Source organism: Zalophus californianus, chromosome 2 (genome assembly GCF_009762305.2).
Source record: "Zalophus californianus isolate mZalCal1 chromosome 2, mZalCal1.pri.v2, whole genome shotgun sequence".
In the NCBI taxonomy this organism is placed as follows: Eukaryota; Metazoa; Chordata; class Mammalia; order Carnivora; family Otariidae; genus Zalophus; species Zalophus californianus.
Window position 1 is genome coordinate 60117129 of NC_045596.1, and position 72089 is coordinate 60189217.

At 38.9% G+C, this 72089-nt stretch overlaps 2 protein-coding genes and 1 pseudogene across 4 annotated transcripts; 2 read left to right on the plus strand and 1 right to left on the minus strand.

The window, feature by feature from the left end:
• Positions 1-9605: 9605 nt before the first annotated feature.
• Positions 9606-34078, minus strand: RCHY1 (ring finger and CHY zinc finger domain containing 1). Of its 2 annotated transcripts, XM_027598454.2 has the most exons (9): positions 33850-34078; positions 28143-28262; positions 27792-27907; positions 16489-16567; positions 14490-14534; positions 13575-13633; positions 13455-13481; positions 11986-12106; positions 9606-10289 (listed from the first exon to the last, which is right to left on the minus strand). In XM_027598454.2, exons 1-9 carry the CDS (start codon positions 33937-33939, stop codon positions 10161-10163), a joined length of 786 nt encoding a protein of 261 aa, XP_027454255.1. In that variant the 5' UTR covers positions 33940-34078; the 3' UTR covers positions 9606-10160. The 2 variants fall into 2 exon arrangements, with proteins under 2 accessions (XP_027454255.1, XP_027454256.1); XM_027598455.1 differs by lacking the exons at positions 28143-28262; positions 33850-34078 and having other exon boundaries at positions 27796-27907.
• Positions 23341-25032, plus strand: LOC113924557 (annotated as a pseudogene).
• THAP6 (THAP domain containing 6) lies at positions 34049-55002 on the plus strand. 2 transcript variants are annotated; one of them, XM_027598456.2, is made up of 5 exons: positions 34049-34169; positions 35069-35171; positions 36674-36881; positions 43801-43926; positions 52256-55002. In XM_027598456.2, exons 2-5 carry the CDS (start codon positions 35092-35094, stop codon positions 52508-52510), a joined length of 669 nt encoding a protein of 222 aa, XP_027454257.1. In that variant the 5' UTR covers positions 34049-34169; positions 35069-35091; the 3' UTR covers positions 52511-55002. The 2 variants fall into 2 exon arrangements, with proteins under 2 accessions (XP_027454257.1, XP_027454258.1); XM_027598457.1 differs by lacking the exon at positions 35069-35171 and having other exon boundaries at positions 34097-34169.
• The last annotated feature ends 17087 nt before the right edge of the window (positions 55003-72089 follow it).

A 72089-nucleotide genomic window follows, 5' to 3' on the forward strand; every position in this document is an offset into this window, starting at 1 on the left:
GTAATACCACCTCACACTGGTCAGATTGGCTATTATCAAAAAGACCAAAAATCCCATATGATTTCATTTATATGTGGAATCTGAAAAACAAAACGAACAAACAAAACAGACTCAGATACAGGAAACCAACTGTTAGTTACCGGAGAGGGGAGGGCTTAGGGGAATGAGCAAAATAGGTGAAAGGTCATTATGAAGTACAGACTTCCAGTTATAAAATAAATAAGGCATGAGGATATAATTTAGAGCATATGGAATATTGTAATTACTGTATGGTGACACACAGTCACTATGGGGCTCATCATATATCATAATAATATAAAAATATCAAATCATTATGTACACCTGAAACTAATAGCATAGTGTATGTCAAGTACACTTCAACAAAAAAAAAATTGAAGTGTGTAAAATATATGCCAGATTTCAAATACTTAATATGAAAAGAATGTATAATATCTGATTAAAATATTTTATACTGATAAATATGAAATAATAATGATAATATTTTTGATAGATTAAATAAAATATTAAATTTAATTTCTTTTACTTTTTAAATTATCATTAGAAATTCGTATATAGATTGCATTATATTTCTATGGTGGTCTGTCATTATTGATATTATTCAGATTCTGATTTAAACATAAAAGTTGTTACATAAATATATAATAGTTCATTTGGTCATTGCTTTAGGTGTGATAATTTTGTGGTTATGGGTTTTTTTTTTTAATAGTCCTTATCTGTTAGAGCTGTTTCTGAAATATGTAGGGACAGTATGATATTATGACTGGGATTTGCTTCAAAGTAATGTGAAGGGGGAAAGTGGGTAAGGGTATAGATATATAAGGCTGGCCATGAGTTGATCATGTTGAAACTGGGCAGTGAATTTGGAGTTCAGTGCATTAGACTCACCACTTCTGCATATGTTTGACATTTTCCATGATACAGACAGTTAGAAGGGGCCAACATCGGGGTGGAGCTACAACTGTGTGCTTACTTTTAAGAAGAGCAAGATAAGTTGGTGGGGGCATGGGGTAACTGGCTGGTGGACATTAAGGAGGGCATGTGCTGTGATAAGCACTGGGTGTTACATACAACTGATGATGAATCATTGAACACTACATCTAAAAGTAATGATGTACTATATGTTGGCTAATTGAATTTTAAATAGATAAAAAGAAGAGCAAGATAGTAAATAGTGTGCCATGTCACAGAACCCCAACCAGTCATGCTTCGGTAGAGACTCCCTTCATGGCTACCCCATGCTTGATCTTGAGTCCTCCTTCTGTACTCAAACTCCTGCTATTTAGCTCTTACTTTGGAAATGCATCCTTGACCTAACTCTCTTATCCCAGATCCTCTTGCTGATGGGCCTTAATTTTGTATTTCAGTTGCTATTCCTGGGTACAAATCACCCCAAAACTTGGTGGATTAAAACAACAACAATCATTTTCTCATTATCTCTCATGGATTGAGCAGGTTGAGACGGGAAGTTCTCAGTCTATTGCGTGGTTACAGTTAGGAGGTGATGGAGGCTAAAGCCATCTGAAGGCTTCCTCACTCTTGAGTCTGGCAATCAGTGTTGGCTCTTGATTGGGATGTCAGCTGAGGCTGTCAGCCAGCACACCCACATGCGGGCTCTCCATGTGACCTCGGTTTCCTAATAGCATAGTGGCACCAGCCTCCCAGTAGTATCCCAGGTAGGAAGTCTATACGTTTTATGACCAAGTTTAGGAAACAACTTCAACCATAGTCACCAGACACCCACATTCAAGGGGAGAAAAAGTAGGCCCCACGTCTTGCTGGTAGAAGTGTCAATGTCACATGTAAAATGGACATCTTGTTGCAGCCATCTTAGAAAATTCAGTCAGCCATATTTCGGATTCCCCTTGGTATATACATTTTTCCCCCCTCTGGCGTGACCAGTTTCCAATTATCAGCAAGCCAAAGAGCACTTCTCCGCTTAGAACTATCATCCATCTGGTCCTGCTCAGCTTGCAGAGTCCCCATGGCAAATCATTCCAGCACCGGTGCTGCCTGCTCCCAGACTTCTGGCTCTACCCTTTACCCCTCACCATGCCTCCTTTGTCTTTAGCCCATTTCAAAATGTATAAGGACATGACATTGGCATATAATACTGCTCACATGGAACACAGCTCACATACTCTGGAAAATATGCCACCTTTACAAACCTGATCGAAGAAATACAAACAGGCAGATATGAAATATGGTGGTGATAGGCACGCTTAATTAAGTTTTAAAACTATTCCATGACATGTTTTTGTCATTATTATATAATGGACAGTAAGAGTCCTCAATGTCAGTAATCCCACAAAAGCTCTTACTTTTAAGTACCAGGTTAAAAAAAAAAAATCATTTCGCACAGAAGATTCCTATTACCGGAAACATTGTGGCGCCCTCTGCTGTCAGGAAACAAAGTTTAAAGGTACCAGCATCCTTTAACCATAAGCTGTCAATCATCTTACCCAGATGTAAAAGCAGAAATCAGAGGCGTTTGGGAATTATGGGGCTTAATTCAGGCAACAAAGTAAAGAATGAAAATCCAATCAGTGTAAGTAGCTTAACGGTAATAAGTAGGAAAGGAGCTAGGTAGAGAATCTCAAGAGGTAGCAGATATCAGAGACATCACAATATAGCTCTCTTTGTCTAAACCTTTTACATAAGTTAATCTTGACAAATTACCTATGAAACACAGAAAGGTTAAATAAGTTGCCCAAGGTCACACAGCAAGTGAATGGCAGAGCCAAGATACAAACCCCAGCAAGCTGTCTCCAGAGGCTGTGACCTTAATCACTCTTCTCTACTGCCTAATAAACAATGATGATTATTAATGGGGAGGGACTTCTTTAAATGTATCAAGAATTATTATTAGGTCTTATTGCTCTTACCTAAAAGAAAACTGACTACCAGGAAAATTACTTGCTCCATACTAAGCAGAGAAATTAGGCAGTAATCCAAGTCTCCCATTCACAATTAAGCCATTCTGAAGTTTGGAAGGTTCTTTTCCCTTCTAAATTTAGGAACAAATTTGTTCTTTTGTGAAATCAAAATGTATTACCATGACCCCCAAGGTAATGTCCCTCATCCCAAACTCACGAAAGTCTGTCAGCTGCTTTTACAAAGAGAATGGATTCCTCCTACAACAAGCTCAAGGTTTACACAACTGGACCGATTCATCCACCATCCAACCAGTCAGCTGAGCAGATAGTCACTCAGATCCAAAGACTGGTTCCTTGCCAAGTGAAACATGTATGGAGGAAGGAGAGAAAAAGCCTTTCTTCATAAAGGACAGAACAATGGGTTCCTATTCTCCTTCAGGAAAAAGTGAGTCAAACAGATCTGGGCCAGGATGAAAAGTATGTCCACAGGGTTGGAGAGCTCTGGGCTGCTTAAATAGAACGGGACCAAATTCCTGGTTTGGTGCTGGAAGAACCTCACAATCCAAGGTCCTCTAGGCAGAGCAAGGAGCAAGGCCTAATCTGCTTGAGGCCATGTGTCCCTGGGTGGACTCCCAAGCCCCCTTCAGTCAGCACTAAGGTGATAATGGTAGAACCTAGACCCTGTTCCAGTCTTGGAGACTTGGGGACACTGGTACCATTCACTGGGAGCACATGCTGCAGATCACCTAAATGCTGCAAACAGGAAGATTATGAGCCTAATGTCCACTGAGCGCTGTGTTTATTTTATTTAAACCTCACAACACAAACCCTATGCGATTACCACTATCCTTATTTTACAGAGTAAAATGTCTGGGTAATGAAGAACTGACCCAAGGTCACATGCCAGTATGTGTTAGACTGAAAGAATCTGAACTTCCATCTCTGCTTCCAAAGTCCCAAGCTATTTCTATTATAGCAAGTTCATGCGACAAACAATTCATAACATTGAGTAGCTCTGAGTGGCCCTTCCCTGACATTTTAGACTAGACTAGAAGCCCAAATGTTTGGATCTACAAATACACCTAGATTGCAATGCCCAGCTATGACACTGGGAAGTACTGTTTGGAGGAGATGCCTCTATAATTCCATTATTTTAAACAAATCCATTAATCTTCACAATGAAATGGCCCTAAAGAAATACATCAACTTACAAAGAAATAGGTCAAAAGAAAGGGATAGATTAATTCTAACAAATATTGCACTTTGCCTAGGACAACATGATTTGATTAAAAAAAAAAAAATCTACACAGACTTACACCAGCCAGCACTGCTTCCCTCTTAAAATGACAGATGGGAAGGGGGTCTTGCTGGTGCCACAGCTCACACCATCCCTGAAGGTCAGGCCAATTTTACAGTCTGTACCAGAAAGAGGTTATTCATCTCATCCTCTGCAAATTACATTCAGCCCACAGGGGTTCACCGGTTCCAGATTATCTTCCATCCGAAGAATGCCAGGAACTAGGTCTGCCGCAGGGTCTCTGGAGGAGGATTTCTCTATATTCTTGCCTCAAGGAAACAATTCTGCCCCCTTTGGAAATATCAGGAAGGAAGCCTCCATCCCCCCTCCACGGCTTCCCCATTCACCCCACCCCACCAGAGGAGAGTCACCTGATAATGTTAAGATCTGAGAAAAAGCCATTGCACCCGTGTGGTCTAAGCCCTTTCTAGGGCTCTAGCCTAGCCCCAGGCAGCTGCAATATTTAGAACTCACTGCTCCTCTCCCTAGGACAGGGCCTCCCCTGGAGAGGGACGCCTGTAGCCTGTGACCTTATGGGTAAACATAACCGAGAACAAGGAAGAGCAAGCTCAGTTCAGCCTGGTTCCAAGCCGCAATCCCCTTTCCAGCTTTAGCAGCAATATCTGACTCCCATATTTACTTCTCAATTGATTTAAAACTTGATTCAGAACTCTGGAGGACTATAACCCTTTAAAACTTTAAGAGAAAGCACAGATCATATGAAGTTCAATGTCAGACACTGTACGAGACGCTCTAAAGGAAACTGGAATTCAACAAGGGACATTAACATGTAAATAATCTAAGCAAAGCAGACTAGAACAAATGCCATCCAGAGATTTCAAGCAAATGTTGTTGTGATGCCAAGTGGGAGGTGCGGAGAAGGGGGTGGGGACAGCAGCCCAGGGCATTCAGGGCTGGGTTTCTGAAAGTCCTTTGATGGATGTTGTAACCAGGCCCTGGAAGAAGACCCGGAACCATCCCTGCCTTTCAGGGTTCTTCACGTGCCAGCAGGCAGGCTTCGTTCCTCAGGGTCCCCACGCACTTGAGGATGAGGAGCCAATGGCCAAGCCCCACCTAAATCCACTCTACCAGCAAGGGCTGCAGTTCCAGGAGCCTCTAGACAGGCTAAAGAGCGGTTCACCATACTTAGCTCATTCTGAATTCTGACTCCAGAAAAACAGAACACGTGCACGTGAGATGAGGAAAAGGACAAAGGGTGAAAATGGGACAGAAGTTGGAAGCAGTTTGGTGATTAAGAAAAGTTTTGACTCCAATTTGAATATATGTTGTTTGTGTCTAGGGGAAAAAAGTGCAACCAGCCTGAAGCTTTGATCTTAATCAGAGGTTTACAAGAGTAGATGCTTGGCGTGCCTAAGCAACACCTTCTGGGCAGGGACAATCCTTAATGAACTGAGGAATGGCAGGTGTCCCACCAGGGACCCATCATATCACGTATCACAGACTGAGCCTCTGTTAGTTGACATCCATAGGAATTGAAGTTTAAATGCCTATTCTTAAAATAGAAGGCATACAAGTCACAGGCTTATGCGCACCTCCCAAAGATCCTATTTTTGTGGTCCCTGTGTGGCAGAACCGAGCCAGAAAGTTGTCCTGAAAAGGTTGGTTCTCAGGACTCCCTCATTAAGCCACTGAACACTCAGGTTAGAATTCAGCCAAGGCACTCCTGCAGCGCGTTCTCTCGGTCACACATTGGCCTCCCCCAGGCCAGGAACAATTCAAGGTCATTTACTGTCTTGCTCCTTCTTTTTATAATCCAGCTCTTCATACTGTGTCTGGCACATAACCAGAGCAAAATAATTTTTGTTAAATGAGATAAATGAACAGAGGGACCTAACAACCAGATTCCAACATGACTTGATTTCTGTCTTCTAGTTTAAGAAAGGTATACCATCACACTTCAATCAATATGTTCGAGTGTTAAATACTTGGGGGGTGGGGAAGTCTCAACCAATTTTTGTATATATGTGTACACACACTTCTTTCAGATTATGTATGATGAAAACTTAGGAATAAGATTTTAACCTCACTAGAAATTCAGCAAATTCTTGTGAGCAAGGTACGAGATGAAAGCCCCATCACTGTCCACAGAATGTAATACTCTCTCACCCTGACCCCGATCATTCATTGCTTCCTGTTTTGTCCTGCACACATCAACTGCTAGAAAACTTCCAGTAGCTCTAGTTGTACCCCCACCCAACTTTATAAACTGTTTCATAAACAATGTTGAAATGAGGGGAAAAGAAAAAATTGAACTATAATAAAAGAAATGCTAAGTACTCTAAAACTGGTAAAAAGTGCTTATAGTTTAGAAGAGAGAGAGATTACAAAAGAATTGTGTGTATTAATTAGCATTCATGGAAAAGGTAAACTTTGAGCTGGACTATGAAGAAGCAGCAGGCCTTTGACAACTATATTTTTTGAAGAATGATTGTTCCATGAGGGAACCGTATGCACAAAGGAGCAAAAATTCAGAGGCTGTGTATTTTTAAAATATAGGTAAATGAATAATGAAAAATAAAACTGAAAAGATAAAGGTGGAAAAATATTGTAAAGATTTCAAAGTAAAGAATCTGGGCTTAATCAAATGAACATTAGGAAACTTGTACATTATTTTGGCCTAAACTGCAACGAGTCTAAGTTTAGGAAAAGTAATCTGGCAGGATGGATAAATAAGGGGAGACAAAGTGAAATTCGGATGTAAGATAACCAGGTAGGTGTAAGACTATTAAGGGAATGAAAAGGGGTGTGTTAAAACAAATAAAAAAAGCAGACGTGCCCAAAGGTGGCATATACTCTAAAGAATTAATTGGACAAACACAAGGAAAAAAATCCACATGAAAATGACAGTAAGAAACAAGTCCACTTAGTAAGACATAGATTCAGTGAATATAAGGCAAACAGCAAAAAGTTTTAAGAGAATTTAAGCAGAGATGATTAAAGAAATGGAGTAAAGAATGAACATTTCAAATTAATTGATTTCAAATTAATTTATTCACTACTGACCACCTATTAAGTGCCTGCCAGGCACTTGTAAAATAGGATCTTGGCTCCACAGTACTCATATTCATTTTGATTCATGACCGAAACTTGAAAAAAATTAAAAGAAAATTAAACATGTATACATTATAAAAATGTTTTAGTGGAAAAGAGCTTGGTTTTAAAATCTGATGCCATAAACATACTTCAAACATGAGCACAAGTTAGTATCATACAGAGCTCCCTGTACTAGTTAAGACTCTAAAAGCTCCAAGTGATAAAAACAACTTCGTACACATTCTTGAATAAAAGGAACCAAATGAGTTTCTGTGCACCAAGAAATTCATAAACATATTGAATTATGGGCTTTTAAAATAAGTACACACACTAGATACAAATTCTGTAGCAGGGCAACCTTATTTCAGGGATGAGTCTGCTATACCTTATTTCATGGACAATTCTACCATACATAAAATCAGACTAAAGGTTTAACATTTCTCTAAGCTTTTCTAAAGTTTCTAAATAGAAAAAGAAAAAACGATGAAGTTATCTGTTAAAATGTTAACAGTATTTACCTCTGGAAGATGAGATTTTGAGTTTTTCACCTTTTCTTACTATTTCCTACAACAGGTATTTTTGAAATCAGAAAAAGCCAAAAAAAATTAAGATTACCCATTTTAAGTATTACATACTGAATGCTAAGGATCTTCTAATTGTGAATGAAAATTGTAGGATTTTAAACATGAATTAACATGCCATGGACGAATCTTTGAAGAAATCCTGAGTACTACAGCCTAGAGACTTCATGGGCATCTGAAAACTGCTTCAAGCACATGACTGGATGTAAACAAGCGATTACATATAAATCCTGCATTATTTTGGACAAATTTGGATCCTGAGTTGAAGATTCACGTAACCAGATTTTGAATTAAAGTATCTAAAAATGGACAGTCTTATCAAATCATGAGCTCCTCCATGTAGAGGACTTAGCTATTATGCAGGTAGTTGAACAAAATGGAAGTTTGAGTGAAAGGCACGGTGCTACAGGGTGTTTGGGGTCACAGACCTAATCTGATTCCCAGCCCCCAACATTTAGTAACTATAATTTACTCAAGCAGGTCATTTAACCTCTAAACCTCAGCTTTCTCATCTATAAATTGAAGACAACACCTACCCTACAGAATTATCATGATGATCAATACTAATGCATAAACCTGGCACACAGTAGATGCTCAAAACATGAAGCTTGGTTACTTTTATACACTCACTCCTACTCAACATCCAGTGACTCTGTGATTAAAAGCAACAGGATTTAAATTAGTTTAACATGGTGAGATAACAGAACTAAAAAGTAGTACATCTGGAAAATTAGTCCTTATCTGTATACTGACCGGTAACACCTGGCACGAGAACACATTCCTTCCCCAAAACAAGATCAGCACTGCTGCTCTGCCTGGGCCAAGGAAACCGACAGAGAGAACACAAGAAGAGTAGAAGACAGAAGATAGGAAGGGAGAAGAGAATAAAGATCTGGGCCCAAAACTGGAAATCAATACTATTGCCTTTATCCAGGTAAACAGACTTCAACAGAAGAAATAAATGTACCAGAAATGTTAGGATTTCTAGTTTTAAGACAAACTTCATTTGCAGGGGACTCAACTAGCTCAAAATTACAAAATTGGTATTCAATAAATAGCCATCAACTGATATTTACATATTTTACTTCCTAACCTAAAGCTCTTTATAAAACAGGCTAAGTTGGAGACTGGAATACTACTGTAAAAGCTGTACGATCATCAAAGCATTTTTGTGTATTTTGTTCCTGAATTAAGAGGTATATTTAATTCCATTACATGAGCTCAAAACAGTATTATAAAATCAGAGATCTTACCAGGAATATTCCATGCCCCTTTCACTCATCCATATCTACTCTCAAGCACTTCGGAAAGAAAGAATCCACCCATTTACACCAAAGACTACCACTTCGTGCATAAAAAAGGCAAGGAAAAGGCTAGTCACGAGGCATATCAAGAATGAGGTAACCCCATGAGGGCAGGGACTTTTGTCTATATTGTTCACTGTTGTCTCCACAACCATCTAGAACCTCACCCAGCACGTAGTAGTTGCTCACTAAATACTTGCTGACCGAATGAATTATTCCTTGAAGAAATAACTTTGGGAAACCAAAACAAAATTATTTTCAGTGTTGTTTTTCTTAAGGCTTGGAAGAGTTCTATTATTTTTCCCCCAACTACCCTAATGGAAGAATACTTCAAAAGAAAAAAAAAAAAAGAGGTTTTCTATAGAAATATATATATACACATAGACATGCATGCTTATTTGTATTTATAGAGAAATACATATGACTATATTGCCCAAGTTGAGCCAAAAATAGATAACCCTGGAAAAAACCTCCCATAAAACACCGTTTCAATATAATTTTATTAACAGTTATTACATCAAAATTCACATTTACAGGATCCAAAGGACTGTCTTAGAAAATTCTAAAGTATGTGTAGTAAGATTTCAACAGTAAGACAGAACATATTCTCATTATAGCACAGCCCTTAAAAAGTCAAGAATAATACTGAGAAATAAGTGCAGTTCTATCAAGAACTAGAAATGAACTCTTCGTGCATAGTGTCACTTAAAGCAAAGTCCCATGGAAGTATAATATACCTCTATGGATGTGAATTTCAGTGGCAAACATCATTGGCTTCCAAATAACTGACACTAAAGGAATTTCCAATCAAAACACAAGCACAGTGGCTTTCATCCAATATAAAGCTATGATAATTCTATAAAGAGACCCTGAATCCTTAAGTACATGTAATATGATTTTATGCTGTGACACTAGTACAAAACACATCAACTCTAATGCATAGTTTCGGACACATTATGACAACAGAATACTAAAGACAGCCTTTTTCTAGATCAGAAAATGCTGAGTTTTCCAGTGTAGTATATGCTGGTCATTGCTGATCTAGTGAAATTCTACATCCTCCAGCTTGAGCAGTATTGTAGGAATCACAAATATTACATTTCATGCCTAATATATGGAACTGGACTGTAGATCTCCCATTGCAATCATTGCAGAGAATCTGAAAAGTGAAGAGATGAATTCAAATTAAGTATATTAAACCTTATAGATGGAAAATGGCATTGTCTGCTCAAAACAATTCCTCAAAAATCATACCAAAGAACTGAAACACATATAGCTAAGTCTAAACATTTCCCTCAATAGAGGGAATGCCTTTTATTCGTTTTCTGAAAACTCTCAGAGGCTATTAAGGTAGCTTTGAATTTAGAAGATGAAAGTGTAGATTTGAGTCAAGAAGTCTTATTTTAAAACTGTTCCCAAATAGTATAAATAGTACTGAGCATAAAACCTAACATAGGCATAATCTGATTGACACCTATACTTAGAATTCAAAATAACATACATGATTTATTTTTTTTTTAAAGATTTTATTTATTTATTCATGAGAGCCAGAGAGAGAGAGGGAGAGAGAGAGAGAGAGGCAGAGGGAGAAGCAGGCTCCCAAGGAGCAGGGAGCCCGATGCAGGACTCGATCCCAGGACCCTGGGATCATGGCCTGAGCCGAAGGCAGACGCTTAACCATCTGAGCCACCCAGGCGCCCCCCATACATGATTTATTTTTTCCTTGACACCTACAAATTATCTTAGTTAACAAAACAAATCTTTACATAATTTTAATATTTTTGCTTATACTTTAAGTTTAATATACTAAGTTCTTAATGCCTCAGGAATGAATCAAAGCCCAAAAAAGTAGTTCCTAATTTAATAAAAAGAAGCTTTTGGCATATCCCTAAAATGACAATAAGATGTCACTTGGGAATTAATCTCTTCTAGTACTGAGATCCCAAAAAATAAAAAAGGTGTTAACCTGAAAATAGATCAATCATTACTATGTGAGAAAAGCTTTAGCTTTAGAAGTCATACCCATAATAAACAAAAAACTTCCAGATTTGCTCAAAATTGTAACCTGGAAAATTAAGAATACAATCTGAATGTAGAAAGATTAGTGATTGCCTAGAGCTAGGGGGTTGGGGAATGGCTGCTAATGGATATGGGATTTCTTTTGGGGCCAATAAAAATATCCTAAAATTGATGATGGTGATGTCTGCACAACTCCAAGAATATACTAAATAGCACTAACCTGTACACTTTAAATGGACAAGTTACATGGCATATAAATTTTATCTCAATAAAGCTGTTATTTGAAAAAATTATCTACATGGAACATAGCACACTGAAGCCTGTAGTAAAACATCACATAATTATCATTTAGTATTCTAAAAGTGATCCTTCATTGACCTTACTAGCAATTCAATTATCCACATGAATAAAAAGGGTAATGAACATTAAAAAGACAAAAGTAATCTTCTTCAAAAATCAACAAATACATATGCCTGAAATAAAATTTAAAATAATTACAAATAAAACATAATTAAAATAAAACATCAGACTAGTAATTCACCTCCACTCAGTCACATTACTGACTGGCTCTGACGAGAAAGGTGTAAATAATTCAGAATAAAGTTTTTGCCTGCCATCTAGTGTTGGGAAGAATTACATAAAGGTATTCTTAGTATTTTTTTGGTCTGGTCCTGAATTCAAAGTAACTAAAATCAATTATTTGGTCCTTTCCATTAATCATCACATTGGTGTCTATGCCAAAGCAATATTTTTTACACAGATTTGAGCAAAAAGGCAAAAATAAACAAGAACATCAACCAGGAACCTAAAAAGTTCTAAGCACGAATTATACTCACATCCACAGTCATGTTCTGATACTCTGATGGCATAGGAGTCTGTGCTACCTCATCATCCAGCTGTCTCCAGTACCGAGTCATATCTAAAGCAGAGTGCATACATAATGGACATCTGTAGCCTCTAGAAGAGACAGAAAGGTTATCTTCCAAACATTAAACAAGGTGTATATCAACTCAGGTATACAAGAAGATGCATGCTAACTGGTACATAAACCATCCAAAACAGAGCATTATTCTGTATTTCAAGATGACCTGTTACAAACCTGGGAACTTTTACACTATAGTTTCTAATTAAATCCTGTAACCTATGGTATTTTTTACACCTTCTTCTTTTTCCTCAGTTCTCTAAAGTGGGAAGGAATTAGTCCATATTCTTTGTAGAATGTATTTAATATATTTTTATATGAAGTTTTTTTTTAAAGATTTTATTTATTTATTTGACAGAGAGAGACACAGCAAGAGAGGGAACACAAGCAGGGGGGAGTGGGAGAGGGAGAAACAGGCTTCCCATGGAGCAGCGAGCCTGATGCGGGGCTTGATCCCAGAACCCTGGGATCATGACCTGAGCTGAAGGCAGACGCTTAACAATTGAGCCACCCAGGCACCCCTTATATGAAGTTTTTTATTTTAAGTAATCTCACACCCAACATGGGGCTCGAACTCACAACCCAAGACCAAGAGTCACATGTTCTTCCAACTGAGTGAGCCAGGCATCCCTATATTTAATGTATTTTAAAAACCTGTTCATCATGGAACACTACATCAAAAACTAATGACGTAATGTATGGTGACTAACATAATAAAATAAAATTAATTAAAAAAAAAAAACCTGTTCAGCTGCTTTTTTTAGCTAAATAACCTCAATTTCTTAATATATTCAGGCAATTCAGACTGTATCATTTTCTTTCTAAAAATTCTGAAAAATTTCCTTCTAACTGGCTCTTAAATTAAAAGTTCTGCTTACGAATTTGCAGGACCAAAATACATTTACACAGTCTCTTCTCTCCTATTTTCATTTCATTTCAACATCCTTCCCCCACAATAAAGTCTCTGCTTTAGATAATCTTGCTACCAGCTTTCTTTGCAGATGATTATCCTGGACCAATATAAGGATTTAACAGAATTTTGAGCGACATGCCTCAGCATTTTTACAGTGCTATGGATTGCCTTTGGCAGAGCCTGTGCCCCTGGTAAGCACAGCCAGAAAAGAAGAGGTAGCTCTTGTGAGTTGTGGAAATGAAATAAGGCATAATATAAGCCTGGGGACAAAGACGCAGTCCTATATCCACAAGATGCTTTGCCCAATTTAACACTATTCATTTACCCTACCCATCTCAAGATAAATATCTGCCATGCCAATAAGATATAAGTATCAGCAATGTTTGCCCACTTCCACATCCCCGCGCCAAAAAAAAAAAAAAAAAATCAGACATCTTACAATTATAACTTCTAAAAATCCCATCACTCACTCTTTCAACATTTCTTCATAACACGTTCTGAAAAAAATATATGACACTATTTTAGTAAAGCAAAAAGCATCTCCACTATTTTCAAACACTTCTGAGGAAAAAAAAAAAGAATTACTTTACCTATGTAAAAGATGTCCACATGGCAAGACATGAGCAACAACACGGGATGTGTGAATGTCCTATAAAGGAAATAAATGTTAGTGTTTGCATGAAGACAATATAAACATCCAAGTACTTTAAATTCAAGAGGGAATATTTCAAAAAAAATGAAATCTTGCCATTTGCAACGATGTGAATGGAACTAGAGGGTTTTACGCTAAGCGAAGTAAGTCAATCAGAGAAAGACAATTATCATATGATCTCACTGATATGTAGAATTTGAGAAACAAGGCAGAGGATCATAGGGGAAGAGAAGAAAAAATGAAACAAGACGAAACCAGAGAGGGAGACAAACCATAAGAGACTCTTCAATCACAGGAAAGGAAGTGGAGGGGAGAAGGGTGGAGGGATGGGGTAACTGGGTGATGGACATTGGGGAGGGTATGTGATGTAATGAGCACCGGGTATTATATAAGATGAATCACAGACCTGTACCCCTGAAACAAATAATACATTATATGTTAATTAATTGAATTTAAATTTTTAAAAAATTTAATCTTAAAAGATGGAGTATGTTTTAAAGTTCGTAACGCCTCACAAATTTGCTACTCCCGAATTTATTTTAATTATTAAGTTATATTAAATAAATAGTAAATAAATAACTATATCTAAATATTAACAATATTATTTTAATTTTTTAAGTAGGCTCCACGCCCAACTTGGGGCTTAAACTCACGACCCTGATATCAAGACTTGCATCTCCACAGACTGAGCCAGCCAGGTACCCCTTTATTGCAATTTCAACATGACTTTTGCTAAGAAAATATTATTTCTCTCTCTTTAGATGTCCTCAGGATTTCTGGAGAATAAATGGAATGTAATAAAAAAAAAAGAGAGAGAGAGGGAATATTTCCAAAGCAAATATTTTAAGCTTACCTCCAAACATATTGGACAATTCTGCCGGGAAACATTTTCAATACACTGTTTAAAAGAGAAACTCAAGTTACTAAAAGCTTAACTAGATGGAAATGACAATTCATATTAACAGAAACTTATGATAACGAAAACAATGATACTAACTTAGTAAAGATAATAATTAACATTAACACATGTCTCTTAAATGTCAGATAGGAACTGAACAGTTAACTCACACAACTATTTCAGGCTTTGCACATTACCTGAAACAATGAAATTACTCAAGAAATTATCTTCATTTTACAAGTAAGGAAAATCAGTTAATCAAGATTTACCAAAGATGCAGAGGTAATAACGTTTGGAATCTTTTTAGTTTATATGTGTTTTGTTCCAAAGCTACTTAAGGATATCAACAATGATAATGGTTCATGTTACTGAAGTTTACTACATGCCATATATTAAGTACATTACCTGCATTAGCTCAATCAAGTCCCACAACTATAAATGCAGGTACAATTATTACCCCATTTTACAGATGAGGTATTTGAGGCCTAGAGAAGCTCAATAACTTCAAATGCAGTGGAACTGCATTTGAGCTCCAATAGGCTGCCTCCAGTGCCAGAGCTCTTAACTTGATAAGACAGGGTGATTAAATGCGGGAAGGTAAGGGGAAGCACCAAGCCATGAATGATGCCCAGGTTTTTTAAGTGAGCACCTGAGTATATGACAGGACCATTTACTAAAATACAGACAATAAAAAAATAACTGACAAAGATACCATAAGAGAAAATGTGCATATAGTTTTTGAAAGACCGCACAGCTATCACTCCCAAACTCAAGTCTATAAAACCAAACTCAATCTTTTAATTCCAGCAAATTCACCATCCATTAATCAAGTACTTAAAGCAAGGGCTAAAAATCTTAAGAGTCATCTTTACTCAGCCCCATTCTTTTTCCTTTCTACCTTGTCACCATATCCCAAATGCTCATTATTCAACTTCTCTTAACACTTGACTATTTTAGGCCAGCATCTATTTAAAAATCCTCATTAATGTTACCTATATCAAATTAAAATAAAAAATTTAACTGAAAAAAATCCTCGTTAGTCTCTCTAATCTCTGATGTTTTTTAGATTTTTTCTAAATAATGAAAAATAATTTTAAAGAGCCTGGTATCATGTTATAATTAACAGATCCAAAATTAAAAATATTTCTAACTATGAAAGGAAATATAAAAATATTTTCTGAATTTTCTTGACATGCTGTTACATTGTTATTGCTTCTTTATTATGCTATTTTAGTTATTCTTTTTTTTTATGATTTCTTATTTATTTATTTGACAGAGAGTGAGAGAGCACAAGCAGGGGGAGTGGCAGAAGGAGAGGGAGAAGCAGGCTCCCCAACGAGCAAGGAGCCCCATGCAGGGCTCGATCCCAGGATCCTGGGATCATGACCTGAGCCAAAGGCAGATGCTTAACTGAGCCACCCAGGCACCCCTCATTTTTAGTTATTCTTAAAACCAGTACCAATGAGATGAATCCATAAACTTACTTGGAAGTTGTCAACATTATGCTAATAACTGATGTAAGTATTCTTACACCCTATGGGGCATCTGGGTGGCTCAGTCGGTTAAGCGGCCAACTCCTGATTTTGGCTCAGGTCATGATCTCAGGGTCCTGGCATCAAGCCCTGCATCGAGCCCCATGTCAAGCCCTGTGCTCAGCATAGAGTCTACTTGAGATTCTTCCCCCTCCTTCTACCCCTCACCCTGCTTGTGTGCTCTTTAAATCTTTAAAAAAAAAAGTGTTCATATACACTATACAGAAGAAAAAGAATTGTAGATCAGATATTCTGAGGCACAGGTCTTAGAACACCTATTTTAATAATGCTCAAAAATAAAAAGCAACATAGTTGTAACTTGGTAATATCTGAAAATTAGCATGCTTCAAACATATTAGGATTTAAGCTGGTTTTCAAACACAATATAATACTTCTTAAATTATGCAAACTTAATTATATACCTTGTGCTTTCCTTGGAGATTCATAGCTAGGCATAAGTTACATTTCAAACAATGGAAAAAGTCTTCCTTTGGACCAATCCTAAAAATACATGTGAAAGCCAAAAAATTAGGTTCATTTTTACTACAATGGTAATTTATTCATTTTTATGTTAAGGTTAGTTTCACTGTAAAGTTAGTTCAAATCACAATGAAGAACATGGGGTAAACTCCCACCTCCCCAATGTCACTCCCCAAATGTAAGCACTATGAACAAAATGGTATCTATCCAGGTTTTTTCTATAAAAGTATATACACAACACATACACACACACACACACACACACACACACACACACACACACACACACACACACACACACACACACACACACACACACACACACATCCCCTTTGGGTTTTATTTTTTACATAAATGGATTCTTTCTATATATCCTGCTCTGTGACTTTTTTTCACTGAACAACATATCCTGAAGATCATTCTGTCTATATAGAACCACTTCATTCTTCTTCATAATTACATAATATTACATGGTATGGACAGATCATAATTTTTAAAAGTATTCCCATATATAATTTACTACCTTGAATTAATACAATGATATAAAATAAATATGCTTATACAGGGACGCCTGGGTGGCTCAGTCAGTTAAGCGTCTGCCTTCAGCTCAGGTCATGATCCCAGGGTCCTGGGATTGAGTCCCGCGTCAGGCTCCCTGCTCAGCAGGGAGCCTGCTTCTCCTTCTCCCTCTGCCCCTGCTTGTGCACACTCTCTCTCTCTCTCTCTCTCTGACAAATAAAAATAAAACCAATCAATCAGTATGCTTATACAGACAACACTTAGCCCATCTGTTGATAATTTTTATAAGATTCCTAAAACTGAAACTATGGGATCAGAGGGAATTACATATCACTGGCTTTGATACTGACAAACTGACCTCCAAAAAGACAATACTAAATTATGCTCCCACTAACAATGTGTGACAACACCTGTGTTCCCCACACCGTAGTGAACACTGGTTACCTAGATGACAGACAAATAAAAGACGTCATTTTAATTTGCATTTCTCAGGTTATGAGACAGGAAATATATTTTAATGTTTATGAACCATATGGATTTCTACTGTGGATTGTTCATGTATGCTCTGTTCACTCTAGGGTATCTGTCTTTTACCATTTTAAACCAACTGTTTATATATCCTGAATATTAATCTTTTTCATTTGTATATTTACCATATCTTGGTATGTCACATCTTTCCTGATTTATATATTTTGTCATACAGCCATTTTAATTCCTATGTACTAAAAGCCATTGATATTTTCCTTTATGGCTTATGCTTCTGCCTCTTGTTTAGGAAAGACTTTTGAAACCTATAGGTTATAAATATATGTATACCTCTAATGCTTAATGATTTTTAATTTTTATATTTTTCTTTCATCCATTTGAAATGTATTATGCATGATAAACATAAAATAGCTAGTTGTTCCCAAATTTTTATTATCCCTTTCTTTCACCACAACAAAACACTTAGCTAGGCACAAGGGTGTCCTGAATAAAGACTATTTGCAACTTCTCTGGAAGTTGTGAACAAAAGAGATGGTGAAAATTTTGTGTTGTGCCCTTAAAAAGGAAAGCTCAACAAACCCTAAACACAAGCAATATGAAAAAAAACCCTATCATGGAACGTCATAATCAAACTGCTCAAAACCAAAAATAAAGAGAAAATCTTAAAAGCAGCCAGAAAAAAAAAAAAAAGGCCTGTACAGAGGAACAAAGATAAGGATGACACCAGACTCCTTACTGCAAACAATACATAATATATTGTACAGAATACAGTAGAGGGACATCTTTAAAGTATTGAAAAAGACTGTAAGCTTAGAATTCTGTATCCAACAAAATATCTTTCAAAACTGAAAGCAAAATAAAGATGCTTCTAACATACAAAAGCTAGAACGATTCATTACCAGGAGATTCTGTTTAAACAAAAAGTCAGTTTGGCATCAGTACCTGGAAGTCACAGTTAGAGGTGATCTGGCAGGCTCTGCAGCTCTCAAACTTCACCCCAACACACAGTAAATCCTTTTACGTCCTAACCCAGTTCCCCCTTCCCCTCACACATATATACACACACTCAAAATGCTAACAAAAGTTCCACATAACAATACTTATCCTTACCATGTATTTTACTCTTTAGTATTTTTTTAATGGTGGCAGGACTCACTAGATTCGCTTCAGTTTAAAATTCAGTACTCTATATAATATATCCTCTTTACTTCCATCCTCAATTCCAGTCTCTACCTCCACCTCCACTGTTCCTCACTCCGTTCTTTTACTGCCTTCTCTCAGGCTTGGTTATTTATTTATACCCAGGCCCATTCTGATTTATTCAGCCTTGGCCTGTCTCTGTTAAAACTTTACTCAAACTTTCCTAAAATTAAGACCACTCTAATCGGTATAATATGACAAACTCTATAGTAGTGACTGCTTATTAAGCCTATTCTTGCACAAACAGAATATAAATTTAAGAACCAGAATCATCCCTTCTACCCACTCGTGCTCAACACATGACAAAGATTTGTCTGATGCTTATTTAATAACTTGCAGAAATGTGAAAACACATCCTTTCCTTAAAGTATCATTTTATCACAGATGTTTTATTTCCCCACCGTAGTTACAAATTTATGTAACTTTTTCAATTTTAAAAGTAATACTCATTCTTTATTTAAAATGTGTAAAACCAGAGCACCAGGGTGACTCAGTTAAGTGTCTGCCTTCAGCTCAGGCCATGATCCCAGGATCCTGGGATCAAGCCCCACATGGGGCTCCCTGCTCAGAGGAGAGTCTGCTTCTCCCTCCCCAACACTCGTGCAGCGTGCGCGCTCTCTCTCAAATAAGACCTTTAAAAAAAAAATGTGTAAAACCCAGAAGAACATGAACCAACAACTATCAAATTTAATCATTGATCCCACCATTAATGGGTAACTACTGCTACTCTTTTGGTATGTATGATATCCTGACAGACATTTTGTACCAATCATTCTCCCAATCCCTAAATATTATATTCAAGAACTTACTTTTAATATGGGTTTGTAAATTTAACAATCTTACAAGATACAGGCTGGTTCTCATTTTTCATTATATTTTTTGTTATATCAGTACAAGACATAAGATATATTCTACACATAATTCTTGGTACATATCTCTACTTCCTTGGGATAATCTAAAAATGGAATTATACAAAAGGCTGAAACATTTTTTAAGATCAGAAATCAGAACACCAAAACCACATCTGCCATATCATACTCTCATAAGTATCCTAGTGCTTATTTTGTAACAATAAGAAATTACATTTCCCCATTTAAAAAAGAAAAAAAGCTCATTCCAGTACATTTCAGTAAGGATATATGCACCCACTGCCAAAAAGTTCAGTGTCTGCCTGAACACTGTCTGCCTCTAATTAAAGAAAAACTGAAACCCTATCTTTAGGGCACATCACACTTGGAAAAAATTACTGTCATAGTCAAAAGATTATCTAACTATCATGGAACTATTTTAAAATATAAAATCAGGAATAACATATTACTAAACTCTGTAAGAAGCACTGATTTCCTTATAGTGATTACTGCCTAAAGACAACAATTTTCAAGCCCAGAGACCAGAGTCAAGCTTAGAGATGTTTTAAGTACCAAGCACCAGTAGGAGAAATCTGATCACCTTTACCTTGCAGATATGTTTAATGGACTAAAAGCAATAACTAAGTTTCATAATATGCTTAAGACAAAAAAACCTGTCTTTAACATCCAAAAAAGGACTCACTGTAAAAGATATCAAAGGTTAACTACAAAATAAGAAGACTGATATTTTAGCAAAAATATAGTAATTCATGCATTCAAATGACATGATTTTTTAAAATGTCATCATGACAGGGTAAGAGTTTCCAACAACACTGCCATTGCAAAAACATTTTTTAACTTTAACTCTTTTGATATTTTTATTATTTAAAAAAATTGTCATTATCTGATGGCCATGTCATTTCTTTTTTTTTTTAAGATTTTATTTATTTATTTGACAGAGAGAGAGAGAGAACACAAGTAGGCAGAGTGGCAGACAGAGGAAAAGGGAGAAGCAGACTCTCCGCTGAGCAGGAAACCGGACGTGGGGCTCAATCCCAAGACCCCAGGATCATGACCTGAGCCGAAGGCAGCCGCTTAACTGACTGAGCCACCCAGGCGCCCCTGGCCATGTCATTTCTGACTAAACACAGTATTTGCCAATCTTATTTAATAGATTTTGCTCCCAATATCTTTTTCTTTTTTGGAGTGGGAGGGGGAACTGGAGAGTGGCAGAGGGAGAGAGAGAATCTTAAGATGGCTCCACACCCAGCATGGAGACTGACTCAAGGCTTGATCTCACAGCCCTGAGCTGAAATCAAGAGGTGGATGCTTGGGGTGCCTAAGTGGCTCAGATGGTTGAGCATCTGCCTTCGGCTCAGGTCATGATCCCAGGGTCCTGAGGATCGAGCCCCGCATCGGGCTCCCTGCTTGGCAGGGAGCCTGCTTCTCCCTCTCCCTCTCCTGTTCCCCCTGCTTGTGCTCCCTCGCTCTCTGTCAAATAAATAAATAAAATCTTAAAAAAAAAAAAAAAAAAAAGAGGTGGATGCTTAACCGACTGAGCCATCCAGGCACCCCTACTCCCAATATCTTTTAGCAAGTTTTAAAAAAATAAAAATGAATACCTCTGAAAATCCCCAAGGGGAGTGAATTTTCAGTGTGCCACAGGCACTCTGAAGAACTGTAAAAAGATATTCCAAAGATTTTTGAACAATGACAATAGACATAACAGCACCTAAAATACCTACCTGAAGTGCTCATAAACATCTGTCTATAACACATACCCTAGATGAACGGCCTCACAAGAAAATGAATGAACAATGTATTTTTTTTAAGATTTACTTATTTTTATTTGAGAGAGAGTGAGAGAGCAAGCGAGTGTGGGGGGAGGTGCACAGAGAGAGGGAGAAAGAGAATCTCCAGCAGACTCCCGCTGAGCATGGAGCCTGACGCAGGACTCAATCTACTGACCCTGAGATCATGACCCGAGCCAAAATCAAGAGCTGGATGTTCAACCAACTGAGCCATCCAAGTGCCCCTGAACAATGTATTTCTAAGGAAAAAAAAATGGACTCCTCACCTAGTTATTCAATAGGAGGGACTTCAATTCACAGTATCTTGTTAATGAAACCAGACCAACCCATTTTGCTAAAAGGCTCTAACAGCATTCTTCCATCTTTTATGATGTTTATACACCAAAATTTACTTGGTATGGCTCCTAAATGGAGAAATGTTGAAAGGGAAGTACGTGTATGAAGTATGTGGAAGAGGGGCATGTGGGTGGCTCAGTCCATTAAGCACCTGCCTTCAGCTCAGATCATGGTACCAGGGTCCTGGGATCAAACCCCTCATCGGGCTCCCAGCTCAGCGAGGAATCTGCTTCTCCCTCTCCCTTTGCCCCTCCTCCCACTTGTGCTCTCTCCCTTGCTCACTCTCCCTCTCAAATAAATAAAAATCTTAAAAAAAAAAAGTATCTTGAAGAAAACAGATGATGTAAAAATTGAAAAAATTTACAGGATTGATCATCCTAAATAAGGTGTTTATAAATCTAAAAATAAAAAATATTTTGTTATATTGAAACTAAAAAGATAGTCACCTTTAAATACAATTATGGGCTCTCAAAGGTTTCAAAAACACTGAATTTGACAATGCATAGACAGAAGTAATGATAAGCCAGAATCTATTAGTGATGTATTTGAGATCTGGAATCAATATTATATTTTGATGGTATAAGTGCAGGAACTAAATAAATTTACAGGACTGTAAATTAAAGTAATTACAAGCTAGAACCTACTAGAATTGTATCTAAAACCTGGAATCAGTTATTAACAAGATGGTCATGTGCCAGACATTCAAAGGATATTGTCAAATGTCGTACATATCCCTTTAAAACTAGAAAAATACGGAATCAAAATTTAGATTTGCAACCTTTAAATTCTTATTAAAATTTCTAATGAAGTTGTTTTTCACTGCCTTTATTCTTCTGTCATTCATAATATATAAATTATACAATAAAAAATATTGTTATTTGTAAAAGGATTTAAAAATAGATGTTAAATGTTGATGACAAATTTTCTTCATAGGCAGACAGAAATCATAACACCAAAAACATTTTGCTAAAGATACACAACCTACACATTACTAAGTACCTACCGAATACATGGCACTCCCAGGTATACAAACTTAAAGTTTGAAAATACCTTGATCTCACGAAGCTTAATATTTACCAGATACAGGAATTTAAAATTTGAAAACATCTTAATTTCATGAAGCTTAATATATACAGGGTAAGATGAAATGTCTATCTATTCTGCAGTCTCAACAACTTGAAAGTCAATAAATTAACCATAAAATGTATTGATTCCTTTGTTATAATAGTGGTAATTAAAAACTGTGTGCAGATCTGACATACAAAATAACTCAATACCACAGTGAAAATTAATTGGAGCTCATGAATCAAATAGGATGAACCCTAGAAACGAAGTTCTGTTAAAAAAAAAATAGAGGGGTGCCTGGGTGGCTCAGTTGTTAAGCATCTGCCTTCGGCTCAGGTCATGATCCCTGGGTCCTGGGATCGAGCCCCGCATCGGGCTCCCTGCTCGGCGGGAAGCCTGCTTCTCCCTCTTCCACTCCCCCTGCTTGTGTTCCCTCTCTCGCTGTGTCTCTCTCTGTCAAATAAATAAATAAAATCTTTAAAAAAAAAAATAGAAAAATATAGAGTATGAGTTTAAAAATAAGCAAACCTAAACATGTATTGTAAACTTCCACTCCACAAAGAAAAAGTAGCTTGTATAGGACCAAAGCTCCCACTGACAACTACAGAAGCTAGATTCAAAAAAAACAAACAAGCTATTTAATAGCAGTAAAGAACAACTAAGGGCTAAAAGGGTCAATATCCCAGAGAGAAGGGAAATACCCTGAGAAAAAGCCAACATTCCCTGCTTCTTTCTCCTTAGGAAACTTGCAGTCCCTACACTATTCTACTAGAAGCTAAGAAGCTAAGCAGTAAGCAGTAGGTAAGAGGATATGGAAACCAAGTAAACCCCCTGGCAATTTCTCTGCTAGGGAGGCAAAAAACTGAAGGCCACGTCCTGCCACAAGAGATGCCCTGGTAAAATCCCTGGCTTTACGTCAAGCCCCCTGAGGAACCATGTGCTAGGAGCCTGAGTGTTAGGGAAAACAAAATAGAACAGGACTTAATAAATGAAACTTGGCCTCTAATCACCTCAATCTTTAATTGGATCAATGGGATCTGTCTCTAATTAACTGCTTGCCAAAGGAAAATCTCTTTGGAAAAAATTAGCATCCAGAGCTTATACAATTTTGTCCAACAACCAACTAAAAAAAAAAAATAAGAAGCATGCCAAAAGGCAAGACTAAAGAACCAAACACCAAAGGAAAAAAAATACAGAAATCAGAACTGACCCACAGATAATCAAGATAGTGGATTTCTCAGACACTGCCTTTAAATTACCAGTGATTCAGTGTTTTCAGACGCCCAGGGATCGCTGCAGCTTGGTGGGGTCTTCTTCAGCTTACACACAGTTACCGGCCACAGCAGCAAAGGATGAACGGAGCTCTGGGAAAGATGCTGTGTCTGAGGAACGATACCATTTTTAAGCAAGCCTTTTCTCTCTTAAGGGTCAGCACTTCAAGAGAAAATCCCATCTGTTCTGCAGGTGGCATTCTGATGGGTACCAGTCGGCACTACAAGACAAAGCCTACCCATGGCATTGGGAGATACAAGCACCTAGTCAAAGCACAGGAGCCCAAGAAGAAGAGGGGAAAAGTGGAAGTGAGACCCATTAATTTGGGGACAGATTATGAATATGGGATTTTAAACATTCACTTGACTGCATACGACATGGCCGTGGCAGAGAGTTATGCCCAATATTTTCACAACCTCTGCAACCATCTATCCATTAAAGTTGAGGAAAGTTACGCTATGCACACCAAAACCATGGAGGTGTTGCGGCCGCAGGACCAAGGCAGCAAAATGCTCCTGGACTCAGTTCTTACCACCCATGAGTGAGTGGTTCAGATCAGCGGTTTGAGTGCTACATTTGCAGAGATTTTTTTGGAAATAATCTAAAGCAATTCTTCCCGAAGGAGTCAGATTGTCAGTGAAGGAGCACTCTGAAGAAGACTTCAAGGGAAGGTTCAAAGCTCGGCCAGAACTAGAAGAACTGTTGGCCAAGTTGAACTAGCTCATTGCAGACCCTTTCATGTCAGGACTGGTGATATTGAGTGCCAAAGAGAAGATCTTCCTGGGTGGTCAAGGTTAAGCAGAAGACCCTCACCTTTAGATATCATAACTACCCATCCCCATTAGCCAGGAATGCCTCCTCTCTTGTATGGAGAAGTGCTTGCCAATTGTCACCACTTTCCTTTGAGCCAACCTAAGACATCCTCCATCTAATAAAAATCTGCAGCTGATGGGCATGTGAGGAAAAAAAATATAAAATAAAATAAAAATAAATTACCAGTGATTAATATGATGAAGGAAAAAAAAAAGGTGAAGAATTTCACCTAAAAAATGGAAGGTACAGAGGGTGGGGGAGGATTAAATGTAAATTCTATAATTTGAAGAAAAAAAAAAAAACCTAAAATGAAAAACTCAATAGATTCAATAGAAGATTCAACACAGTACGACAGAGACCTGGAAGATAAATCAGTAGAAACTATGCAATTTAAACATGACGGGGGGGAAAGAAAAAAGATAGAGAAAAAAAAACTTAAGAGACATATGGGACACAGTGAAAAGCTCTATACCTAAAGTCTCAGATGAGGCAAGAGCAAGGGGCAGAAACATTATCTGAAGAGATACTGACCAAGAATATTTCAAAACTGACAGAAAACATCATGCCACAGATTCAAGAAATTCTACAAACTGCAAGCCGGATAAATATTTCACAAACCTGTACACATCACGGAAAAACTGCTAAAAACCAACGACTCGAAAACATCGAGAGAGGGATAAAAGACAGATTATCTTCAAAGAAGCAATAATAATCCTGTTAGGTGACTCTAAAATGGAAACCATGGCACCAGAGTATCTTTTAAAATGCTGAAAGTAATTCTATACCTAAAAAAGATAAAAATCTTAAAAATAAAAGCAAATAAAGACATTTTCAAAAGAGACAAAAACTGACAGAATTTGTCACCAGCAGAACCTCACTAAAAGTAATGATGAAAATAATTTTTTTCTAATTATGTTACGTTAATCACCATACATTACATCATTAGTTTTTGATGTAGTGTTCCATGATTGTTTGTGTATAACACCCAGTGCTCCATGCAGAACGTGCCCTCTTTAATACCCATCACCACGCTAACCCAACCCCCCCACCCCCCTCCTCTCTAGAACCCTCAGTTTGTTTTTCAGAGTCCATAGTCTCTCATGGTTTGTCTCCCCCTCCAATTCCCCCCCCTTCATTCTTCCCCTCCTGCCATCTCCTTAATGAAAAGAATTCTTGAAACCAAAGGAAAATAATCCTGAAGACAAAGGAGATGCAGAAAGGCAAGAGCAACAGAAACGGTAAATATGTAGGTAAATCTAAGAGAATACTGGCTGTTCAAAACAATGTCTATAGAGTTTAAAATATACAGATTAAAAAGCATGACAACAATTGCATGTAAATCCTCTTAGTTAAGGTTCTTGCACTGCCCAGAAATAATAAATACATTACTCTAGTAAACCAAGGATGTATGTTATAATTTCTAAGATAACTGCTAAGAGAATAATAGAAGAATGTATCTCTAACAAGTTTATAGAGAATAAAAACAAAATAGAAAAATTGCTGATTAATTCAAATGAAGGCAAGCAAGGAGGAAAAAAGGACAAATAGACAAATACTAAGGGAATAGAAAATACTAAAACTGTAGACTGAGTTGGAAAATTGTACATTGTAGAGTTATGTATGTATATTTGTACAATTATATTAATAAGTAGACTAAATATGCTAATTAAAAGACAAGCGTTTTCATCAAACTCCATTAAAAAAAATCAACTATATTCTACTTACCAGATAAATGCCTTAAATATAAGTATACAGAATGTTTGGAATAAAAAAAAGGGATAGATTACACATGCAAAAACTAATCAAATGAAAGCTGATCTATATATATTAGCTCTTAAGACAGGAAATATTGCTAAAGATAAAAAGAGACATTATATAATGATAAATGGGTCAATCATAAAGGAATATAGAACAATCCTATGTAAACACCTAATGATATTGCCTTAAAATATATAAAAACACAAAATATATAAAAACACAAAAAAGCATATACTGTATGATCCCATTTACAAAAGTTCAGGAAAGTGGTTACCTTTGGACTAGTGTATTGACTTGAAGGGGGCATAAGAGAGACTACTACATTGCTATGAACATTCCACTCTTTGATCTGGGTGGTGATTAAAAGAATTTTTTCCTAAGTAAATTCATAAGATAGTTTATGATTTCTGCATCTTTTGGAATGTTTGTTATCCTTCCTTAAAAACAAACTACATAAAAGCTAGAAAGTGATTTAAAATATTCAAGACAGATTCGTTATCTCCAATGGGAAAGAGGAGAAAAGACTAACGTGGAACACTTAGAGTTTCAACAGTATTGGTAACATTCTAGTTCTTAAACTGAATGACTTATTGTATTAGAATACTTTGTAACATATGTTACAGATGTGCTTTTGTATATATCTAATACTTCAGAATTTTTATTAAGAAAAAATTCCTATATATGGCATGTTGAGAACAGCTTATCAGTGAGAGACTGGACTGTAGGTTATTTTTATTCTTTCTTTTTCCAATAAATCAGCCTATACTTAGAGAATTTTTTTAAAAACTAATTTTTTAAAAAGTCCACCTTAATTTTCTACTTCAGTTGCCAACAAAACACTTCATATAAAAGCATATTTTATATCCAAACATTAAAATTTTAAATAGCCACACAATAACTGATGGGCTAATTAAAATATTACTACAAAAGAGGCATGAAAATTTTTTTAGAATAACGGAAATGTTTATCTTGATCAGGTTGTAGTAACACAGTTATATATATTTGTCACTCAACTGGACACTTAAAATGAATGCATTTTATTAGATGCAAATTATACCCCAACAAAGTTAATTTTAAAAACTATTATTGCCCAGGTAAATCGAAAGTAATTAGAAAAGAACATTTTACATACAGTACCTACAAATTCCACAGTTTTCACAATGATACTGCTTCTTGTCTTTGTCAAAGAGATGGCATATACTGCAATAATATTCCCCAAACAATGTGCTACATTCTTCGCAAGTCTGTTGGGCCTAAAACAGACATACGTAATTAAAAATTAGATTAAATTTACCAAAACATTTTGTATTATTATTTGAATATCCACAATTTATGTTACAATATATGCAGGTTTTTACAAGGTTTTAAACATTTAAATCAAAGATATTGCTTAGAGTTAAAGAAGTCTTATTTGCAATACTCGATTAAATTCTGTAAACCACCTTAACATTTTTTAAAAAGAAAATAGAAATGTGGTAAAAATCTTACGTGTTGAATTTTTTCACAGTTTATGCACTGCACTTCCTTTACTTTAAAGCGATCTAGCTGATGATCTTCATTGTTATCATGACACAACCGACAAGTATAAAGTTTGTCACAGCAAGGTGCCTAATGCCCAGGGGGAAAAGAGGTATAAGAAGAGAAAAACAAGTTTACAAGTTTACAATGCAAAAAAAAATTTTCTTCCTCCTTCTGGAACAAAGTCAAAGAATACAACGAATGGATGAGTTTGCTGATCCTAAACATAACTTTTCACTGTTTCTTAGCATATTTTAACTATTCCCCCTCAATATCTATGTCTTTATCAAGTTGAACATAATCTAGTCCTTAAAGACAAAAGAATTATGAAGAATGAACATCCTCAGACAGAAGAACTAATCCCACAACACCCTAAACTCATCCTCAGCCTAAATGGCAGGCAGGCAACTTCTTCTGAGACATTTCCAGATAAACTCACTTACCTACTTCCACCCTTAAACATTAACTATAATAAAGATATTTTAATTCACTTGTATTTATTAATCATCAACTATATCCTCGATATTTTAGAGGATACAATAAGTGTAAGAGATAGTCCTTGTTTTCAAGAGTGGCAGACTACCAAAATCTTTTCTCTCCTTCCTGGACACATGATTGCCCAGCTATACTACAGTTCCCAGCCTTCTTTGATTTCAGCTGTGGCCAAACGACTAAGTTCTTACCAAAAGAAAATGAGCAGAAGAAATCAGTGCCACTCCTGGGCCTGAGTATTAAGAAACTGGGCATGCCTCCTCCTCCATGCTCCCTTTCCCCTTTCCATCAGATGAAACCTGGACATGGCAGCAACCCAGCTAATGACTGTATTCCCTAAAACATGGCAAAATAATACAATGGGAAAAACTTGTCCCTGGAGTGATCATGTGGGTCAGTCTCATCGCCAAACTGGATAATTCACCTTGAAATTGTTAGGTGGGAAAAAATAAACTCTTAATTCTTTAACCCACATTACTGTTGGCTTTTCTGTTACCCGTAGTAACTCAGCCTTATCCTAACTATTACATCAAGAAGTTTCCAAGCCAGTAAGTTAACCCAGTACTTTCCAGTATGCTGTGACCTTCCAGATCCACTCATTTCTGAAAATTTCTGATGATTTACCACAACACAGTTCATTCCTTAAAGATTTTAACGCTCAACTAGTACCCCCTTCTCTCCCACTACTACTCTTGCCCTAAATCTTAGTGATCTGCACATCCATCATGATGGATACTCTGAACTCTGAACTCTCAATTCCTTGACTTTTTTTCTTCCAATGGTCTTGTTCTCCAACCCTCCTCAGCCACATATTCTCACAGTCATACCACAGAACAGTAGTTCTCAAATGTTTTGGTCTCAGGACCCCTTTACACTCTTAAAAATTGTTGAGGATCTCAAAGAGCTTCTCATTATGTGAATTATCTCTACTGACACCATACTATAAAATAAAATTGTAAGTTTTTAAAAATATTACTTCTTTTAAAAGTAACAGTAACAAACCTATTACATGTTAATGTAAATGACATATTTTAATGAAAAATAACTAGTTTCCCCCAAAATAGCTGGATTGTCATTTCTGCTTCAAATTCTGTATTCAATCAGTTTAGTTGAAGTATATCAAGAAACTCTGTACTCCCACAAATATATAGTTGGAAAAGGGAGGAGTATTTTAATCAAGTTTACAGAGAATTATGGATACTCTTCTCTGATATTACACCAAAACTCAACAACTCTTATAAATGATCAGTTGTAACATGGGCTCTGAAATTTTATCGGTGAACTTTTCTCCCTCTGTTACATCAAAATCCATTGCTCTATCTTGCACTTTGAATCAATCTTTTACTCACACATTAGTCATTTGGAAAATATGACTCAGTTCGCTGAGTTCTACAGCTCTTCCAAACGTTCACACATTTTCCAAGCAATATAAAAAAATCCTATTTGTTAACATCACTCCCGATCTCATCAGCAAAGTCTTTAGGTATTGGGACACTTTTAAGCTCACAGAGGCTTACCTAAGTGTTTCAAAATTCTAATTTTTTTTAAAGATTTTATTTGACAGAGAGAGACACAGCGAGAGAGGGGACACAAGCAGGGGGAGTGGGAGAGGGAGAAGCAGGCTTCCCACGGAGCAGGGAGCCTGATGCAGGGCTTGATCCCAGGACCCTGGGATCATGACTTGAGTCGAAAGCAGACACTTAACGACTGAGCCACCCAGGCGCCCCTCAAAATTCTAATTTTTATGTGAAAGCTTGAATTTACCACTGTCGATTGTTTTTCTTGTAATGACAGTTTCAACAGTTCACTTTTCAAGAAAGTGTCAAGAAAGTGTTAAATACACAAGTCTGAATAATCAGATTTCAAGTAAAAACTGTTACACAAGAAACTAGTTCAGTTCACAATCCAACTGCATAAGAACTTTCCTCACAGTGACCGTCTAATTTTAGTATGCACAAGTGTTTGATGAAAACATCCCATTTCATCAAACATGTAAAAAGACATATTCAAGAGTTAAGATTTTATAAAATTAGTAATTTTATTGCTTTAATTTTATCAATGACATTCTTAAGTGAGACTTTTTTTAAAAAAACTATAGATGATGGACTCTGAAAAACAAACTGAGGTTTCTAGAGGGGAGGAGGGTAGGGGGATGGGTTAGCCTGGTGCTGGGTATTAAAGAGGGCACATTCTGCATGGAGCACTGGGTGTTATGAACAAACAATGAATCATGGAACACTACACCAAAACAAATGATGTAATATATGGTGATTAACATAACAATAAAAAATTAAAAAAAAAAACTATAGGTGTAGTACAGGTCAGATGCCAGCAGTTTTAGTAACTGCTTTTGCACACACTGAAAAAGACAACATCTTAGTATCAGAAAGTAGTTTTGACCCCAAGGGTCCCCCGAAAGGGCCTCAGGAATTACTAAGGGGGTCCATTCACCACACTTTGAGAACCACTGCTCTAAAACAAGAACTGAATCCTGTTTATATCATAATTTCAAGCATGAAATTCTCTAACCACTACCTCCTCTTTCCAACTCACTTTAATGTTTCCCTTGCACATACTCTAGTTCCTTCCTTCTCTCTTCCTCTACATATTCTCCTAACCAAAACCCCAAATCTGGTTAAATCCAATTTTCTCCTATATAAGGAATATCCAGATATAGCTGAAGAAAAACACACTGGTCTCACTTCTAAGTCATGATCACTTATAAAAAGTGGGTTTTTATTCATTTCCCTAGTGGATTCCCTCATTCTTCTACAGTCTAGGACCTAAAATCTAGATGATTATTTCACATTATTTTACATATTCTCTCTTTAAACCTTTAAACCTTTTCCTCCACCCTTATACTCCGCTCATAATCTTGACTATTAAAATAGAAATAATCAAAGAGGGGCGCCTGCGTGGCTCAGTCGGTAAGCGTCTGCCTTCGGCTCAGGTCATGATCCCTGGGTCCTGGAATCGAGCCCCACATCGGGCTCCCTGCTCAGCAGGAGCAGGGAGCCTACTTCTCCCTCTCCCACTCCCCCTGCTTGTGTTCCTTCTCTCACTGTCTGTCAAATAAATAAAATTTAAAAAAAAAAAATCAAAGAAAACATTTTCTCACAAACTATCAACCTACTTGCAAATGTACCTAATACTCGGTCTTCCCTTGTTATGTTTTTCTCTAAGGCCAACTCCTCCACTTGTGCACTGGATCCCATCTTCGATTACTCAAGAGCAGTAAATGCTCCTACAGTTTTTCCTTTCCCTCCTGCATTATAAAATGTTCTCACTTCATGGGATGCCTGAGTGGCTCAGTCAGTTAAGCATCTGCCTTCAGCTCAGGTCATGATCCCAGGGTACTGGGATCAAGCCCCACATCGGGCTCCTTGCTCAGCGGGGAGCCTGCTTCTCCTTCTGCCTGCAGCTCCCCCTGCTTGTGCACTCACACTCTCTCTGACAAATAAATAAAATGTTCTCACTTCACTGGTCATTTCCAATATGCAAACATGCTGCAATACCTCTCATTTTAAAGGGAAAAAAAAACCTCACGATCCCACATCACTCAGCAACCACAGACTCTTTTTTTTTTTTTTTGCTCTCTTTCACAGCATAATTCCAAGAATTGTCTATGAAGGCTATTTCCAGTTTCACTACTCTCATTCTCTCTCAAATCCACTGCAATCAGGCTTTGTCCCAAGCTCTCCACTGAAACTTCTCTTGTCAAGATCACAAGTGACCTCCTCACCAAATTTAAAGGTCAATTTTCAGTTCTTATCTTACTCAAACAGCAGCATTTTATTTAATTGATTACTTCCTCCTCAAAATTCTTCACTTGGCTTCTGGCATTTAAGGAAGAAGGAAAGGGAAGGCAAAAAAGTATTTGATACTCAGGGTCAAGCATCTCAGCACTATGAAACTCATATTTATGTGGTTTCTTGGGGGAAAGGGCAACATGCTGAATTCAGTTCTAGTCATCAAGTTTCAAAGAGTAACAGAACATGTAACCGTGGAAATGGAAACATAAGGATAGCATTCGATTTGCTTACACAACACTTGGTGAACAACTAACTTTGAAAGAGCTTCACCCAGTGCAGTGAAGGAATGTTCATCAAGCCTGGCCTACAAGAAGGCTCTAAATTGTCCTTACAGGGCTCGTATTTTTTTTTTTTTTTTAAATGAAACAGGAACTTCTATCACCTCTATTTTACAAATGGAGCACTTGCTCAAAAGCACTGAGCTATCAAGGGTCAGAGCTAGATTTGGGGGTAGAGCTGTGGGACTCCAAAGCTCAAACTTTTTTTTTTTAAAGATTTATTTATTTGAGAGAGCGAGAATGAGAGAGAGAGTACATGAGAGGGGGGAGGGTCAGAGAGAGAAGGAGGCTCCTCGCCGAGCAGGGAGCCCCATGCGGGACTCGATCCCGGGACTCCGGGATTATGACCTGAGCCGAAGGCAGTCGCTTAACCAACTGAGCCACCCAGGCACCCCAAAGCTCAAACTTTCTAAGTAAAATCTTTAAAATGCTTCTTGCAGCAACAACAAAAATCAGGAAACTTTAATTGAATGGGTGCCAATTTTAAAAGTTCTAGATTGACTAGCAATTTTCCTCAAAGTAAACAACAAAAATAACAATATATGCATACTGGGCACTTTCCCACACATAATCTTATTTAGTGACAATTACACGGCTGTCTTTCTATTTCACAAAAACACTTTCTTGGCAGGCTTAGGCATATTCACTGACTCTAAAATGAAGCTGGCAAGCTGTAAAACTTACTACAGGAGCTGAAATCGTATTCCGATCCTCCACTTACTTATACCTCTTCCACTATTTCATCACACACCTGAAAGTCACCCTGGCGAAAAGCCAGCTCAGGCCCGGGGCTGCCTCAGTCTACTTATAGTAGCAAAAGACTAAATAAACCCATTGATAAAGTGACTGATGTGCACGCCCAGGCCCTTTCCAAGCAAAGAGCTTTGCTTACAAAATGTTAAGCAGGAGAAAAGGTGGGGCCTGTGGTGGCCTTGCCAAAACGTTCTCCACGGTAGGAACCCAATTCGAAATGGAGAAGGTACCCTGACAAACAGCTTAGCCTCTAACTTAAGCCCAAACCTAACCGCCTTGCCCACTCCGCCCCCGCCCGGCCCGGCGGAAGCCTGTAAGGGAAGAGCCCATTGAAGTCGTCACCTTCAGGAGACATCCTCTGTCATAGTGCTCGCAGCCCCGCCGCCCTTGCTTTTGGCCGCGGGCGCCATCTTCCCACGCCGAGGCCGCCATCTCCTCCACCTCCCCTCAAACTCCACGGACCCTTCCCCGGGAGTGAAAACCACGCCCAGAGTAACGTCACTAGCACACCCCCTCCCGGCCGCAGCAGCCAGCCGAGCAGATATGGCGGCTGAGCACGTGACCCGGGGCAGCCGGATTTCCGGTTCCTGGGGCTACGGGGCGGAAGTGAAGGGAAACGCAATCTCTGTCTTCGACGTTAGTCACTGACTTCGCTGCTAACGGTAATAACTCTTAGATTGCTTCTTCTTCCCCCCACCCCATTGCTACTAGCCCAAACTCTGGGCGTGGTTCGGGGCGAGGTGGACCGTAGCGGCGCGGAGACGCCCGGTGCCGCCCCCCCCCGAGGAAGGGACGCTCTCCGGCCGCATCCGCACCTCTGACAGGGCGGCCCCTCCCTTTCTCCCTGCGGCGGCCCGGAGCCTCGAGAAAGGGGCGGAGTTCCGCAGGCCCCTGGGCTCTGAGCCGGGTACCTGCGAGCGTTGCTTTTGCAGCTGCTAGGTGCCAGGGTCCTCGCCGACCGTTCGAGCTGCTGCTTTTACTCGTTCTTCATTCCTTCAAAATATGCATTGACGTTTCCTACGTGCCAGTCACCAGTTAAGCATGGGGACAGAATTGAGAAAAAACACACGCCCCACCATGCCCTCTTGGAACTCCCGCACTAGTAAGGGAGAAAGACATTAATCAGAGAATCACTGAAATAAGATTACAACTTTGAGAAGCGCTAGGTAGAAATGTGTGTTCTTTGAGAGCTAATGCTAGATGGGATCTGATTGAATCTGGGTGTCAAGGAAGGTTTCCCTGGGGAAGCAACACGTAGCTAAAAGATGAGTAGAAGTTAGTATGCAAAGGCCTTGTGGCACGGTGACTGTAAGAAGCCGCGGAAGAGAAATCTACAAGACTGCGGGGTTGACTCAGACACCTCCGAGTGCGTAGTGAAATACGATTTGCCTTATAAAGAGCCAAGCCCCTGGAAAATTTTTTAAAGCTGCCAGTGTTGAAGAAAATATTTGCCTTTGGCTTTCCAGCATGATTTCACAGTACCTAAAACATGCTGGGAAAAGTAAATATGTTGCCCTTAGCTTTGAAGTTACTAATTCTTATCGTTTTAATTTTCTTTCAGTTCTGTTATGAGTTGCTAAAATCATGGTGAAATGTTGCTCGGCCATTGGATGTGCTTCCCGCTGTTTGCCAAATTCCAAGTTAAAAGGACTGACATTTCACGTGTAAGATTTTGCTGTAGTTAAGCCAAGTACTTCTGACTGTTACAAAAAGCCAAAGACGGTTCCACTTAAATCTTCAGTTTTGATCTTTAGTTCCCAAATCTGTAAATAGCTTTCTTAGCTAAATTTGAAGTGACAGTGATAATTTACATTTTTATAATTTAGTTTAAAAGTTTAAGATACCTGCCAAGGTATCAGAGGCTAGTAAACAAAAATATGCAGCTCATTTTTGCTAATATCATTACTTTGCATTTTAACATACCTTCGAAGAAATTCAGTTTTGTTTATATGGAGTTTACAATCTGAAGCAAGAAAGGATCTTTGCCCAAATATGTCCTGTCCTTTCCATTTAGAAATAGATCAAACTTATGTTGGAGAGAAAAAAATAGGAATTACAAGCTCAGACCAAGGGTTCTTTAGCAGTATTACCAATAAATCAGGATGTTCCAAATTTTCTATTTTGGCCATTCTTCTGACAGCAAAGGAAAGGAGTACTAAGATTTAACAATTATTCATTTGCTAAAGGTTTGTTTTGCTGCCTTTGCGCCAGGCACTGTGCTACGTGCTAGAGAAGGCTCTGCTAACTACTTTGCTAGGTATGAGAAAACAAAAAATGAGTATGTGTACCCTACCTTTTCCAAAAAAGATTTGAATCAGCTTGGAAAATTGAAAAGATACGGTTATTGAATTACAGCTTCAAAGCTTGTAATTCCTATTTTTTTCTCTCCAACATAAGTTTGATCTATTTCTAAATGGAAAAGACAGGACATATTTGGGCAAAGATCCTTTCTTGCTTCAGATTGTAAACTCCATGTAAACAAAACTGAATTTCTTCGAAGGTATGTTAAAATGCAAAGTAATGATATTAGCAAAAATGAGCTGGATATTTTTGTTTACTAGCCTCTGATACCTTGGCAGGTATCTTAAACTTTTAAACTAAATTATAAAAATGTAAATTATCACTGTCACTTCAAATTAGTTAGTTATTATTTAACTAACAATAAAATAGTTCTTATCTCTAGAACGTCAAACTCTGCAGTAGTTCTTTGCCTCATTCACTAAGCATTTATAGGCCTGTTGTGTATTAAATGCTGTACTAAACAACTTTCTGATGCTGACAGAAGAATGAAAGTACAAGGTACTTTATTCATCTGGGATAAATTCTGGATATCATTTCATGTAGGAAAAGGCCAAAGTGATATTATCACCTAGAGATGAAGAAAAACCTCCAGTTGTGGGTCTTCCTATAAGGTTGACATATCCACTGAAACTTTTCTTCTTTATAATGAAGAAAATTGAAATGAGGGCCGTATTTCTGCAGCATGATTGGTAGAAAAATCTATTAAAACTGAAAGTTCTGAAAGCATGCTTCATTATGGCTTCCTGAATATTCCATTTCCCAAGAGTAATAACAAACTCATCAATGAACCAGTTTAGTCCAGCCTTAATTCAAGTATCTATCAATAGTGTTCAATTTTAAAATACTTTTTGTATTTTTTTTCTAGATTCCCCACAGATGAAAACGTCAAAAGAAAATGGGTATTAGCAATGAAAAGACTTGATGTGAATGCCGCAGGCATTTGGGAGCCTAAAAAAGGAGACGTGTTGTGTTCAAGGCACTTTAAGAAGACAGATTTTGACAGAAGTGCTCCAAATATTAAACTGAAACCTGGAGTCATACCTTCTATCTTTGATTCCCCATCTCACTTACAGGTTTGTTTATGAGACACTGTATTGTTTATGAGACACTGTCTCAATGATGAGACACCATCATTACTCATTTTTTATGGTACTGTTGAAGAACCTTTACCACTCAGGCTAACATTTTATTGTTTGCTTATTCCTCTAAAGTCCATTTTTTGAGTTTTTATATTTGTAAGCTACTGCTTCAGCTTTCATAATATGTAGTAGGAGTATTTTACCAGTAGCCACTCAGAAATATTTGTATGTTACTAAGATTTGTTGAAGGAGACTGACTTTAGGAGTTAACATAACTCAGGATTTGTATCTAAACAATGGAGGAAAATAAGAGGGTTGAACTGAAGTTCCAAGTTGCCAGTCCTCATACTGGAGCAAAAGTGAAGAGCAGAGCCACTAACAGGACCAAAGTATACTTTTAGAGCTACATACATTCAAGCTTAAAGGCTAGGTAGAACTAAAAGGAAGAAAAGCAAAAGAGATGAGAACAGGAGAATGAAAGGAGAGAAAAGGTAAGAAAAAGAAAATAAAAGGATTGTATAAGTAAAATCTAATTGAATTTTGTGTTTTTTCTCAGTGGTATTAGTGTTATAGATTGACTGCCTTGCCTTTAGTATCTCTCTTAATATATGGTAAAGTGTTTCTAGAAACCATAGAGTAACTGATTCCAGTGTAGAAAATTCAGGGAGAGCCTGTGGGTTCCCAGAACACAATAATGAACCTCCATTGAAACGTACCTCCTTCCCAACAGCTGAAAACAAGGGAAGTATAGAAGGTCTTTGACTTACGACTTTTCAACTTTATGATGGTGCGAAAGCAATATGCATTCAATAGAAACCATACTTTGAATTTTTAATTTTCATCTTTTTCTGGGCCAGTGATACGCAGTATGCAATACCATACTCCTGGAATGCTAGGCAATGGGAATGAGCTGCAGCCATGTGGTCATGAGGATAAACAACCAATACACTAACAACTATTCTGCACCCATACAACCAGTCTTTTTCAGTTTCAGTACAATATTCAGTAAATCACATGAGATATCAATACTTCATTATAAAATAGGCTTGGGGTACCTAGGGGCTCAGTTGGTTAAGCGTCCAACTCTTGATTTTTTTTTCTTTTTTTTTTTATGTGTTAGCTGAGTTTATTATGGTAATCAAATCATTTACAATATAAACATGTCAAATCATCACACTGTACTCCTTAAACTTATACAATGTTTTATGTCAATTATATGCATATTTTTTTTAAATTTATTTTGTGGTTATGTTAGTCACCATATAGTACATCATTAGTTTATGATTAGTAGTGTTCCACGATTCATTGTTTGTGTATAACACCCAGTGCTCCATGCAATATGTGCCCTCCTTAATACCCATCACCGGGCTAACCCATCCCCCCACCCCCCTCCCCTCTAAAACCCTCAGTTTGTTTCTCGGAGTCCATAGTCTCTCATGGTTCGTCTCCCCCTCCGATTCCCCCCCCACCCAACTCTTGACTTCTGCTCAGGTCATGATCTCAGGGTTGTGAAATCGAGCCATGTGTTGGACTCCATGCTGGGCGTGGAGCCTGCTTGAGATTCTCCCCCCTCCCTCTCCCTCTGCCCCTCCCCTCCTTGCTCTCACTCTTGCTCCCTCTCTAAAAAAATAAAAACAAAATAAAAAATAAAAGCGGCTTTGTGTTAGATAACTTTGCTCAACTGTAGGCTAATGTAAGTGTTCTGAGCATGTTTACGGTAGGCTAGGCTAACTATTATGTTCGGTAGGTTAGGTATATCAAATGCTTTTTCAACTTACAGTACTTTAAATTTACATAACCCCATCATAAGTCAAGGAAGATCTGTAATCCACAAGTGTACCTGCTCCTATATGGTCTTGGCCACTATACCACTGTCTTTACTTGGTCATATTCCAATGCCTGAGTGATCAAGTAGAGACTGCCTCACTCTCTCCCATATTAATAAATGTACAATATCTTGTGCAATTTGTTGTGAAGGTTTTTCTTCCCTTATAGCAAGTGTCATCTAGCTTTAATGTTGAGAACCTTAAGAAATGTGGGCATAATTAAATCATAAGTTACTAACTTTCAAAAACTATTTATATCCTTGTAACAAAAGAAGTTTTTCATTGTAGGAAATTAGATGATGTAAACAAAAAGAAAATAAAAACTAACAATCATCAGGGGCACCTGGCTGGCTTAGTTGGTAGAGCATGTGACTCTTAAATCTCAGGGTCCTGTGTTCAAGCCGCATATTGGGCATGGAGCCTACTGTTAAAAAAAAAAAAGGTGGGGCGCCTGGGTGGCTCAGTCATTAAGCATCTGCCTTTGACTCAGGTCATGATCCCAGGGTCCTGGGATCGAGCCCTGTATCGCTTCTCCCTCTCCCACGCCCCCTGCTTGTGTTCCCTCTCTCGCTATGTATCTCTCTGTCAAATAAATAAATAAAATCTTTTAAAATATATATATAAAAAATTAACAATAATCACATCCAAAGATAATACTTTTAACACTTCAGTGTGTATCTTCCCAGTCATTTGTGTATGTTTGTGTATAAATTCATCTCTAAATATTCTTACAAAAATATAAGTACACTGTAGATTTGAACCTTCAACAACAGAGTTTGAATGCATGGGTCCCCTTATACACAGATTTTTTTCAATAAATAACAGTATAGGTACTATAAACATTTTTTCTTCCTTAGGATTTTAATAACATTTTCTCTAGTTTACTTTATTATAAGAATACGTATAGAATACATACACAAAATATGTGTTAATCAACTATTTGTGTTGTCAGTAAAGCTTCCAGTCTACAAACAATAGGTAGGTAAGTTTTGGGAGAGTCAAAAGTTATACACGATTTTCAACTGTGCAGGGGAGTTGGTGCCTTTAACCCTGCATTGTTCAGGGCCTGATCAACTGTATATCCTTTCTTTTTTTTTTTTTAAAGATTTTATTTATTTGACAGAGAGAGACAGTGAGAGAGGGAACACAAGCAGGGGGAGTGGGAGAGGGAGAAGCAGGCTTCCCACAGAGCAGGGAGCCCGATGCGGGGCTCGATCCCAGTACCCCGGGATCATGACCTGAGCCGAAGGCAGACGCCTAACGACTGAGCCACCCAGGCGCCCCTGTATATCCTTTCTTAATTTGCTTCCACATCTCTCCCCCTCTCTCGCGCGCGCGCTCTCATCTCAACATTTATATATTGTTTACTGTGTGCCAGGCACTATTCTAAGCACCTTATATGGAAACTCATTTAGTCTTCTTAACAACCATGTGAAATAAATACTATTATTACTCCCATTTTACTACTTGAGGAAACTTAGGTCCAGAGAGCTGGAATACCTTCCCCAGGGTGGCACAGCTATTAAATGGTGGAGGCTGAATTTGAACCCAGTCATTTTGGCTCCAGAGTCCACTGTTAACTACTCCTTTCCACGATTTTAAATGTTTTTCGATAACAATGGCTTTCAAACTTTAGTCTATGTAAGAATTATCCAAGGAGCTTGTTTAAAATGGAGAATCCAGGATATCTGGGTGACTCAGTCGGTTGAGCAACCTACTCCTGGTTTGGCTCAGGTCATGATCTCTAGGTCATGAGATGAAGCCCTGCGTAGGGCTCCATGCTCAGCAGGGAGTTTAGAAGATTCTCTCCCTCTGCCCCTCTCCCTGCTCACTCTCTCTAAAATAAATCTTTTTAAAAAATAAAATAAAATAAAATGGAGAATCCTGTGCCGCAGAGAATTGGATTCACTAAGTTTGGGCTAGAGTCCAGGAAGCTGCACACTAACAAGCATCCCACACAACTGTGTTGCAGATCTACAGATAAGATTTTTAAGAGAACCCTATATAGACATCAATTTTTTAAACTAAACTTTATACTAAAATATACATATGGGAGGGTGCACACATCCCAAGTGTACCTACCAATAAATTGTCATAAAGTGAATTAACTCCCTTTAAACCAAGATATAAAATACTACCAGCACCCCAGAAGCCTCCTTCATGCTCTACTCCCAAAGGTAAATACTATCCTGACTTTTTTCACTGTCTCTCATACAAATCAAGTCAGTATGTACTCTTCTTTAGCTCAACATTTTGTATGTGTGATTTGCCCATTTTTTTTTTCAAGATTTTATTTATTTGAGAGAACACAAGAGGGAGCAGGGTCAGAGGGAGAAGCAGGCTCCCCGCTGAGCAGGAAGCCCGATGCAGGACTCAATTCTGGGACCTGGGATCATGACCTGAGTGGAAGGCAGACACTTAACCAACTGAGCCACCCAGGCACCCAGTGTTGTAGTAGGTGATAATAGTTCATTTACTTTCTTTGCAATATAGTATTCTATTATCTAAATAAACTATAATTTTGCCTTTCTACTGTTGATAAACATTTGGGTTGTTTTCACTTCAGGTCTATTATGAATGATGCAACTATGAGTGTTTTTGTCCATGTGCCTTTGGGTGCACATAGGTTCACATTTCTGCTGAAATGAAACTTCTGAAGTGGAACTGCTTGGTCCTAGTGTTGTGTATGTTCAGCTCGAGTAGATATTGCCATCGTTTTCCAAAGTGGTTTTGCCAATTTGTAGTCTCACCATCCACATATAAATGTTCCTCTGGTTCCATATCCTCATCAGTACCTGGTGGTATCAGTTTTATGAAACATATTTAGTGACCATGTAGCAATTGATTTTATGTAGGAACAACAGTTTATGTAACCAATTACTATTATATATAGGTTATCATCACTCACTATTTTAAACAGTGCTGTGATGAACATTATTCTAGCCGAATCTTTGTACATATCCTTATTGTCTCAAACTAAATTCCTGGAAATAAAATTGTTGCATCAAAGATTACACATATTTTTCAAGTCTTTGCTTTTGATACAGATCCCCAAAGGCCCACCAGAAAGCTTATATCAATCTACTCCCCTATTACCTTTGCATGAAAGTATCCATCCACCCTAGTCCTCAGAGTAAGTTGTGTTTTTAACCTTTGTTAAAATTGATAGGCAAAAATGGCATTTTATTTTTAATTTATTTTTTAATATTGGTCTTACATTCTTTATGCATTTATTAGACATTTATATTTTTTCTTTTGTGAGTTATTGAGGTCCTTTTCTGTCTTCATCTTTTTCTAAACTACATGTAAAAACACTACATATTGAAGATACGGATTATTTAACTGACATCTGTGTTGCAATTACTTTTTGTTGTTTTTAGTACTAATTATCAGGTTGGTTTCAGTTTTCTGTTTTGTTTGAAATTCAGATGTCTCTTTTAAATAGTCAATTCTATATTTTCTATTGAATTATCTGCCTTTAGCCTTCCCCACCTTAAGATAATATAAATATTCCCTATTTTTTCTACTTCCTAAGTATTTTCATTTTTACATAAATTTTTAGTGCTAAAATTTCAACATGATTTATTGCATATTAAGAATATAACTTTTTCTTAATTCATTTTTACATGATTTATAGCCTTTTTTTTAAGTATTTTTTTTAAGATTGTATTTATTTGAGAGAGAGCAAGAGGGAGAGCACAGAGAGAGAGAGAGAGGGAGAAGTGGACTCCCTGCCAAGCAGAGCCCGACGCAGGACTAGATCCCAGGACCCTGAGATCATGACCTGAGCCAAGGCTTAACTGACTGAGCTACCCAGGCGCCCCTATAGCCTTTCTTCACTTATTTTTCTTTAAGATTTTATTTGAGAGAGAGAGAGAGAGAGAGAGAGAATGGGCACATGCGCATGTGCGTCCGAGGTGGGGGTAGGGGCAGAGAGAGAGAGAAGCAGGCTCTCCACTGAGCACAGAGCCAGAGGCAGGGCTTGATCTCAAAACCCTGAGATCATGACCTAACCTGAAACCAAAAGTCAGATGCTTAACCAACTGAGCCACCCAGGCTCCCCAGCCTTTCTCCACTTATTTAGACTGCCATTTTTTTTCCTAAAGCCTTTTATCCACTTGATCTATTTCTAGATTTTCCTGTCTCATCTTTAAGAGGGTAGCACATTCTATTATCTATTGTTATTGAGTAATACATCTTTAATAAGTGGTAGGACATATTCTTTCTCAGTAGCACTCTTATGTTTTTTAGGAAAATTTGTGTTTCTAGATGAACTTTAGAGTTATTTTCAGGAAGTTCCTTTAAACTAATCTGAGATTAAACTCGTACTGTTGTTCTATGTTATATGTGGACCAATATTTCCTGTAAAAAGATTTTATATATAAAAAAAGGCAATATTGGTCTATACACTACAGAATACCATATAATACATACTAGTTCATATGCTGGAACATCAGCTCTAGTTTCCTAGCAGCCAATAAAAAGAATATAATACATTGGGTTACCTGGATTGCACAGTCAATACATTTTCTTAAAACTCATGCTCTCTGTTAAGGAGAAGCAAAGCATTTTTCAGCAATAGCTATGAAAAGAATGTTTCTCTTGAGGCTTCTTAAAGGAGGCATTGCCTAATGTAGTGGACAAGACCTCAAAAACATCCTTAAAGCAAACATGACAGCCAATTTCATATTTAATTTTTTTTAATTTTTTAATTTAATATGAATGCTGTCTCTTTTACAAGCTGAGTGCATACCACCAGAAAACAATTTAAAATAAAATTTGAGAGTGGATGTAAGCACTTCAGACCAAATCTGCCTCTCTATGGTGGCCTCTCTTGACCTGGGGCTGGGGATGGGGAAAGGGGATATCTAGGTTATTTGGAGGATTTTATGAATGGCAAATTATTTTTTAATAAATACTAGTTTGTATTAAAAAAATAATCTCAAAGGAATTTAAAATTTACTGAGTTTTTCAAGCAGTTTCCATGAAAAGAAATACTGTGTTCCACTACACAAATTTAAGAAGGAATAAAAATTTTAAAAAGGACAGAAGTATCTACAATGATTGTTATTAACTCTTCTTAACAGGGGAAAAGAGAAAAACTTCATTGTAGAAAAAACTTCGCCCTCAAAACCCTTCCAGTCACAAACCACAATCACCAGCTTGTTGGTGCTTCCTCATATACTGAAGAATTCCAGTCCCAGTTCATTTTTGTAAGTAAAATTACTTACTGACCTAATGCTGATGTTTTTAAGATAATATGTCCTCTCCATTAGGATTAGAGTAGAGGTTTAGGTGTTTGAGATACAGATACAGATATCATGTCCAAAAATAATATTGCTTCCCAGGGCCATTATAATTTTTATATATGCAATAGTAATATAGAAGTAGTTAATCCTTTGGTTACATATTTAGTTGAAAGAATGCTTTCACACACATATATTTACCAAGAAAAATGCAATAATTAATTCCTCCCTTTAGGTACTGTATCTTCTACATGAAAATATCTAATAAAAAATATAGTTACCTCTTTAGATTTTCTTAAACACATACAGAGTTTTCAAGTTTGCGTTATTATTCATCTCATTGCATATTCATGTTAGAGCCATACCTAAAATCCAGATCTGCTTTACTTTCTTGATTACTATACCTTTATAATAATTCTTTTTTCTTTTTTTTTTACCTTTATAATAATTCTTGAAATCAGGCAGTGTTTGTCTTCCAACTTTGTTACTTTTCAAAGTTGTTTTGAATATTCTAGATCTTTTGCATTTTCATGTGAATTTTAGAATCACTTTATAGGATTCCTACAAAAATTCCTGCTGGAATTTTAACTGGGATTGTGTTGAATCTACAGAGTCCATTTGGGAAGAATTGACATCTTAATGAAACTATTTTAAGTCTTTGAACCTTTGAACTCAATTGTATCTCTACATTTATTTATGTTTTTAACTTCTCTCAGCAACATTCTGTAGTTTTCAACGTACCAGTCTTTCACTTTGTCAGATTTATCCCTAAGTATTGTATGTGGTTGGATGCTATTGTAAATGGTGTTGTTTTGTTTTGTTTTTACTGATACTATATGGAAGTCGATTATTGTATGCTGATCTTTTATTTGGCAAACTTGCAAAACTCACATATAATTATAAAATGCAAAACTCACATATAATTATAGCCTTTTTATAGAGGCTAATAGACTTTATACATAATCATATTGTCTGTCTTTAAAGACAGTTTTAATTCTTCCCTTCCAATACGAGGCCTTTTATTTCTTTTTCTTGCTTTATTGTACTGCTTTGAACTTCCAGGGCTATGCTGAATAGAAGTATTTAGAGCTGATCTCCAGGCTTTCTCCTAAAATCAGGCTTTGTTCCTGATCTTACAGAAGCTTTGTAACAGAGCTGGAAGTCCGGAATTGTGATGCCGCCGGCTTTGCTTTTCTTTTTCAACATCCCTCTGGCTATTCGGGGTCTTTTCTGGTTCCATACAAATTTTAGGATTATTTGTTCCATTTCTTTGAAAAAAGTGGATGGTATTTTGATAGGGATTGCATTAAATGTGTAGATTGCTCTAGGTAGCATTGACATCTTCACAATATTTGTTCTTCCAATCCATGAGCATGGAACGTGTTTCCATTTCTTTGTGTTTTCCTCAATTTCTTTCATGAGTATTTTAGTTTTCTGAGTACAGATTCTTTGCCTCTTTGGTTAGATTTATTCCTAGGTATCTTATGGTTTTGGGTGCAGTTGTAAATGGGATCGACTCCTTAATTTCTTTCTTCTGTCTTGGTATAGAAATGCAACTGATTTCTGTGCATTGATTTTATATCCTGCCACTTTACTGGATTCCTGTATGAGTTCTAGCAGTTTTGGGGTGGAGTCTTTTGGGTTTTTCACATAAAGTATCATACCATCTGCAAAGAGTGAGAGTTTGACTTCTTTGCTGATTCGGATGCCTTTTCTTTTTGTTGTCTGATTGCTGTGGCTAGGACTTCTAATACTATGTTGAATAGCAGTGGTGATAGTGGACATCCCTGCCGTGTTCCTGACCTTAGGGGGAAGGCTCTCAGTTTTTCCCCATTGAGAATGATATTCGCTGTGGGTTTTTCATAGATGGCTTTTATGATACTGAGGTATGTACCCTCTATGCCTATACTCTGAAGAGTTTTGATCAAGAAAGGATGCTGTACTTTGTCAAATGCTTTTTCTGCATCTCTAGAGAGGATCATATGGTTCTTGTTCTTTCTTTTATTAATGTATTGTATCACATTGACTGATTTGCAGATGTTGAACCAAACTTGCAGCCCAGGAATAAATACCACTTGGTCATGGTAAAAAAATCCTTTTAATGTACTGTTGGATCCTATTGGCTAGTATTTTGGTGAGAATTTTTGCATCCATGTTCATCAGGGATATTTGTCTGTAGTTCTCCTTTTTGATGGGGTCTTTGTCTGGTTTTGGGGATCAAGGTAATGGTGGCCTCATAAAATGAGTTTGGAAGTTTTCCTTCCATTTCTATTCTTCAAAACAGCTTCAGAAGAATAAGTATCAATTTTTCTTTAAATGTTTGGTAGAATTCCCCTGGGAAGCCATATGGGCCTGGGCTCTTGTTTGTTGGGAGATTTTTGATGACTGCTTCAATTTCCTTAGTGGTTATGGGTCTATTCAGGTTTTCTATTTCTTCCTGGTTCAGTTTTGGTAGTTTATACATCTCTAGGAATGCATCCATTTCTTCCAAATTATCTAATTTGCTGGCATATAGTTGCTCATAACATGTTCTTGTTGTGATCCTTCCTCTTTCATTCATGATTTTATTTATTTGGGTCATTTCTCTTTTCTTTTTGGTAAGTCTGGCCAGGGGTTTATCAATCTTCTTAATTCTTTCAAAGAACCAGCTCCTGGTTTCGTTGATCTGTTCTACTGTTCTTTTGGTTTCTATTTCATTGATTTCTGCTCTGATCTTTACTATTTCTCTTCTCCTGCTGGGTTTAGGCTTTATTTGCTGTTCTCTCTCCAGCTCCTTTAGGTGTAGGGTTAGGTTGTGTATTTGAGACCTTTCTTGTTTCTTGAGAAAGGCTTGTATTGCTATATACTTTCCTCTTAGGACCGCCTTTGCTGCATCCCAAAGATTTTGAACACTTGTGTTTTCATTTTCATTGGTTTCCATGAATTTTTTAAACTCTTCTTTAATTTCCTGGTTGACCCATTCATTCTTTAGTAGGATGCTCTTTCACCTCCGTGTATTTGAGTTCTTTCCAATTTTCCTCTTGTGATTGAGTTCTAGTTTCAAAGCATTGTGGTCCAAAAAAATGCAGGGAATGATCCCAGTCTTTTGGTACTGATTGAGACCTGATTTGTGACCTAGGATGTGATCTGTTCTGGAGAATGTTCCATGGGCACTAGAGAATGTGTATTCTGTTGCTTTGGGATGGAATGTTCGAATATATCTGTGAAGTCCATTTGGTCCAGTGTGTCATTTAAAGCCTTTATTTCCTTATTGATCTTTTGCTTAGATGATCTGTCCATTTCAGTGAAGGGGGTGTTAAAGTCCCCTATTATTATTGTATTGTTGTCGATGTGTTTCTTTGATTTTGTTATTAATTGGCTTTTATAATTGGCTGCTCCCATTTAGGGGCATAGATATTTACAATTATTAGATCTTCTTGTTGGATAGACCCTATAAGTAGGATATAGTGTCCTTCCTCATCTCTTATTATAGTCTTTGGTTTAAAATCTAATTTGTCTGATATAAGGATTGCCACCCCAGCTTTCTTTTGATGTCCATTAGCGTGGTAAATGGTTTTCCACCCCCTCACTTTCAATCTGGAGGTGTCTTTGGGTCTAAAATGAGTCTCTTGCAGGCAGCATATCGATGGGTCTTGTTTTTTTTATCCAGTCTGATACCCTGTGTCTTTTGATTGGGGCATTTAGCCCATTTACATCCAGGGTAACTATTGAAAGACATGAATTTAGTGCCATTGTACTGCCTGTAAGGTGGCTGTTTCTGTATATCGTCTCTGTTCCTTTCTGGTCTACATTACTTTTAGGCTGTCTCTTTGCCTAGAGGACCCCTTTCAATATTTCTTGTAGGGCTGGTTTGGTGTTTGCAAATTCTTCTAGTTTTTATTTGTCCTGGAAGCTTTTTATCTCTCCTTCTATTTTCAGTGACAGCCAGCTGGATATAGTATTCTTGGCTGCATATTTTTTTTCGTTTAGTGCTCTGAATATATCATGCCAGTCCTTTCTGGCCTGTCAGGTCTCTGTGGATAGGTCTGTTGCCAATCTAATGTTTCTAGGTTACAGACCTCTTGTCCCGAGCTGCTTTCAGGATTTTCTCTTTGTCTCTGAGACTTGTAAGTTTTACTCTTAGATGTCGGGGTGTTGACCTATTTTTATTGATTTTGAGGGGGGTTCTCTGTGCCTCCTGGATTTTGATGCCTGTTTCCTTCCCCAAATTAGGGAAATTCTCTGCTGTAATTTGCTCCAATATACCTTCTGCCCCTCTCTCTCTTCTTCTTCTGGGATCCCAATTATTCTGATATTGTTTCATCTTATGGTATCACTTATCTCTCGAATTCTGCCTTCGTGATCCAGTAGTTGTTTATCTCTTTTTCTCAGCTTCTTTATTGTCCATCATTTGGTCTTCTATATCACTAATTCTCTCTTCTGCCTCATTTATCCTAGCAGTTAGAGCGTCCGTTTTTTATTGCACCTCATTAATAGCCTTTTTGATTTCGACTTGATTAGATTTTAGTTCTTTTATTTCTCCAGAAAGGGTTTCTCTAGTATCTTCCATCCTTTTTTCAAGCCCAGCTAGTATCTTTATAATTGTCATTCTGAACTCTAGTTCTGATATCTTACTAATGTCCATATTGATTAGGTCCCTGGCAGTCGGTACTGCCTCTTGTTCTTTTTTTTTGAGGTGAGTTTTTCTGTCTTTTCATTTTGTCCAGAGGAGAATAGATGAATAAGAGACAAAATGCTAATAGGGTAACAACGACCTCAGAAAAATACACACTAAAGAAATCAGAAGAGACCTTCCAGAAAGTGGTCGCTTTTCTGTTCAGAGAGTTGCTGCTATTCTTTTCTTCGATCTCCTGTTGAGTTTGTAGGTGTTCAGAATGGTTTGATACCTATCTAGCTGAATTCCTGGGACCAGATGAAATTTAGGTCTCCTACTCTTCCGCCATCTCACTCCTCCCCGGAAATGACCTTCTTTATCCCTGGTAATGTTCTTTTGCTCTGAAATCTGTTTTCTCTGATAGCAGTATACCCACTTTTTTTCTTTTTCATTAGTGTTGTATATTGGTAATCATTCCCAACTTATGGTGATTCGACTCGTGATTTTTAACTTTACGATGGTGCAAAATCAATAGGCTTTCAGTAGAAACCGTATTTCACGTTTTTAATTTTCATCTTTTCCTGGGCCAGTGATATGTGTCACTATACTCTTTTATGATGCTGGGCAGTGGCAGCAAGCCAGTCAGCCACACGATCACAAGGGTGAACAATCAGGACACTTAGAACCATTCTGTGCCCATGCAACCATTGTGTTTTTCACTTCCAATAATAGTTTTCAATTAATTACATGAGATATTCCACACTTTATATAAAATGGGCCTTGTGAAACCCATCATCGGTGGAGGAAGGTCTGTATCTTTTTCCACTCTTTTACTTTTAACCTATTTGGCTTGTTTGAAGTGCATTTTTTTTAGGTAGCTTATACTTTTGGGTCTTGATTTTTTTAATCTAAACTGATAATTTCAGACTTTTACTTGGGTTATTCAGACCATTTACACTTAATGTGTTTATTGCTATTGTTTGGTTTAATTAAATTAAATCTGTCATCATATTTGTCTCCTGCTTGTTCCATTTGTTCTTTGTTCCCATTTTCTTCTTTTTCTGCCTTTTTTTGGATTAATTGAATTTTTTTGGTTCCATTTTATATCCTTTTTTTGACTCGTTGGCTGTAACTTTTTGTTTCATTTTAGTAATTGCTTTTGAATCTATAGCATTCATCTTTAAATTATCAAAGGCTATATCCAAGTGATATTATTCCACTTAACACATATTATAAGAATCTTAAAATAGTCTACTTTCATTTCCCTTCTCCCAATTTTTGTGTTACTGCTATCATACATTTCACTTTTACATATGCTATAAACCCCACACTACATTGTTATAATTTTTGTTTTAACAATAAATTATCTTTTAAAGAGATATAAATAATAAGAAAAAAAGTCTTATACCTTACTCATGTAGTGGCTGTCGCCAGGGCTTTTCAGTCCTTCGTGTAAGTCTGTATTTCCCTCTGGTTTCATTCTGTCTGAAGGACTTCAATTTCTTACAGTGCAGCTATGCTGGTGATGAATTCTTTCAGCTTTTATATTTCTGGGAAAAAATCATTACTTGGTCTCTGTTTTTGAAAGATTTTTTCCATTAGGTATCAAATCCTAAGTTGATAGTTTTGGAGAGTCTTTGTTTTTAGTTCTTCAAAGATGTTGCTCCACTGTATCCCCACAGGCATTGTTTCTAATGCAAAATCTGTCATCTTTATCCTCTATCTAGCTAATGTTTCTTGTTTTCCTTGCTTTTAAGAATTTTTCTTTCCCAGTGGCTTGAATAATTTGATTATGATGTACCTTAGTTTAGTTTTCTTCATATTTCTCATGCTTGGGATTTTTGAGCTTCTTTATCTGTGGGTTTATAGTTTTCATCAAACTAGGACAAATTTTGGCCAAGGTTTCTTCAGATATTTCGTTCTACCTCAACGTTTCTTTCCTTCCCTTCAGGGATTCTGATTGCATGTATATTAGGCTATGTGAGTCACACTACCACTCACTGATGCTTTCCTAATTTTTCGGTTTTTTCTGGTTTTGTTTTTCAATATTCCATTTTCTCTCTGTTGTCTGTTCTGGATAGTTCATATTGCTGAGCCTTCACCCTAATCTGCCATTAATTCCCTCCGATGTATTTTTCAGCTCCCACATTGTAGATTCTATCTCTAGATGTTCTATTTGTTTCTTTTTTATATCTTTCATGTCTCTGCCTAATTTTCTGAATATATAGAATACAATTTTAATAACTTTCTTAATTCCCTTATCTGCTAATTCCAACATTTGTGGCAATTCTGGGTTAGTTTTCATTGACTGGTTTATTTCTCATTATGGCTCACGTCATCCTATTTCTTTGCATACCTGATAAATGTGTGCTGCACATTGTGGATTTTACTTTGCTGGATACTGGATATTTTTGTACCCTGTATTCTTGAGCTTTGTTCTGGGATACCATAAAATTATTTGGAAACAGTTTGATCCTTTCAGGTTCTGTTTGTTAGGCAGGACTAGAAGAGTGTTCTGTCTAGGGCCATTTGTTCTCCACCACTGTGGCGAGACCCTTCTCTATACTCTACTCAATGCCCCGTGAATCCTGGAATTTTCTAATATGGCAGGAGTGGGAATAGTGGCCACACCCTCTGAACACAGAGCACTGGTCCTTTCTGGTCATTCTTTCCTCAACCTTGAGCAGTTCCCTACCTGTGTGCACTGAATACTAGAAGGGGAGCCTCTAAGGATCTTCAGAGTTCTCTCCCCTCTCTAGTACTTTCTCCTGTGAATGGTAGCCACTTTGGTCTTCCTGGACGCTCTGCACAATCTTCTCAGTCTCACAAGCTCTGCAGCGTACACACTCTCCCAAGGCAGTAAGCTGGGGCAGTCGGCCATGGGGCTCATCTCTCAGTTTCCCATCCCTCCAGGATTGCTGTCTTCCTTGCCTGATGTCGGTTATCTTTGTAACCTTTTTTTATGCCTTTTAGCCATGTGTTGGGTTTTTTAGATAGGAATCCATCCAGTCTCTGTTATTTCATCTTGGCTACAAGCAAAAGTCCTCTTTGCTAATTTTAATATTAAATAACTTTTCAAGATTATTTTATAGTGCCTTTTTAAGATATGTCAGTGTTACTTTCCCTATATTCAAATGAAAAAAAGTATACCCAGCAAACTTAAGCATAGCCATAATAAATATCAAGAGGGCTTAAATTCTCTGTCTACAAACCCCAAAGCAGAGTCCTCTCTAAATATATAACACTCAGCCTGAGGACCTGCTCAACGGCTCCTTTTCTGTCATCTCCTTTAACATGAATATTCATCAATATAAAATAAAACAGTTGAAAGTGTAACGATTGAAGATTTGTTGGTAGGTAAAACATAAACTTAGCAGCCCCACACCTAGGGAATGAGAGCTGGACGGTCATTACAGGTGTCATGTTCATAGCAGATACTTACCCCCCCAAGGAGCAGCGCCTCCTCTCCACAGATTCTGTACCCCTCATGTTACGCCTAGCCTTAGATAAAGGAGGGAGGCACTGGGCACCCAAAATACTGCTTTTACCTGCATCTCCTTCCTGTGTTCTTTAAACCTCTAAGTATCGCCAACTTAAAGATATCTAAGCATTGTGAATGGAAGAACAACTGAGGCCTAGCTATAAGCTTTTATGTTAACTACTTGTCTCTCTGGTTTAATAACTTGGTGTTTATGTTTTTAGGAACATAGCTACAGTGTAATGGACAGTCCAAAGAAACTTAAGCATAAATTAGATCATGTGATCAGCGAGCTAGAGGATACCAAGAAAAGTCTGCGGAATGTTTTAGACCGAGAAAAACGTTTCCAAAAAGCACTGAGGAAGACAATCAGGGAATTAAAAGATGAATGTCTCATCAGCCAAGAAACAGCAAATAGACTGGAAGTTTTCTGTTGGGAGTGTTGTCAGGAGAGCATAGAAAGAGACTATATTTCATGAAATAATTCCATGTTATGTTCTACCTAAAATTAACATTGGTACAGCTTTTTAGAAAATAGTTGTCATTTGCCATCATTAAATATTATCCATCATTTAGAGTGTTTCTTTGGATCTCCCATAGCATTATGCATTTAGTTGTTATCCAAAGATTTTTTTTGAAGATGTACAGAAATGTGTGCTAGTTATCATGTTTTTGTGTGATTTGTGACAATTATGTTTTTATAGACCTAAACTAGTGCCAGGTCACTATCGTAAGATGTTAAAAGATCAAGAAGATTCCGCAGGACTTAGGAAATGGTATCAAATTAGTCACATTCAGCAATGGTAGTAGGAACTGGACTCTGCTTCAGCAGCATCAGATTTTTGGCTTCAAAGGAGTACCTTTACTTATGTATGCTTTATGGTAAGTATGTTGAATTATACTTTAAATGTATTTTACTATAAAGCAGAATTCATTTATAACACATGTCTATCTTGGATCCACTCCAAGGTGCTTTTGTTATTTGTAATACCAAACGATTTTTTTTTACATAGCATCCCATAGTCCTGACCCTGAGAATAGCATATGGTACAGATCTGTTGGCTTTTAAAATTATTCAGAACCAGGTTGAGAAGACCTCTGACAAGGTCTCAGTTTTTCAGTACGGTACATCATTCCTCCCCTCTAGGAACACTTTGATATAAGCCCACGTCGGTTTAAAAAGTGAGAAAGGGTACTAAATCTGATTTTTAAAGGTTGGTTGCGGACAGTTGTTCTGAACATTTTGTTTCATTATAAAGGAATGTCTTCAAAATCTAGACACTAGTACTAGCTGAATATTTTTAATGCTCCTTTTTATTTTACAGAAAGTAATATTGCTGACATTTCTAAAATACAAAATATAGATGAAATCATTAAAAAATAATGATTACGGCTCTTCCAATTGCGATAGGATTTGGAGAAAGGGTTAGAATATTTTCCCGTAATTAGGAGAGTATACTATCCAAAGGCTTTTATTTAACGAAAGAAGGTAAAGCAGCAGCTTTAGAATAGCTTCTAACTGAATATACAAAAGAAGAACCCTTAGCTAATTTTTGATCTGTCAGAAATTTAGCTTTTCTTCTAATTTCTTATTAAGAACAACTGAAATTAATAGTCAAAAATACTGTGGATTAGAATAAAAATTACCAGCCCATAGCCAAATTCTACTTTGAAACGCATGTACATATTCAAACCTTGTTCAGATGTCTATGCTATAGTAGTTAGAATTTGAGTATCAATTGTTTCATTGTGTTAACTAGAAATGAATTGCATTTTGTGCTAAAATGTTCGTGGAAATTTTGTGTTATATTAATATCAGTAAGGATACGGTCACTTGAATTTTCTTTGTATACAAGAATTTTCTGTGTTAATGCATGTTATATTTTTATGTAGGATTCCAAACCTTCCCTCTAAATGGGAACCTTCTCACATTTCAGAGGTCAGAATTATATTAAGAAGAAACACTGAGGTCATATCTTTTTACTACCTAGAAAAAAGTCTCATTAGCTACCCATTATTTATTTTAGTTATTTAATTTTGAATTCATAACGGACATTCGAAGGGGAAGTTTGAGTATGATCTTAGGTTTTATAGAGATACTGTGATAGAGATGGAGACTATTTTTGAGTATAAAAAATTAGTCAGTGGACAGTGAAGAAAAGTAGGATCGATCCAAACACAGTACATCCAAATTCTGGCTCTCTACTGGCTGCTTAGAATGACTCCAGCCTGGGAGACTTTTCCAAGAGTCAAAGCCCAGTTTGAGCCTCGATCACAGTCGCCACAGTCACTTTTACCACTTGTGTTCACAGTGAACTCAGCCCTTGTCTTCTTTGTGATTGGGCTTAGTATCACTGAGAGATAGGTGACCGAGAACAAAATATTGGTATCATCAAAGACCCGGAGCTACCCATTTGCTCTTTATTCTTATGGAGAAATGATTACCAATAAAAATCGGACATAAGAAATAGGGTTCTCCTCACCTGCCACCCCAAACAAATGCCTAGCCTAGACACAGTGAATACCTCAGTCCTCTGTTCCAGATGTTCCAGCCTAGCCCAGGGAGAAACGGTCCTGTGCAGGGCAAACCAGTCATCCCATCCAGAGGTGCCTCGAGCAGCCAAGGCCAGCCTAAGGGTTTCACTTTGCTTTAAAGCTTGAAGTAGCCTCTGGATCCTGGAACAAACCAATACACCAGTTAAACCTCAGCACCAAATCAGGTACAAAGGACTTGACATGACATTTTTCTCCATATCAAGTTTAAATCGCTAGAAATAAGACTTTGGTTGCTAAAGATAATCACAATTATACCACAGTCTTTGAGAAAAGGTGAAGTGTATTAAAATATATATTTAGTTTTTAAAAAGGGTAAAATATTACAGAAATAATTGAGGAGTGAAGAATGTATTTGAAAAATAAAATATTTTCTCCAGTAATGTATGTGGGTTTTATACAGTTACTCAATAAAATGAGCAGAGAAAAATAAAGAATATACATACTGTGGTTTTGCTTTCATTTCTTCTGCATTTCTTCCCTCCACCAGTACCTCTAATATCGTAGGATCTGCTACGTTAGATGACCCAAGTGGCAGACCTGCTTTTACCACGATATGGATGTGCCATAGAACCCTTTCCTGCTTGGGCCTCACTCAAAACTGGCAGCCTTTCATGTCACCCAGTGTGACAGCTGAGAGCAGTATTTTTAGGTGTGAAATGTGCTCCCTTCTTTATAGTGGGAGATGTAGGTCGTAATTACTTGTCTTTTACTACAGAGGGGATATTTTACCATGCCCCGGCTCCCTGGACACTCCTCCCCCCAAATTTTACTGATACGGTAGGCTCTGGAATGTATGTTTTGTTTTTTTTTTTAAGATTTTATTTATTTATTTGACAGATAGCACAACTAGGCAGAGTGGCAGGCAGAGGGAGAGGGAGAAGCAGGCTCCCCACTGAGCAGGAAGCCAGATGTGGGGCTCAATCCCAGGACCCCAGGATCATGACCTGAGCTGAAGGCAGCCACTTAACCGACTGAGCCACCCAGGAGCCCCAAGTGAATGGGTTTTATCTCACCCTCTAGAGCACATGTACTTTATCAAAGCCTCAGATTTACGAGTCACATCTTGCTCATGCCATTGGATTAATATAATCCATCAGTTTGGTGACCTCAGTGACTCTCTGTAGAATGTCTACCTGGTCTGGGTCTCTCTCTATTATATTAATAGAAGCCAGAGAGTTACATGGCCTTGTTGTTCATTCCACATGAGTGTGAACTGTTTGTGATCCTGTTTTACAGGGATGGAAAAACATGTGCCCGCCAGATAGGTAGTTACGTAGCACGTACCCTTGGCCATGTTAACCTGCTCTAGCAGAGATGTCACCTCTGGCGCAGCCTCTGTAGTCGGGGCTCCTCCTCCATTGAATTTGCCTTAGTCCACTATCATCCTGCAGGCTCTGTCTAAATTTTGCGGAATAAATAGAGCTATGATGAAGACTACCACTCCTGCATCCGGTATTTAGGGCTGTCAAGGTGGCACCTTAGCCAACTCCACAGAAAAATCTGAAGCTGAGCTGGTGTGTAGAAGGAGTTGACATAGCAGACCCAAGACTGCTGTCCTTAGAAAGGCCTGCCTACAAGGTTGGCTCTTGGCTGGCATCTGGTGGCTTCAATTTCGAGAGGATTCCCACCCTTCCAAACTGAGAAGAAGCTCACTGTGCCTAAACTGTTTGTAGAAACAGTATGGTTTATAGTGAACACTGCTCTCCTTCTGGGAGTCTGGAATTCGGGAATGTGTCAAGCAGGGCCCCTGCCTGTATGACCAGCCACCAATAAAACCTTAGACACTGGATCTTTAATGAGCTTCCCTGGTGGACAACATGTCATACCTGTTGTCCAATTCAGTGCTTAGTGAGGGCCTGAGTCTGCGTCCAAAGAAAGAACTGCTCTATCCATAAGGAAGATCAAAGGTGTAATTGGCCCCTCCATTGGAGTAATGGGGGGAATGTGCCTAGGCAGTAGTCTGAGCAGAGCCAGGTTCCAGCTCCTGGAGGTAAGCCTGGGTGGGGCCTGGGCTGTCTGCACCCATTGCCTGCCTTCTCATAGGCCTCACAGGCTTCCTTTCATATCGCTTCCTAACCCTTCAGCACATTTCTAACCATTGTTGCAGCATCTCTCACCTTCCTCCCCGCTGTGCGTCTGGTCATGGAATTGGGCCTGACGCAAGGCAGGAGCTGGCCAGAGGCAGAAAAGGAAGAAAAAAATGTCAGATCAAGACCAGGAAATCCAGGAGCAGAAGAAGATACACTTTGTAATCAAAGAACCACATGGGAATTAGTAGCACTAGCAACAGCAGTTTAAGAGCAAGTGCTGAACTGAGCACATTCAGTAATTCTACGCATTTCTCAAGTGCCAAGAACTGTGTGTCAGGGAGTGTGCTGGGCACTGCAGAAACAACAAAGACCCAGTTCCTGTCCTCAAGGAGGTTACAGACTAGTAACAAGTTCCAGACCCCGTAACCTGGGCACAGCAAGGAGGGCATGTCAGGAGAAGAATGGGCTGTCTGAGGCCTTTCTCTGAACCGCTGTGCACTACTTTGTAGGACCACACACACGTTCAGATTCACATCACAACTTCTTAAAGCATCAGTCTAGGAGCCTCATTCTCAGTCATCTAGTATCTGTCTTTGGCACATAGAGGAGTTTATAGACTAAAACATTCACTGCAAAAACCCATCACATGTATGGCTTTTAAAGCCCCATACCCTATTGTGAGGGATACAAAAATGATAAGATGAAGGTATTCACAACCTACAGGGACACACAAGTATCTAACAAATGCAGAGAAGTGGCCAGTATGGCAGGACTGTGGCAATTAAACAAGGTGCCAGGACTGGGAGACTAATGGAACCTCAAAGTTCCAAAATGGAACAGTAGTGTGTCAATGTAGTCATTTTTCAAGTTCTGTCCCAGGACCTAGATTCTCTTTTTTTTTTTTTTTTTATTTATCAGAAAGAGAGCGAAAGCACAAGCAGGGCAGCGGCAGGCAGAAGGAGAAACAGGCTCCCTGCCGAGCAGGGCGCCCGATGCAGGGCTTGATCCCAGGACCCCAGGATCATGACATGAGCCAAAGGCAGACGCTTAACAGACTGAGCCACCCAGGTGTCCTGGACCTGGATTCTCTTTGTACCTCCTCAGATGTGAGAGTAGAAGACCAAACCACCTGGGAGAGAACCAAACAGACCTAGGTTCAAGGCCCAAGCCTGCCACTTTATTACATGTAGGACCAAGTTACTGAAACTCTCTGAGCATTTACAAAGTAGTAATACACCCAGTTGTGGTGAGAATTGTATTTAATTGTGTGCAAAACAAAACATACAATGAGCTTTCATATATTTTCCTTTCTTTAAATCCCATGCCAAACGCATGGAAAAAGAAGATTAGAACAAGGAGAAGGGCAGAAGCAAGAGGGGAAATGCATTTCATAGTGAACTGATGACGGTACAGGCGGTGGTGGCCTTAAATAAGCTGCTCTCTGTAGGGTAACTCAAAAGCAGTCCCTCTGAAAGAGAAAACTGTCATCACCATTCTCCTCTCCATCCTCCCACCTCAGGCCTGAAAAAGTCATTCAATCCAGATTAAATATGTCTCATTTGTTCATTTGTTCATTCAGTTTCATAAAGCATCTTAGTGCTGCTCAAAATGTGGTTCACAGACCAGTGTACAAAGTAAGGAGCTCGCACCAGAATATAAATCACCTATGTCATGAAGCACAGTTTAGTTCAGTTAACATTTGTTTTAAAGATTTTCGTATATTTATTTGAGAGAAAGAGAGAGTACAGAGGGAGAAGCAGACTTCCCACTGAGCAGAGAGCCCGACACTGGGTTCGATCCCAGGACCCTGAGACCATGACCTGAGCTGAAGGCAGACGCTTAACCGACTGAGCCACCCAGGTGCCCCTTCAGTTAACATTCTTTTCATACCAAGACCTTTTCCCATGAATGAAACAGTATAATGCTTTACATTCTGGACCAAGTGCATTATCTCATTCTGGACCAGTTAAAAAGAGTTCACAGGCTAGCAGCTTTGAGTAGCACTGTGTCAGAGTATCAAGTCACCAAATAGTCTTGAACTAACCTTAGCTCCTTTGTGGTAGCAGCAGAGAAGTCCCGACAGATTTGCGTCAGATAATAAACTTCCCAAATCCCTGTGGTGGAACCTGTGCAGTTGAAAGATATCACATCTGACTCAGCAGATCTGGCCTCATGTTTTTTAAAATAGAAATGTTTTATTAAACAAAGCTAGTAAAGTGTCCAGGCGGTGCAGGATGCTAACCACAAATACAGATGATGAGCACCTTGTGGAGACAGGCATTCAGCTACAGACTTGCCAGCAAAGTGTACTCAACAGACAATTTAAAATGAATGGTCCCAGCGCGCCTGGATGGCTCAGTCGTTAAGCGCCTGCCTTCAGCTCAGGTCATGATCCCAGGGACCTGGGATCGAGTCCCACATCGGGCTCCCTGCTCAGCCAGGAGCCTGCTTCTCCCTCTCCCACTCCCCCTACTTGTGTTCCTGCTCTCGCTATCTCTCTCTCTGTCAAATAAATAAAATAAAATCTTTAAAAAAATTTAAATTAAATTAAAAAAATAAATAAAATGAATGGTCCTGGTGCTTATAAAAGAGGTTGATTTTATAATGGTCCAAAATGTTGCCAGGCTACACACAGGTGAAGGAAATTACCTCTGAAATCCTGAGGATTTCAACAAACGTTTTGGTTGCCACTCTCACTATCACGCACTTGTAGATGGGTCTTAAGAGTAGAGAATGTCTTACTGAGATGTACATTTCACCTTTCTGTGGCCATCAACATGATCTGGCCATATTTTGTTGAAAAAATGGGAAACAGTTTTGACCAGCAATAAAATAAGGCTATCTAAAGGCTCAAAACCGCCAAGGCCCCTTAGGTACTGGGAAATTTTAGAGTGAAATGAAAATGCATTGTATAAGTCTAAAAACAGTTTCAGCAAGTTATTTTTAAATGTGCCTTATGGCAAAAAAGCTCTGCGTGTGCCCAAAGAGGGCTACTGAAGGACTGCAAGAGCAAAAAATGGAAAGCAGCGCAAATTCTATCAAGTGATGATAAACTATGGTGCACCCAGATAATGCAATAATAAGCAACAATTGAAAAGAAAGAGATCAATCTATATGTATTGGCATGGAATGAAAAGGCATTTTAAGTGAAAAGAAATAATTTAGGGGGACCTGAATGACTCAGTCGGTTGAATGTCCAACTCTTGGTTTCAGCTCAGGTCATGGTCTCAGGGTCCTGGGATGGAGCCCCACGTTGGGCTCTGCACTCAGCGTGGAGCCTGCTTGAGATTCTCTCTCTCCCTCCCCCTCTTCTCCTCCTTGCACGCTCTCTCTCACTCTCTCTCTCAAATAAATAAATAAATAATCTTTAAAACGAAATAATTTAATGGCAACTCAAAATAGCCCATTTATAAAAAATTTTTTAAAACCCTTTACAAAACAGTTTCTAAGTGTGTGTGCAAACATACAGAAAAAGGAATCAATATATGTCAAACTGGTAAAAGTGGTTATTTCTGGAGAGGGGAGCATATACTTCCTGTGACACACAGAGAGAAAGGGAGAAGACGAAGGAAAAAAGGGAGGGGAAAAAATTCTAACAGCATTCTACAAATGTAAATCAAAACCGTTTCATCTCTGAAAACCTAAGGGTAGCTTGCTATCAGCCCTCATCATCTCCTTGAGACATTGGCTAATGTTGGATCCAAGTCTTGAATTACTACCACTTCCTGTGCCACCTGGATGTTTCAAAGAACTCTCTCAAACCCCTACCAGCTTAACTATTGAGATGTACAGAAACCACTGTCTGGGTAGGTGTGGTTACAAGATTGTAGTTAGCTTGCCTGTGATTGGTCACCCAGCAGAACCCTAGGGGAAAAACAAAAAAAACAAAAAAAGTCTTCATCCCCTGTTAAGAAACTTCCAATGAAGGGGCGCCTGGGTGGCTTAGTCAGTTAAGTGTCTGTCCTCAGCTCAGGTCATGATCTCAGGGTCCTGGGATCAAGCCCCCCATCAGGCTCTCTGCTTAGCAGGGAGTCTGCTTCTCCGTCTCATTCTCCCTATGTGCTCTCTGTCTTTTCAAATAAATAAAATCTTTAAACAAAAAAAGAAACTTCCAGTCAAGCTTTCCAACTGACTCAATACCTCAGAAAACTAAAACACATGACTTCAAAGTCTTATACCTGAGAAGTGTTGCACACTCTCACAGAGTATTTCACAATTTTCATAAATCCTCATGTTTTTGCCTTTTCTTTGTCTTGTTTCAGATATCCAGGTTCTAGAGGAAATATCTGTCTGAGGCAGAAAATTATTATTTTTCAGTAATAATGATAGTTAACATTTACAAGGTGCCAATTTCTATTCAAAGTCCTTAAAGGTAATAACTTATATAACCTCACAACAACCCTATGAGGTAGGTACTATTATTATTCTCATGTTATAAAAGGGTGAGGGAATTAAACAGAAAAGTTCAGTAACTTGCCCAAGGTCTCACAGCTGGTCTAATGATACATATTCTCATCATTATACAAAGAGACATGTTGTCAACCCTGATCTATAACACCAAGCCCAGAGATTTGGATTCACTAAATGTGAATTACTATTGAACATTCCCAGGACCCACAGGCTAGGCTTCAATCATTCCATTCAGATGCTCTGTTTGGGGCATTTAGAGGCTGAAGGATAAAATGTGACCTCATCCTGTGTCTGAAGCTGGGGAAAGCCCAGAGTTACTCATCACCACAATCTGGATCTGTCTGATGCTACCACCAAGCATAAACCAGGCAGCTGAGCACTCAGGGTGAAGTCACCTTACCACATACAGGGGCAAGACATTCAAGCATCCTTGGGTTTCACCTGCTCAGGAGTCTGTCTAGTCACCTGGTTGCCCTCAGTGCTCGGGAAGAATGCATGGAATGATAAATACATTGATCCTCATCTCTGTCAGTGCCTTACCTAACCACTGGAATGGAGACAATTTTCTACTCTGTCTACATCTATAGTTTATAAATAAATACAAGGGAATAAAAGTTAATGGTTCCTTGAGAGACGATGGACTCTGAAAAACAAACTGAGGGTTCTAGAGGGGAGGGGGGTGGGAGGATGGGTTAGCCTGGTGATGGGTATTAAAGAGGGCACGTTCTGCGTGGAGCACTGGGTGTTATGCACAAACAATGAATCGTGGAACACTACATCACAGACTAATGTATGGTGATTAACATAACAATAAAAGAGGGGGGAAAAGTTAATTGTTCTTTCCTAACAACACTAGGCTTAAAATAGAATCTTCATTCCATATGTGCTTTGCTACTATGAGATTGTGTAGGTTATATTTTAGAGTTTTAGCAAACCACATGCAGTCCACTGTATGGCTTCAGGTACAGCTGGACCCAGGGGTTCAAATTGCTGTCTTCATAATCTGATATCTCTCCACTCTGCTTTATCACGGAGGCCCTCCCTTCAGGTAGGCATATCTCTTCCCAACTTCAAGTTCAAAGGCAAGATATGTGCCTCTTTTCCAGTCACTCATAACGAAAGTCCCAGGATTCATTTTTACTGGGCCTGATTGACTTGGCGTCAAATGCCCATCCTGAAACAATTGCTGTGTTAGGACTGGCAGGCACAGGTTACAAATAATCCCGGAGCCAGGTGAGTAATGGTGTTGGTTCCTCAGAGGGGACTCAAGGTTAGATAATCAGAAGAATTGGGATGATTCTGGGATGGGCAAGCAAAACATGGCACTAGAGCTCAGAGCAGAGCATGGGCCCTGAGAGGTGTGGTGATGGGGACATCACTCCAGAGTAAAGATTTTTGTGTTAGTAAATCTCTTCGTGTGTGTTTGTCTCCCAGGATAAAGGGGAATTGGTGGAGGAGTATTTTTAGTCCTTATTATGATTGTAGTAGATAAAGCTACCCTTAAGTACACAATTTCATTAAATGAGAAGCATACAGAATCATTTTATCATTATATTTGGCCCCGAAGTTAGATCCTCTTCCTGATCTCAGGACAGAATCATCCTCTAACTCACTGTTCACTAGTCATTCCCATTCATTCATTCATTCATATGCTCATGCATTCATGCAGTCTGGAAGAATCTAAGTATCTGCCACATGGACAGCACTGGGAGTCATCTTCAAATAAATGACACTCTTCTAAGCAGCATTCCACCCATTCTCTCCCTATGGACTGTTGTTCTTCCCACTGGTCCTGTGAAGGAGATGCTTTCAACATTTCTGAGAGAATATAACAAACATTCAAACAGGGTGATTGTTTTAACTTTTTATAATGGGAAGTTCCAAACAAAAGTAGAGAGTATAATGAACTCAAACGCAGTTGACATCCAACTTCAACTATTATTAAACATGAGTGATCTTGTTCTATTTATATCCCCACTCACTTCCCATCCTCTTGATTATTTTGAAGCAAATCTCAGACAGCATATAATCTGTAAATATATCAGCAACTATCTCTCTGAAAGGAAAGTATTCTATTTTTTTTTTGTGGTTGGACAAGGCCATGTATCATTAATACACCTACAATAACCCCTTAATATTAGAAAAAAATGCAGTTCACATTTCTCTAATTGTCTTTTTTTTTTAGTTTATTTGAAATAGGACTCAAAGTCCAAACATTATAATTGACTTAAATCTTTTAACCTGTCGATTCTCCTCTTCATTTATTTTGCCTTGAAAAACAGTTGTTTTAAAGAGGGGCAAACCAGAATTCAGACTCTTAACTACAGAGAACAAGCTGATGGTTACCAGAGGGGAGGTGGGTTAAATGGGTGACAGGGATTAAGGAAGGCACTTGTGATCAGCACCGGGTGTTGTATGGAAGTGATGAATCACAAAATTCTACACCTGAAACTAATATTACACTAAATGTTAACTAACTGGAATTTAAATAAAAACTTGAAAAAGAAAAAAAAAGAAAAACAATTGTTTTAACAAATAAGTCTACCTGGATGAATTTTAAGGATACTGTCACACAGCTTTCCCATCAATAGGTTGACAACCGGGGTCTCAGGGCACACCTGGCCCAGTGATTAAGAATAAGAGTTCTGGAGCTGAACTGCCTGGGTTTCTATCTTGGCTCTACCACTTATTAGCCACAGGACCACCTCTCTGTGCCTCAGTTTTCTCATCTTTAAAATGGGGGTGAGAGGCACCTGGGTGGCTCAGTCAGTTAAGTGTCTGACTCTTGATTTCAGCTCAGGTCATGATCTCAGGGTCGTGAGATCAAGCCCCACATCAGGCTCCACGCTGGGCATGGAGTCTGCTTAGGATTCTCTCTCTCCCTCTCCCTCTGCTCCTTCCCACCCTCCCACCCACTCAGGCCCTCTCTCTCTCTCTAAAAAAATAAAATGGGGGGACAAATTGTTCTGAAGATTCAATGGCTTGATGTACGTGCAATGATTACAACAGTGAGGCTTAGAATACGGCAAATGTTAGACAGATGAGGAAATTGAGGGTCAGTGAGGCAGAGTGGTCCTAGCTGTGGCTGCTAATTGGTGGCAGGGCAGGGACTAGAACACAGATTTATCCCACTGCTTTGACACTGTTTCAAACCATTGACAAATAGGCACTCTCTGCCCTTGATCAGGATGTTACTGCTATTCTGTTGTCAAATCACTGGGATGACTTTAGGAACCTTCTCCAGGCCTCAGTCTCCTACTCTGCAAAAATGGAGGAACTGCACACATGCCTGAAACTCCTTTTAGGAGAAATCCCAGCAGAAGACACCCTAGGCAGGCGTGCAGGGCAGCCAGGCAGGCCCCCACGGAGCAGCATCTTCAAATCAGTGCCAACCACAGAAGCTTTCGATTCCCCACAGGAGCATCTGCCCCGCTCCTGACAGAGAACCCTGAGCCACCCCCAAGCCTCCGGGAGATAGTCCTCACAGCTAGGCCCTCAGCCTGACTCGCCCAGCACCCCTCATGCTGCCTGACACGCATGAACCCACGGCACCGCACCCCTAATGGCGGCCTCCCGGATCCCTCACAGGCCGTGTGAGCGGAATGGCTCCCCACACAGTGTCGGCACTTCCTGCAGCGGGAGACCAGCCTCACGGGGCATAACTATAGCTTGCCTTTGCTTCTCCCAGTCTGTGCAATAGACAGGGCCTTTAGCCCGACGGGACTGCAAAGATGAGGGAGACCAGGGGCCGCTGGCCTGTCCCTCAGGCAGGCATCCTGCTGGGTCCTTGGCAGTGTGAACGGGGTTCTGCAGAGCAGCCCAAAAAGCCACACATGGACCCGAATAGTCCGGCCTTCTGAACATCGCTGGTCCAAACTGCTGCTGATGGGTGGTGGTGGTTTTTTTTTTTTTTCTTTCCCTCTCAGGCCTCCATTTCAATTAATAAAGAAGGCTGGTTTATATTGTCTCCATTTGAACTCTAAAACCAAAAACCATTTTCACTGTAGCCAAACCCAGTATCTTCAGAGTTTGAGCTCCTTGAAATTCTGAACACATTTTTAAACCACCAAGAAGGAGGGCAAAGGAGACCGCGGTGGAGGGGGGGGCAAAGCAGGGAGGTCCCCACTATGAGATTCTCCCCAAAATAAAGAGGTTCGACAGCAGTTAAAAGACAGGCTGCCCTGAGCCAGGGAGGGGCTGCTCTCCTCACCGGCATCTTGCTGAAGGATATGCGTTAGAAGCAGTGCAATGCTCACAGACCAGCCAGAAATTCCTCAAGTCATCCCACACATCTCTGGTCCAGGAGCACTTGGCTGTGCCTTTCATTATCTACCAACACCAAGGTTCTTTTTCAGAAGCATTTGACTTCAGTCTCTTCACCTGTACTTGTCCCCTCAACCTTCAGGGCAGCAGGAATATATGGGGACATGAGAGAGAGAGAATACGGTGTGTATTCATCAGGGTCCTCTGAAGAAACAGAACAGGATGTGTATATAGAGAGGGGAAGATTTAGTGTGAGGAACCGGCTCGGGTAATTACAGAGGCAAGACCAGAATCTGCAGGCTGGACCCCTAGGGAAGAGCCCATGTTGCCGCTCAAGTCCCCAGGCCATCGGCGGCAGGATCCCCTCTTGCTCCCGCTCAGGGGAAGTCAGTCTTCGGTGCTATTCAGGCCTCCAGCCGATTGGACGAGGCCCACTCCCAGTATGCCCAGCAACCTGCTTTATTCAACATCCACCAATTTAAATGTTAATCTCATCCAAAAACATCCTCATAGAATCATTATTTGACTAAACATCCAGGCACCACGTTCCAGCCAGGTTGACAGGTAAAAGTAAGCCTCACAGGGTGCAAGTGGGAAGAGAAAGGAGATTAAACCACCCCCTGAGCTCAGATCCGAAAAGCAGGGCATGGCAGAGAGCTGAGACCCTGGGCAAAGCCACCTTCCTGCCCTCGCACCCCCTTCCCTGACCAGGATTTACCAGACAACAATGTGCTCGAACACCTGTACACCGGCAGACACTCTTGTCCCGCTCCCTCCCCGGGCAGCTATCATTTATTCCGAAACAGTTTACTGAGTGCTCACTGTGTGCCAGGCACTGTGGTTCCAAGTGTAATCAGGGCTCAGGTCTTCTGTATCTTTAAAAATAGTTAAAATGGTAATCTTTATGTTCTCTATTTTATCATAATTAAAAAAAAAAAAAAGACGGAGTCCTTGCCATCAAGGGTCTCAAAGTCCAGAGAGAGAGGACAGACACAAAGCACAATTTCAGTGTAGGCGTTACCCATGGTAAGAGAGAAAGCATCCAGAGAACCCAGACCCACATCGGTATAGAAACTGCCCCTCCCTCATCTGTTCATCCGGTCCTTTCCCTCCACTTTGGGCAGAGCTGCTCTGGACATAATTATCTCCTGGCCACCACCACCAATCCGGCTCCAAGCAGATCCTTCTTATTACCTAAATATGAAAAGCTCACTTCTCCAGTCCTGCAGCTTCGAGGTAGCACTCCACAGACTAATAACTTGGTACCAATGTATTTTTACTGTCCCAATTTTTCTTTATGGAAGAAGCAATATTATAATAACTTTTCAAAACTCAACTACAATCTCACCAGCTGATCATACCCAATCTCAGCAGTCAAACGCTCAGACCAAAGGTGTGGTGTTGTCTAGGACTCCGTGTCCCTCATAACCTCCTTCCAATTCACCAGGAAATCCTATCAAGTCTACCTTCAAAATAGGTTCAGAATCTCCCTATTTTGTTCACCTCCACTGCTGCCTCCCCAACCCGTGTCACCATCATCTCCTCCCTATACTACTGGTATTTGAAGTTCTCCCCTTGCCCCCCCACAGTCTATTCTCTACAGGGTGGCCAGAGTCATCCTTTCAAAATGTACATAAGATCGTGTCATGCCTCTCCATACAATCTTCCAATGGCTTCCCATATCCATCAGGGTAATGATCTGGCCTCCATTTCTCCTTGACCTCATCTCCTAGTCTGCTCCAGTGACCATGGCTTCCTTGCTGTTGTAGGTTACACACCATGTCTATTTCTGTCTCAGGGCCTTTGCACTGACTGTACCCTCTGCCTGATACACTCTTCTCCAGATAGCTACATGGATAACTTCCCTAGCTCCCTCAAGCCCTTGGTCAAACATCATCTTCTACTTAAAAATGCAACACCGTCCAACATTTTTACCCTGATTATCTTTTTATTTTTCTGTACTGCGTATTACAGAATCTTCTAAAATTCTAACGTATTCTAACATGTTATATAATTTACTCCTTTTTTTGTTTGTTGTTTATGCTCTGTCTCCATCCTAGTAGAATGTTAACTCAAGTAGGGCAGGTATTTTTGTCTGCTCTGCTCACAGATGTACCCCAAGCCCCTGGAATGGTATCTGGCACATACTGGGCGCCCAAGACATAGTTGTTGAGTGAATGATGAGGGCAAAGTGCACCTCCCAAAGCACCACTCCCCAGTCCCAAATGCCCTGCTTCTCTGGGCTCCAAACCAAGGAGGGGGAAGACATGAGGAACTTTCCTTTAAAAATGTCACAAAGCCGTCCACAATAGCCAAACTGTGGAAAGAGCCAAGATGTCCATCAACAGATGAATGGATAAAGAAGAAGTGGTATATATACACAATGGAATATTATGCAGCCATCAAAAGGAATGAGATCTTGCCATTTGCAACGACATGGATGGAACTGGAGGGTGTTATGCTTAGTGAAATAAGTCAATCGGAGAAAGACATGTATCATATTACCTCACTGATATGAGGAATTCTTAATTTCAGGAACAAACTGAGTGTTACTGGAGTGGTTGGGGGTGGGAGGGATGGGGTGGCTGGGTGATAGACATTGGGGAGGGTATGTGCTATGGTGAGCACTGTGAATTGTGCAAGACTGTTGAATCACAGATCTGTACTTCTGAAACAAATAATGCAACATATTTTAAGAGAAAAGAAAAAGAAGAAGATAGCAGGAGAGGAAGAATGAAGGGGAGTAAGTCAGAGGGGGAGACGAACCATGAGAGATGATGGACTCTGAAAAACAAACTGAGGGTTCTAGAGGGGAGGAGGGTAGGGGGATGGGTTAGCCTGGTGATGGGTATTAAGGAGGGCACGTACTGCATGGAGCACTGGGTGTTATACACAAACAATGAATCATGGAACACTACATCAAAAACTAATGATGTAATGTACGGTGATTAACATAACAATAAAAAAATTTTAAAAAAATGTCACAAAGCCTTCTTAGACTAGTGCTCTTTCTGTGACAACACATGTCACTACTGTATATTGGAAATTTTTTATCAGGGCAACCTGAACCCAGACAGTGGACAGAATGAGACATGCAAGTAATTCCATCTTGGTTGACATGTGGTGAGGACAAGTTCATGTGCCAAGATGCAACTGAACCATACGACCCTTCAGGCACCAATGACTATTTCCTGACAAAAAAAACAAAAAACAAAAAACATTATAAATATTACTATCTTTGTCATAGTCTCAGGCATTTAGTAATAGAAAGTTGTTCCCTTGCTTTTCACAGGAACATCGATTAGCCTCCACCTGTTAACAGACATTCTGTTTAAGTGACAAATATGGGAGATTGACTGTGGCGTGGGAAAGTCATGTGGCACCACAGGAGTAATAGACACAAATGAAGGTAGGAGCATCTCCAGTGGCCCAGTCCCATGACCCCCACCTCTCTTCGTCTAGTAACTGTGCCCACCTTCCCTTCCCCAGCCAACTGACCCACAGGCTGGGCCACCCAGAGTTCTTCCCTGGGTTGTTTCTAAGTGGTGCTATCAGGGAAGAGCCTCTTTCCTCACACACTGTTAAACCAGAGGATATAAAACAAAAGACTCCATTAAAAGAAGAACATAAATGCACTAATGAGTTAGTGAGTAAACAAATGAATGAATTTTTGAAGCAATGTAAATATACAGAATTAGAAGAAATAACATGAATTTTGAAGTTGGGAAAGTCCCAGTTCTGAATCTCAACCTTCCCACTTAATATTTTTGAGTCTATGAGAAAGAAATGTAACTCTTCTTGAGTCCTACATCACCTCCTCATAACATTATTGGGGGGGGGGGAACAACACCTAACATAAACCAGCTACGTGGGCCCTTCCCCTTAACTCAGTGTGTTATGGAACCCTGAAATCAGACTCGTGTTCCCAAAACGAAGTGAGCCAATCTCTGAGTCAGCAGGTTTGATCCACAGAAAGCTTTATTACCAGAAGGGCAGCCCAACAGGCAGGCAGGGAATCAGTCCCAAGTCTGCCGTGCCCTGTTGGGCCTAGGAACAGTTTATGTATGATTAGCGAAGTATGCAGTGGTTAGGGCAGGAACTGAATGGGCCTGGAAACTTCTTGAGGAGGTGGTTGAAACTTCTCGAGGTTACACACCGTCCTCCGCATCCTGACACCATCCAGGGGTCCTAGTTCCTTACCTGTTAACCTCATGTCTGATATCAGTTCTGCAAGACGGACGTTATCAACCTGCATCCCTCCCCTGGTCCCTGCAATTTACTTCAGAAAAAAGAACAAAAATGGTGCGCCCGAGTGGATCAGTCGGTTAAGTGTCTGCCTTCAGCTCAGGTCATGATCCCAGGGTCCTGCAATAGAGCCCCGCATCGGGCTCTCTGCTCAGCGGAGAGCCTGCTTCTCCCTCTGCCTGCCACTCTGCCTATCTGTGCTCTCTGTCAAATAAATAAATAAAATCTTTAAAAAAAAAAAAAGAACAAAAGGATGAGATTAATAATTCTTGCAAGGTGGCCAAGGAATGTGCCTACGTGCAGCATGTGAACTTACTATGGAGGGAGAAACTAGTACAGGCTCAAGTGAAAAAAACATACCTGGGTGCAAATGGATCAAGAGCAGTGACCCAGAGCCCTGAGAGCTTTCCTGATGTTGAGAATATGGATATTAGAATTTCACTGATTAGCCTTCAACTAAATGAAAAAGTGATGATTTGTAGATTTTTGAAGTATATGACTGCAAAGATTTTCACCAAAATCACTGCATTTGAAATAAGTTTTCAGAAATATTTCCTTTTTTTAAGGTAAATAAAGACTTTTTGCAAATTAAGCTAACCTCACAATAGCTTCACTGATTTTATGTGTTGTTGAACACTTGCTTCCACTCAGTATATAGCATCCAAATAAATAAAATATAGCAAGACTTAGTAACTCTATACATCACCAATAAAGAAGTAAGTTAGAATTTTGTCATGGGACACCTGGGTAGCTCAGTCAGTTAAGCGTCTGCCTTCGGCTCAGGTCATGATCTCAGGGTCCTGAGGTCGAGCCCCACATGGGGCTCCCTGCAGCGGGGAGTCTGCTTCTCCCTCTGCCCCTCCCCCTGCTCGTGCTCTCTGCTCACTCTCTCTCAAATAAATAAAATCTTTAAAAAAATTCCTGTCAAATAAGAATACTATGAAATTTTTTTAAAATTCTGTTCCTTTTGATCTATCAGCTATTGGGCGCTACCAGAGATCTTAGTAAGGTCCCTAATTTGGTCTCCTGACCCTGTAGTTTTGGTCTTGAAGCAACAGGACTGGAGGTTTGGCCCATGCTCCTAGGTCTCCATGAAAGCATTTCTATGTCAGCAGTGGCTCCAGAGAAGCTTGAAAAATTAAACTGGTGAGGAGCAGCAGAGCCAATTCCTTTCAACCCTACTTCAGCTACCTGTGCTTCAGGACTAGAGCAGTCTTACTTGTGTCGAGCAGAGGGTGGGACCTGGCTCCTTGTGAATATACTCATTCCTACTTCTCGAACTCACTTTGACCAAAAGGAGAAAATTGGCTTTGCAGGTTGGCAAGATTTTGCAACTGATTTGATCACCCAGGGTGGGCAAAAAGTCTTTCTCTTAATAAATCTGTTCCCACTGTGGTGTTCTCTTTAAACTGAAACTTGGTCCTCCTCTGTAGCAGTTTTCTAAAGGCTCAAAAAAATTATCAACCTGCTTCAGATGAGGTTGCACTATACGTTTTTTTTTTAACAGCAACACTCTTGGCTCTTGGGGCCAGAGATGACTTTGTCGTGGGGCACTGTGACAACAAAAAAATGTCTCTAAACATTGCCAGATGTCCTCCATGAGAGGAGGGAGCAAAATCCCCTCCAGCTGAGAACCACTGACCTATACAGATATTTTCATTCATTCCTTGGAAGAGCAAGACAAGGCTGAGGATTAGAAGCAGAGAGATATGGTTGTGGTTGGGACCTAAGTTAGAGACTGATGGAAGATAGAGTAAAGCCATTGATGAAAATAAATCAGTAATGCAGTTTTGGATATTCACCTAAGGAATTTGGATTTTGTTTTTTAGGCAACAGAGTATCATTAAAGGATTTTTAGAAAGAGAGTGATTATCATCGGATTTTCATGTAAAGAACATTTTCTTGATCTTAGAATGAAAGAGGATTGAAACGACAATGGCTATCACAAAACTCTGACATGGTAACCATGTGAAATCCAGCCTCGGAGGTGGAAAGGAAGTGACAGCCCCGCCTGCTGATGGAGCTGACAGGGAGGCTCTAAGGATATGTCATGCCCACCTCTTCTGTATGCTTTGAGTAGTTCTTTGGTTTCCATATCAACATCACCATGTGTGACTTCCCTTGCAGGTTACCTTTTCAGGGTATTTTCACTTTATATAACCTGAGTTTGTTTGGTTTTTAGTCTTATTTGCCACAGGTTCTAGCACACACCACACCCTTCTTCGCCTGTTTCCTCTTCACATGGGTTTACACGTTCAAAGGAACATCAGGGAATCTGATCCGCCAGCTCCAGGGCAGACCTAGCAGGGGAGCTTAGCCCCATTTGCATGAGTATCTTTTAAGTCTCCCAGAAAAATAATAGAACAAATTTAGAGTCTGGTGGTTAGATGCCATGCATTCAAAATTAATATTTTCTCAAAGAGAAGGGGGCAGAGTCAACAGCCTAGTCCATCTCTCCATGGCGTGCTCCTGGTGGGCAGGAAATTCATCCAAACAGAAGAATAATCTATAGTGTAGAGCACTACCTGAGACACTGGTTGATTATGTGAAAGAC

What these genes read in the sequence shown, in the direction of transcription:
- RCHY1 (XM_027598454.2), bottom strand. Translation starts at nt 33,939, where the DNA reads ATGGCGGCCTCGGCGTGGGAAGATGGCGCCCGCGGCCAAAAGCAAGGG. An exon ending in ATCTCCAAGGAAAGCACAAG is followed by an intron (nt 14,535 to 16,488) that starts GTATATAATTAA and finishes TCTTTTAAACAG; the next exon opens with TGTATTGAAAATGTTTCCCG. An exon ending in ATCAGAACATGACTGTGGAT is followed by an intron (nt 10,290 to 11,985) that starts GTGAGTATAATT and finishes TTCACTTTTCAG; the next exon opens with ATTCTCTGCAATGATTGCAA.
- THAP6 (XM_027598456.2), top strand. Translation starts at nt 35,092, where the DNA reads ATGGTGAAATGTTGCTCGGCCATTGGATGTGCTTCCCGCTGTTTGCCA. An exon ending in ATTCCCCATCTCACTTACAG is followed by an intron (nt 36,882 to 43,800) that starts GTTTGTTTATGA and finishes TCTTCTTAACAG; the next exon opens with GGGAAAAGAGAAAAACTTCA. An exon ending in TCCAGTCCCAGTTCATTTTT is followed by an intron (nt 43,927 to 52,255) that starts GTAAGTAAAATT and finishes TTATGTTTTTAG; the next exon opens with GAACATAGCTACAGTGTAAT.